The 72089-nt window shown below is 36.6% G+C and overlaps 1 protein-coding gene across 7 annotated transcripts; it reads left to right on the top strand.

The window, feature by feature from the left end:
• Positions 1-21762: 21762 nt before the first annotated feature.
• On the top strand, positions 21763-70175 carry RNPC3 (RNA binding region (RNP1, RRM) containing 3). 7 transcript variants are annotated; one of them, XR_003033864.2, is made up of 17 exons: positions 21763-22029; positions 23179-23226; positions 28338-28456; positions 29344-29427; positions 29852-29963; positions 31023-31091; positions 33168-33310; positions 36145-36270; positions 38924-39075; positions 40996-41157; positions 42209-42303; positions 42391-42449; positions 45612-45744; positions 46384-46456; positions 47459-48161; positions 48961-49028; positions 66622-70175. XR_003033864.2 is itself a non-coding variant. In XM_024989774.2 (15 exons), the coding sequence occupies exons 1-14, from the start codon at positions 21838-21840 to the stop codon at positions 46441-46443; spliced, it is 1503 nt and encodes a 500-aa protein (XP_024845542.1). In that variant the 5' UTR covers positions 21763-21837; the 3' UTR covers positions 46444-46456; positions 47459-49549.
• Positions 70176-72089: the final 1914 nt, after the last annotated feature.

Genomic DNA, 72089 nt, shown 5'->3' with positions numbered 1-72089 from the left:
ATTTTGAAGTTGAAACTCCAATACTTTGGCCACCTGATGTGAAGAGCTGACTCATTTCAGAAGACCCTGATGCTGGGAAAGATTGAGGGCAGGAGGAGAAGGGGACAGCAGAAGATGAGATGGTTGGATGGCATCACTGACTCAGTGGATATAGGTTTGGGTAGACTCTGGCAGTTGGTGATGGATAGGGAGGCCTGGAGTACTGCGGTTCATGGGGTCACAAAGAGTCAGACATGACTGAGCGACTGAAATGACTGAACTGACAGAACTGACAAGTTTGAATGTGATCATCATCATAATAATCACTTCCTTGCTTTTCTTGTTGTATAATAAAAATCATCCGTCCCCCCCCAAAATAAAAGAAATTTAGAAAGATATTTGACTGAATAAAAAAATGAGAGAAATATATTTACTTGAGTAATGCCTTATACAAACACCTTACCCCAAATTATTGCTAGATTCCAGATATCCTTATACAATTAAGCCTCAGTAATTTGAATTCCCACTTCATATAAACACTGATTAGCACAAGGTATGTGCTTGTTCCTTTAGTACCCTGAATTAACATTTGAGCACTTTTAATTTTGGAAGTTGTGTAAAAGGAACATTTTTAAGGTATTTTTGGCAGGTGCTTTGGCTAGCTTAACTGAATCTATTCATTAGTACAAGGGGACATTTTCCACTAGTTGAAGACCAACCATAAGGTAAAGCTTACTGAGTAAACATTTCTGTTTACTTGTCATGGCAAATTATTTGATTTACATTTGAACTAGTTTGCTATAGACAATAGATTTCCTTGATAAATTAATAAATAACACATAGGGGCCAAGGTACATGGCTGGTAATATGTTAAGGACAACATAACATTGAAAGGTTTTAAATAAAGTGAATAATAATATAATTCAGTTCAGTTCAGTCACTCAGTCGTGTCCAACTCTTTGGGACCCCAGAATTGCAGAATGCCAGGATCTCTGTCCATCACCAACTTCTGGAGTTCACTCAAACTCATGTTCATCGAGTCTGTGATGCCGTCCAGCCATCTCGTCCTCTATCGTCCCCTTTTCCTCCTGCCCCTAATCCCTCCCAGCATCAGTGTTTTTTCTAATGAGTCAACTCTTCGTATGAGGTGGCCAAAGCACTGGAGTTTTAGCTTTAGCATCAGTTCTTACAAGGAACACCCAGGACTGATCTCCTTTAGGATGGACTGGTTGGATCTCCTTGCAGTCCAAGGGACTCTGAAGAGTCTTCTCTAACATCACAGTTCAAAAGCATCAATTCTTCGATGCTCAGCTTTCTTCACAGTCCAACTCTCACATCCATACATGACCACAGGAAAAACCATAGCCTTGATTAGATGGACCTTTGTTGGCAAAGTAATGTCTCTGCTTTTTAAAATGCTATCTAGGTTGGTCATAACTTTCCTTCCAAGGAGTAAGCGCCTTTTAATTTCATGGCTGCAGTCACCATCTGCAGTGATTTTGGAGCCCAGAAAAATAGTCTGACACTGTTTCCACTGTTTCCCCATCTATTTCCCATGAAGTGATGGGGCCACATGCCATGATCTCAGTTTTCTGAATATTGAGCTTTAAGCCAACTTTTTCACTCTCCTCTTTCACTTTCATCAAGAGGTTTTTTAGTTCCTCCTCATTTTCAGCCATAAGGGTGGTGTCATCTGCATATCTGAGGTTACTGATATTTCTCCCAGCAATCTTGATTCCAGCTTGTGCTTCTTCCAGCCCAGCGTTTCTCATAATGTACTCTGCATAAGTTAAATAAGCAGGGTCACAATATACAGCCTTGACATATTCCTTTTCCTATTTGGAACCAGTCTGTTGTATCATGTCCAGTTCTAACTGTTGCTTCCTGACCTGCATACAGGTTTCTCAAGAGGCAGGTCAGGTGGTCTGGTGTTTCCATCTCTTTCAGAATTTTCCACAGTTTATTGTGATCCACACAGTTAAAGGCTTTGCCATAGTCAATAAAGCAGAAATAGATGTTTTTCTGGAACTCTCTTGTTTTATTGATGATCCAGCAGATGTTGGCAATTTGATTTCTGGTTTCTCTGCCTTTTCTAAATCCAGCTTGAACATCTGGAAGTTCACGGTTCGCGTATTGCTGAAGCTGGCTTGGAGAATTTTGAGCATTACTTTACTAGCATGTCAGATGATCATACTTACCTTATCACTTTTGCTATTCTGGATAAGTAAGTTGTCTGCAAAACACTTCACTCTGACTTTTTTGATCTCCACTCCCACTCTCTAACCCTTATACCTACTTTGAAGACATTAATCCTATTGTTGCTGTTGTTTTAGTCACATTAATCCTATTGTTGCTGTTGTTTTAGTCACTAAGTCATCCTACTCTTTGGGACTTCATGGACTGTAGCCCGCCAGGCTTGTCTGTCCATGGTATGACCCAGGCAAGAATACTGGAGCAGGTTGCCATTTCCTTCTCCAGGGGATCTTCCTGTCCAAGAATCAAACTCGCATCTCCAGCATTGGCAGGTGATTCTTTACCACTGAGACACTAGGGAAGCCTCAAAATTAATCTTATGTCAGCCTTATTAAAAAATGCAAGCAGGCAATAAGTGGCATGTCATATGTTTCTCCCCTGCTGCCACTCCCCTTCTCTTCTCCTCTGCTTCTGTCTTCTCCCCTCTTCTCTTTGGTAGCCTCTAAGCCCAGGGACTTATGAACACTGCTCTGGAGAGGTACGTTTGACATTAATACCTTACACAGGAGGGAATGAACACATGACAACTGGCCTAGTCAGGCAAGTGCAATAACAGCACCAAACTCTTAAGACCCGTCCTAGACAAGAGAGTGCAGAGGGTAAGATTTCTAATTTCTTACTCAATGCATAAGCACACTAACACGTATATTTTGTAATTTTTAAAAATACGTAAAACATTAAGCCATCTAATTGGAATAACTCAGATGACTATGATATGCATTTTTATGATACACATTTCAAATATAGCATTACCAATGGCACAAATAAAACAGAAATTTATTCTCACACAAGTTAAGGGCCCATGCTGGTGTGGCAGTTGTGCTACACAAATTAATCACAGAGTCAGCTTCCTTCTATCCTGTGTCCACCTATGTGTTCATAGAAGATTCACTACCATCTATACAAAAGTAAAAAGGAAAGAGGGAAGGAAAGATATTTCCTTTTTCTTTAAGGGTATTATTTACAGGAGGTGGAGAGTAGGTCTGTTTATATGCCACTGTCCAGTACATAAATATATCTAGCTTGGAGGGAGACTGGAAAACTTCTTTTCCAGTCTAACTGATGTATCATTATTATAAGGGGAAAGAAAATGGATGAGGGGCATTAATAAATAGCAGTGTTGACCACAAATCTAAATTTTAGCTTAATAATTATTATATACATATATAATTTTATATATGTGATTTATATTATTTATATATAATTATTCTATTACATATATGTAAAAAATTAGGAACTGTAGCCTAATTTTCATTTTCACAGTGGTCAAAGTTTAAGTAATCCAAGTCTATGCCCCAAACACTAATGCCGAAAAGCTGAAGTTGAACGGTTCTATGATGACATACAAGACCCTCCAGAATTAACACCAAAAAAAGACATCCTTGTCATCATAGGGGACTGGAATGCAAGTGTTGGAAGTCAAGAGATACCTGGAATAAGCAGGCAAGTTTGGCCTTGGAGTACAAAATGAAGCAGGGCAAAGGCTAACAGTTTTGCCAAGAGAACGCAATGGTCATAGCAAACACCCTCTTCTAACAACACAAGAGATGACTCTACATAGGGACATCACCAGATGGTCAATGCCAAAATCAGATTGATTATATTCTTTGCAGCCGAAGTTGGAGAAACACTATGCAGTCAGCAAAATAAAGCCTGGGACCTGACTGTGGCTCAGATCATGAATTTCTTACTGCAAAATTCAGACTTAACCTGAAGAAAGTAGGGAAAACCACTAGACTATTCAACTATGACCTAAATCAAATCCTTTAAGATTATACACTGGAAGTGACAAATAGATTAAAAGGATTAAATATCATAGACAGAGTCGCTGAAGAATTATGAATGAAGGTCGGTAACATTGTACAGGAGGTAGTGATCAAGACCATCCTCCCCCCCAAAAAAATAAAAAAGGCAAAATGGTTGTCTGAGGAGGCCTTACAAATAGCTAAGAAAAGAAGAGAGGCTTAAGGCAAAGGAAAAAAGGAAAGATTTATCCATCTGAATGCAGAGTTCCAGAGAACAGCAAGGAGAGATAAGAAAGCCTTCCTCAGTGATCAGTGCAAAGGAACAGAGGAAAACAATAGAATGGGAAAGAAAACTAGAGATAACCAGGGAAATTTTCATGCAAAGATGGGCACAATAAAGGACAGAAATGATGTGGACCTAACAGAAGCAGAAGATATTAGGAAAAGGTGGCAAGGATACATAGAAGAACTATACAAAAAAGATTGTAATGACTCAGATAACCATGATGATGTGATCACTCACCTAAAGCCAGACATCCTTGAATGGGAACTCAAGTGTGCCTTAGGAAGCACCACTACAAACAAAACTATTGGAGGTGATGGAATTCCAGTTGAGCTATTTCAAATCCTAAAAGATGAAGCTGTGAAAGTGCTGCACTCAATATGTCAGCAAATTTGAAAAAACACAGCAGTGGCTACAGGACTGGAGAAGGTCAGTTTTCATTCCAGTCCCAAAGAGAGACAATGCCAAAGAATGTTCAAACTATCAGACAATTGCACTCATCTCACTCTAGCCAAGTAAGGCTCAAAATTCTCCAAGCAACGCTTCAACAGTACATGAACCAAGAACTTCCAGATGTGGTGTTGAAGAAAGGACATCTATTTTAGGTGTTAGTTCTAAAAGGTCTATAGGTCTTCATAGAATCATTCAACTTCAGCTTCTTCAGCATTTTTGGGCATAGACTTGGATTACCATGATATTGAATGGTTTGCCTTGGAAATGAACAGAGATCATTCTATCGTTTTTCAGATTGCATCCAAGTACTGCATTTTGGACTCTTTTGTTGACTATGATGGCTACTCCATTTCTTCTAAGGGATTCCTGCCCACAGTAGTAGATATAATGGTCATCTGAGTTAAATTCACCCATTCCAGTCCATTTTAGTTTGCTGACTTCTAAAATGTTGACGTTCACTCTTGCCATCTCCTGTTTGACCACTTCCAATTTGCCTTGATTCATGGATCTAACATTCCAGGTTCCTAGTTAATATTGCTCTTTACAACATCAGACCTTGCTTCTATCACCAGTCACATCCACATCTGGGTGTTGTTTTGCTTTGGCTCCATTCCTTCATTCTTTCTGGAGTTATTTCTCCACTGATCTCCAGTAGCATAGGTGAAAAGGAAAGATACACCCATTTGAATGCAGAGTTCCAAAGAATAGAAAGGAGAGATAAGAAAGCCTTCCTCAATGATCAATGCAAAGAAATAGAGGAAAACAATAGAATGGGAAATACTAGAGACCTCTTCAAAAAATTAGAGATACCAACAGAATATTTCATGCAAAGGTGTGCTCAATAAAGGATAGAAATGGTATGGACCTAACAGAAGTAGAAGATTATAAGAAGAGGTGGCAAGAATACACAGAAGAACTGTACAAAAAAGATCTTCACAACCAAGATAATGATGATTTTGTGATCACTCACCTAGAGCCAGACATCCTGGAATGTGAAGTCAAGTAGGCCTTAGAAAGCATCTCTACGAACAAAGCTAGTGGAGGTGATGGAATTCCAGTTGAGCTATTTCAAATCCTGAAAGATGATGCTGTGAAAGTGCTGCATTCAATATGCCAGCAAATTGGGAAAACTCAGCAGTGGCCGCAGGACTGGATAAGGTCATTTTCATTCCAATTCCAAAGAATGGCAATGCCAAAGAATGCTCAAACTACTGCACAATTGCACTCATCTCACACGCTAGTAAAGTAATGTTCAAAATTCTTCAAGCCAGGCTTCAGGAATATGTGAACTGTGAACTTCCAGATGTTCAAGCTGTATTTAGAAAAGGCAAGGAACCAGAGATCAAATTGCCAACATTAGCTGGATCATCGAAAAAGCAAGAGAGTTCCAGAAAAACATCTATTTCTGCTTTATTGACTATGCCAAAGCCTTTGACTGTGTGGATCACAATAAACCGTGGAAAATTCTGAAAGAGATAGGAATACTAGACCATCTGACCTGCCTCTTGAGAAACCTGTATGCAGGTCAGGAAGCAACAGTAAGAACTGAACATGGAACAATAGACTGGTTCCAAATAGGAAAAGGAGTATATCATGGCTGTATAGTGTCACCCTGCTTATTAAACTTCTATGCAGAGTACATCATGAGAAATGTTGGGCTGGAAGAAGCACAAGTTGGAATCAAGATTTCCAGGAGAAATATCAATAACCTCAGATATACAGATGAGACCACCCTTATGGCAGAAAGCGAAGAAAAACTAAAAAGCCTCTTGATGAAAGTGAAAGAGGAAAGTGAAAAAGCTGGCTTAAAGCTCAACATTCAGAAAACTAATATCATGGTATCTAGTCCCATCACTTCATGGCAAATAGATGTGGAAACAGTGGCTGACTTTATTTTTTGGGGCTCCAAAATCACTGCAGATGGTGACTGCAGCAATGAAATTAAAAGATACTTAATCTTTGAAAGGAGAGTTATGACCAACCTAGATAGCATATTAAAAAGCAGAGACATTACTTGTCAACAAAGGTATGTCTAGTCAAGGCTATGGTTTTTCCAGTAGTCATGTATGGATGTGAGAGTTGGACTATAAAGAAAGCTGAGCGCTGAAGAATTGATGCTTTTGAACTGTGGTGTTGGAGAAGACTCTTGAGATTCTCTTGGACAGCAAGGAGATCAAACTAGTCCATCCTAAAGGAGATTAGTCCTGGGTGTCCATTAGAAGGGCTGATTTTGAAGCTGAAACTCCAGTACTTTGGCCACCTGATGTGAAGAGCTAATTCATTTCAAAATACCCTAATGCTGGGATAGATAGAGGGCAGGAGAAGAATGGGACGACAGAGGATGAGATGGTTGGATGGCATCCCCTCCCGACTCAATGGACCTGAGTTTGGGTAAAGTCCAGGAGTTGGTGATGGACAGGGAGGCCTGGCGTGCTGCGGTTCATGGGGTTGCAACGAGTCAGACATGACTGAGCGAATGAACTGAACTGAGATGAACTAAGAGACCTTTTTAAACATTGTTTTTTAACAAACAATTTTAACAAAAATTTTAAGAAAAAATTATAAATATAGTAATAAGAGGTTGGTGGAATGATAGAAATGCTAAAATGAATTACTATATAAAAAGATGAGCTAGTCAGAGGATAAAGTACACAATGAAATGAAGCAGAATAAAATATATGCAATTCTTCTTTTATGCTTAAACTTTCAGATTCCTTTCATCTCACCAACCTTACAAACACATATATGACATTTGCCCCAATTTTGTGCCCTCATTCTTCAGTCTGAGGTCTCAATACCAGCAACATTTGCCTTGTCTATGACACGCTTGCCATCTAGTGACAATGACTTGTAACTACAGAATATGGGAATGTCGTTAGTGCATACAAACATGGATGTGCTTGTGTTTGTGCTTAGTCACTAGGCCCTGTCCAACTCTTTGTAGCCTGCCAGGATACTCTGCCTTTGGGGATTCTTCAGGAAGGAATATTCGAGTGGGTTGCCATGCCCTCCTCCAGGGCATCTTCCCAACCCAGGGATCAAACCCAGGTCTGACCCACATTACAGGCAGATTCTTTACCAACTGAGCCACTAGGGAAGCCCACAAACATGCATGCTTTACCTCAAAACAAACCATTCTTTTTTTTTTCCCCCAACGAATATTTATAGAGTTCATGTTATGAGTTGGAATGTGGAGAGACAATGGTTGGAAACAATTAATATGGCTCCTAAAAGTTTAGTGGAAAACAGATATCCAAATAATCACCAGTTAAATGCAAAAATAGCAAATATAATTACATCTCTAGCACCAAAACTCTGCCAGAATAATTCACTTAATACTTACAGCAATTCTAAGATAAAGACATTGTCTTCTTACAGATCAGAAAACTGAAGAAGAGAAGTAACTTTCCCTATGTCACAAAGCAGAGCAAGATTAGAAGACACAGACTGTTTCACTCTCAAATCTATGTTTTTAAATTGACTATGAATGTAAAACTGAAACTGTGATATATGAAAGCAAGATAAAAATATGACTTGACAACATTCATTAATTCAATAAATATTTATCAACCTCCTACAATGTATCAGATACTATGTTTGGCCTGTAGATAAAGAAGCAAATAAAGACAAACATTCTAACCTCATGGAGCTTATATCATAAGCACATATATGCATGCACACACAAATACACATATAAGAATTAATATATAACTTTTAGGTTGTTATATGCCAAGAAATGAATAAGGCAAGTAAGTGATTACTACTACTACTACTACTAAGTCGCTTCAGTCATGTCCGACTCTGTGTGACCCCATACACAGCAGCCCACCAGGCTCCCCCGTCCCTGGGATTCTCCAGGCAAGAACACTGGAATGGGTTGCCATTTCCTTCTCCAATGCGTGAAAGTGAAAAGTGAAAGTGAAGTCGCTCAGTTGTGTCCAACTCTAGCGACACCATGGACTGCAGCCTACCAGGCTCCTCTGTCCATGGGATTTTCTGGGCAAAAGTACTGGAGTGGGGTGCCATTGCCTTCTCCGAAGTAAGTGATTAGTGATGTTTAAATGAAATGGCATGCTACTTCCAGAGAGCACTGGCAAAGTCCTCTCTGAGGACAGGACATCTGAAAAGAGACTGAATAAATGTGAAGGATGTGCACATCTAAACCAAGAATGCTAGAAAGAGTGACAGCAAACACAAAGGCATTAGAAGGGAGCCCGTTTTTCCTTCGGTGCCTTCACCCCAATATCCCCAACCCCCACTGAAGCAAGAATGACTAAAGGGAAGTATTCAAGAAGAATAGTAGTGGCATATCAAATTACAGCAGTACCCAGAAAACCTTAGAGGGCGTAAGAACTTTATATTCTATTCCAAGTGTGATGGGAAATCAAACTTTTAAGGAGGGAAGTAACATGATCAAATCAATTTTTTTTTTTAATTTCACATTAGTTAGTGTGAGGAAAGTAGACTTTAGAGTATATAAGGTAGAGGATAGTGCAAAATTCCAGGTAAGGGATATTGATGAAGAATCAAATCAAACTCACAAATAACCATAATTCAAAAAACTATAAATGTCATAACAGAAGGTACAAAGTACATAGGGAGTAAAAGAAAAGGTCACATTTGAATGAGGATCAAGAAAACATGAATCAGAGTCAAGTAATGGAGGGACTCAAAGAATTAGGGGAAAAAAAGATTAATCTCTATTTTTTTTTTTTTTTCCTCCATGCTTTCTTAACACAGCTTCCAGGTAGTCCTACAACAATTCTATTATTGCTGGTTTCTGACAATGTGATTAGTATATGTATTTTTAAGTTCTTGGAGTGTTGAGCACAGAAAATGTTGTTTGGAAATGATTAATAAATCTGCTCAAAGACCATTAAACTGTGGCACATCCATAGTCTGACAAAGTTATGTTTATTAATTTTCTGCAGTAAGAGATTGCACATCAGCAGAACTGGTGGAGAATTTCATCAGAATTAAGGAAGGAAAAACCAATATTCTCACTGGTATGGGGGCAAGGTGAAGTTTAAGTAAAATTTAAGTGAATAGTTCTTTGATAAGCTGAAAGCAAAGGATCAGGACTGGATTGAGAAATGGGCTTAAGGTCCTGTTTCCTTGGAAACTATGAAGTAAAAATGAATGCGGAATCATATCTGAGAACACATTATCTGACGCTTTACACTTGGGTAGGAAATTGAGGCTACTTCTCTGTATCAAAATAGCCACACAGTTCATTCCTCAGGAAGTATGGGGGTGTTCCCATCTCACTAAGGTGATTGCAAAAAAGCAAAGTTTCTTGTTGTCTATTATTTAAGGGAACAAAGTTTTTTCAGTGGTACATCACCGGAGTTAATTAACAAAGAGGTTTTTATCTATTTATTTTACAGTTTTTCACCCTCGTGCATAGCTTTTAACATTATTATCTCATTTATTAGAGAAAAATTTTTAAATGCGAATTTTGCCTAAAATGTTGAAGTTCAATTTAATAAAGCTCTTGAGAGTCCCTTGGACTGCAAGGAGATCCAACCAGTCCATTCTAAAGGAGATCAGTCCTGGGTGTTCATTGGAAGGACTGATGCTAAAGCTTAAACTCCAGTGCTTTGGCCACCTCATGCGAAGAGTTGACTCATTGGAAAAGACTCTGATGCTGGGAGGGATTGGGGGCAGGAGGAGAAGGGGACAACAGAGGATGAGATGGCTGGATGGCATCACTGACTCGATGGACATGAGTTTGAGTGAACTCTAGGAGTTGGTGATGGACAGGGAGGCCTAGCATGCTTCGATTCATGGAGTTGCAAAGAGTCGGACATGACTGAGTGACTGAACTGAACTGAACTGATGAAGCAGGCACATGCCTGTTTTGGGAATGAATGAATGAGAAGAGCACAGCAGTTTAGAGGTGAGTGGAGACATCTGCCATTTTCTCAGCCCACTTTTGAGCTAGTCATAAGAATGCTGAAACTTCCTAGAAAGTAACCGACATTTAAGCTAGCAAATCACTGTAAGAAATAGCTGGATTACTTGTGCATAGGGTCTATCCAACAGGGTCATTTGCTTAAATCCAAGTGATTAGAAGCAGTAACTGAAGTGGACTCATAAGTAGTCAGCTAGAAGTGGAGTGGAGTGTTAGTTGCTCTTTGTGACCCAATGGACTGTAGCCCATCAGGCTCATCTATCTATGGAATTCTCCATACAAGAATACTAGAGTGGGTTACCATTCTCTTCTCAAGGGGATCTTCACAACCCAGGGATCAAATCCAGGTCTCTAGCATTGCAGGCAGATTCTTTACCTTCTGAGTCATCAGGGAACCATCAATATCATGAAGTTGTATGGCAGAGATCTTGCCCTTTAAAGGTCCACCAAAATGACCCATATAGTTGGATATCTGCCACAAAGAGGAAACCAAGAGCCAAGAAAGAACTACATCTTTTTCCAGGGGCTCTTAAAGCAGAAAGAGGTGAAGGAACGCTGAAAGAAAAGATTACCCTAGCTTCTTCACTACAGATTTCCACAGAGAAGGGTATATATAAACTTAGAACTGAGATTACTATTTTAACTAGACTGAATGATAAATAATAGTGTTTTTTTAAAATCAAAATGTAAAAAAAAATAAATAAATAAAAAATAAAATAAAATAAAATAAAAATGTAGGAAACCTAAGGGACATGTCAGGGAATGCAGATCCAATAAAACATGTTTGAAGCTGTAAAATACATATATATTTGTTACCATGATTTACATCTTGAAGAAACTGCAGATAAAGTTTATTTAGAACTTACTTATGTCACTAAACTGGAATTATGGGAAATGTACATGTTGTGAACAGAGGTCAGTACCCACATATTCATAATACAAAGATAGATGATTATACAAGACAAAGGTTTTCCAAAAACAGATCACAAAATTATTTTTAAGTAATATTTTTATTCCACAGTACTTCCAGAGACTTGAACTCATTTATCTCAAAAGAGAAAAATTAAATCCATAAAGAGACTAGTAGAATTATATATGTGTAAGCAGATGACAAAGGAAGAGATGGTTGGATGGCATCACCAACTCGATGGACATGAGTTTGAGCAACCTCTGGGATTTGGTGATGGACAGGGAAGCCTGGCGTGCTGCAGTCTATGGGGTCCCAAAGAGTCGGACATGACTGAGCAACTGAACTGAACTGAAGGTTCATGTGCAGAAAGCTAGTTTACTTACTACTCAGCAAACTAAGCTGTAAAGTGACAGGTGTAAGTTGTTAGGTCACAAAGAAAAGCTTGATTTGGGTCTCAGAAACATATATAATTAATTAAAAAAAATATATATGTAATTAGGTTAAGATGAACTCATGATGGTGGGGCCCTCATAATGGGATTATGCCCTTTTAAGAGTTATACCAGAACATTCACTCTATCTCCCTCTCCCTCTCTCTTCTACCATGTGAGAACACAGCTAGAAGGCCAGCCAGGAAAAGAGTTGTCACAAAAACTTGACAATGCTGACACTGATTCTGGACTTTCAGCTTCCAAAACTGTAAGAAAGTAAATTTCTTTAGGTAACCCACTCAGTTTATGGTATCTTTTTTATGGCAGCCCAAGCTGCTGCCGCCAAGTCACTTCAGTTGTGTTCAACTCTGTGCGACTCCATAGACCGCAGCCCACCAGGCTCCCCCATCCCCGGGATTCTCCAGGCAAGAACACTGGAGTGGGTCTAATGTAAATTCTGAAAACAGAATTGCTAGATGAAAAGGTGTATTTATATTTTATTTAAGCAAAGGTTAAGGATTTACTCTTCTGAAAGCTATGACAAAATCTACCATCATATGCATGCCAACATAAGATTTCACAGCTGGTTAAAAGGCTTATTTTACCCAGAAGTAAATCTACACAGGCTATCCATGAGATCCACACATCATCATCTCTCAATAAGTAACACAGTATAACACTGACATTTTGTCTTGACCAGCATGATAATTTTGCAATGAATTCTTTAGCCTAGTTTCTTAAAGTCAGCATGCAAATCAATGAATATGTAACCCCTAGTTGCCAGCAGGATATATTTTAGTTTCTTGTGAGCAATATTAATTTACATATTACATTCAGTGACCACTAATCTACTTATAAAGCATACGTTGGACCATTCAACTTCAGCTTCTTCAGCATTATTGGTGGGGGCATAGACTGGGATTACTGTGATATTAATGTCCTTTTCATTATAGGGGACCAGAAAGCAAAAGTATGAAGTCAAGAAACACCTGGCTGCTGCTGCTAAGTCACTTCAGTCATGTCCGACTCTGCGCGACCCCATAGACGGCAGCCCACCAGGCTCCCCCGTCCCTGGGACTCTCCAGGCAAGAACACTGGAGTGGGTTGCCATTTCCTTCTCCAATGCATGAAAGTGACAAGTGAAAATGAAGTTGCTCAGTCGTGTCTGACCCTCAGAGACCCCATGGACTGCAGTCTTCCAGGCTTCTCCATCCATGGGATTTTCCAGGCTAGAGTATTGGAGTGGGGTGCCATTGCCTTCTCCAGAAACACCTGGAGTAACAGGCAAATTTGGCTTTTGAGAACAGAATGAAGCAGGGCAAAGGCTAATAGACTTTGCCAAGAGAATGCACTGGTCATAGCAAACACCTTTCCAAAAACACAAGAGAAGACTCTACACATAGACATTACCAGATGCTCAATACCGAAATCAGACTGATTATATTTTTTGCAGCCAAAGATGGAGAAGTTCTAAACAAGACTGGCAGCTGGCTGTGGCTCAGATCATGAACTCCTTATTGCCAAATTCGAACTTAATTGAAGAAAGTAGGGAAAACCACTAGACCATTCAGGTATGACCTAAATCAAATCCCTTACGATTATACAGTGGAAGAGAGAAATAGATTCAAGGGATTAGATATGATAGACAAAGTGCCTGAAGAACCATGCATGGAAGTTCATGACATTGTAAGGAGGCAGGGATCAAGACCATCCCCAAGAAAAAGAAATGCAAAAAGGCAAAATGGTCATCTGAGGAGGCCTTACAAATAGCTGAGAAAAGAAGAGAAGTGAAAGGCAAAGGAGAAAAGGAAAGATACACCCATTTGAATGCAGAGTTCCAAAGAATAGCAAGGAGAGATAAGAAAGCCTTCCTCAGCGATCAATACAAAGAAATAGAGGAAACAACAGAAAAGAAAGACTAGGGATCTCTTCAAGAAAATTAGAGATACCAAGGGAACTTGTCATGCAATGATGGGCACAATAAAGGACAGAAATGGTATGGACCTAACAGAAGCAGATTTTAAGAAGAGGTGGCAAGAATACACAGAAGAACTATAAACAAGATCTTCATGATCCAGATAATCACAATGGTATGATCACTGACCTAGAGCCAGACATCCTGGAATGTGAAGTCAAGTGGGCCTTAGGAAGCATCAGTGAGAACAAAGCTAGTGGAGGTGATAGAATTCCAGCTGAGCTATTTCAAATCTTAAAAGATGAAGTTGTGACAGTGCTACACTCAATATGCCACCAAATTTGGAAAACTCAGCAGTAGCTATAGGAGTAGAAAAGGTCAGTTTTCATTCCAATCTCAAAGAAAGGCAATGCCAAACAATGTTCAAACTACTGCACAATTGCACTCATCTCACAGGCTAGTAAAGTAATGCTCAAAATTCTCCAAGCCAGGTTTCAACAGTACATGAACTTCAAACTTCCAGATGTTCAAGCTGGTTTAGAAAAGGCAGAGGAACCATATATCAAATTGGCAACATCTGTTGGATCATCAAAAAAGTAACAGAGTTCCAGAAAAACATCTACTTCTTTTATTGACTACACCAAAGTCTTTGACTGTGCGGATCACAACAGTGGAAAATTCTGAAAGGGATGGGAATACCAGACCACCTGACAGATTTCTTGAGAAATCTGTATGCAGGTCAGGAAGCAACAGTTAAAACTGGACATGGAACAACAGACTGGTTCTAAATCAGGAAAAGTGTACTTCAAGGCTGTATATTGTCACCCTACTTACTTAACTTACATGCAGAGTACATCATGATAAATGCTGGGCTGGAAGAAGCACAAGCTGGAATCAAGATTGCCAGGAGAAATATCAATAACCTCAGATATGCAGATAACACCACCCTTATGGCAGAAAGAGAAGAGAAACTGAAGAGCCTCTTGATGAAAGTGAAAAAGGAGAATGAAAAAGCTGGCTTAAAACTCAACATTCAGAAAACTAAGATCATGGCATCCGGTCCCATCACTTCATTGCAAATAGATGGGGAAACAGTGGAAACAGTGGCAGACTTTATTTTCTTGGGCTCCAAAATCACTGCAGATGGTGACTACAGCCATGAAATTAAAAGATGATTGCTCCTTGAAGAAAAGTTATGACCAACCTAGACAGCATATTAAAAAGCAAAGATGTTACTTTGCCAAAAAAGTCCATCCAGTCAAAGCTATGGTTTTTCCAGTAGTCATATATAGATGTGAAAGTTGGACTATAAAGAAAGCTGAGTACCAAAGAATTGATGCTTTTGAACTCTGGTGTTGGAGAAGACTCTTGAGAGTCCCTTGGACAACAAGGAGATCAAACCAGTCCATCCTAAAAGAAATCAGTTCTGGATATTCATTGGAAAGACTGATCTTGCAGCTGAAACTCCAATACTTTGGCTACTTGATGCGAAGAACTGACTCACTGGAAAAGACCCTGATGCTGGGAAAGACTGAAGGTGGAAGGAGAAGGGGATGACAGAGGATAAGATGGTTGGATGGCATCACCAACTTAATGGACATGAGTTTGAGTAAGCTCCAGGAGTTGGTGAGGGACAGTGAGGCCTGGCTACTGCAGTCCATGGGATCACAAAGAGTCGGACACAACTCAGAGACTGAACTGAAGGCATACATTAATGCTTAGGGGATACAGAGAACAATACAGCAATTACTATTTTCAAGCTTACTAGCAAGAGGGAAACCATACACACATTCAGTTAACTATAATAAAATGTATATATGATGATTTGAACCATAAAAATAAATTCTGCCTTAGGAAAAGGAGTCTTTGGTGGTGGTTGCATTAAACTACAGAGTTTTGGCATGGTTTATTACACAGCAGTAAACAACAAAACCATTGAAAAATCTGCTGCTGCTGCTGCTGCTGCTAAGTCGCTTCAGTTGTGTCCGACTCTGTGCGACCCCATAGATGGCAGCCCACCAGGCTCCCCCATCCCTGGGACTCTCCAGGCAAGAACACTGGAGTGGGTTGCTATTTCCTTCTCCAGTGCATGAAAGTGAAAGTGAAAATGAAGTCGATCAGTCGTGTCCGACTCTTAGAGACCCCATGGACTACAGCCTACCAGGCTCTTCCGTCCATGGGATTTTCCAGGCAAGAGTACTGGAGTGGAGTGCCATTGCCTTCTCCGTTGAAAAATCTAGTTTTCTGTATTTCAGCTGCTGCAACACAAAGGAGAACAGAAAGTACAGAGATAGTGTTGATGGACAAGGAACAATATAGTGAAAATGTAACATTTGAACACATGAACAAAATTAGGAGCCAAAATGCAGATGTCTGTGGGAAAAATATTTTTTAGATCTTAGTCACGGGTCTGAAGAACTCAAGAACAGAGAGAAGGTTCATATGTCTATAGTACTGTGTGAAGGAGGGGGAAAAGAATAGATGAAGTTCGAAAAGTATTAAATACTACCCTGAAGAAGCCAGATCACATAAGCTCTTACAAATCAAAGGAAGAACTTTACCTTTTAGTCTAAGTGAGAGGAAAGGCCACTGGAGAGTTCCAAGGGCATAACAGAATCACTGTGGCTTTTGTAACAAAAACATATTGAGGAATGTATTATACATAATATTACACATGTACAATAAATTCTAAAATATAAAAATACATAAAATTGAGCATATGATTTATGAATGTATTTTCATACTTGAATAAATAAAAATAAAATTATATATTTATTATTGGGTTGGTCATAAAGTTTGGGTTTTTCTGTAACATCTTATGGAACATTTGAACAAACATTTTGTCCAACCCACTATATATTTATATTTTATAAAAATATATAATATCATTTATTTATAAATTAAAATATGTATTTATTTATATATTTTTAAAATATAAATATATATATTTATTACGAAGAATTCCAAGAAGGCAATGGCAACCCACTCTAATACTCTTGCCTGGAAACTCCCATGGACAGAGGAGCCTGGTAGGCTGCAGTCCATGGGGTGGCTAAGAGCAGGACACGACTGAGTGACTTCACTTTCACTTTTCACTTTCATGCATTGGAGAAGGAAATGGCAACCCACTCCAGTGTTCTTGCCTGGAGAATCGCAGGGTCGGGGGAGCTTGGTGGGCTGCTGTCTATGGGGTCACACAGAGTTGGACACGACTGAAGCGACTTAGCAGCAGCAGCAGCAGCAGCAGTATGAAGAATTGGCTCATGTGACTATGGAGGCTGAAAAGTCCCATGATGTGTCATCTGCAAGCTGGAGATCCAGAAAAGCTGGTGGTGTAATTCAGCCTAGGTTTGAAAGCCAAAGAACCAAGGGGAATTGATGCTGCAGAACTCAGTCTGATTGTTGAAGATGAGATGTCTCATTATAATCAGTGAGGCATGATAAAGGGGATGATTCTTCTTTTCTCCACCTTCTGTAGTATTCTGGCCCTCAGTGGATTATATGATGCCCATTCATATTAGGGAAAGCAATCTACTTTACTGAGTTCACCAAGGCAAATGTTAATCTCATCTAGAAACACCCTCAGCTACATACCCATAAATAATGTTTCATCTGGGTACTTATGGTCAGTCAAACTGACACATAAAATGAGCTGTCACAGAGTATATTTTTAATGGTGAAAGAATAGGCTTTACTATGGAAAAAAAATTAGCCCTAAACTAACAGTGTATTTATTTAATAAAAATGAATAAAAGCTATGTCTTACTTATGCAAAATTTGGAGAGAGTCAAGCATCTTTGATACGGTGACCAGGTAGGTATTCTATGTAGTGTTTATCTCACAGCTCTTTGACCTTAATATGTAGCCCCCACAATCACTGCTTTCACATCTCTTCTTCTATAATATAGTTTGAAATTGACACGTTGCTTTCATTAGCAGCCCACTGACCAGACTGAATTGTACAGTCCCACCTAACAAGGGAGTTGGAAAATGTAGAGAAATAATATGGAATAATTGCTGAGCCTTACTGAGTCTGCCCAGGTGGCAGTGCCTCTTAAAAATCAAAAGGTAGGACTTCCCAGGTGGCCCAGTGGCTAAGACTCTGCTCTCTCAATCCAGGGGGCATTTCCAGGTCAGGAAACTAGATCCAACACGCCACAACTAAGAACTTACTTGTTGCAACTAAGATCTTAAAAAAAAAAAAGAGGGATAATAGGCAACAAGGAAGCACTGAGGGATGTTGTGAAAAAATTACTAAAACAACAAGGGTACCATAAGCTGAGAAAAGTTTGGGAACCTCTGGGCTATAGCAAGAAAAGGAAATGAGAAAAGCACAACTCAAAGCAGACCACAGCCACTTCCACTTAAACATGAAAGAAATGAAAGCAAATTACATCTTCCTCCTATCCCTCAGGTCAAGCCTTATAAGAGGGGAGGGTAAAAATTGTGAATTTATTAGAGTTTGAAGTTGATATTTCAAACCAACTTGGACTGTTAGTAACCGAGGGTGACCAAGATATTATGAAATCCACCTGAGTTACTGTCAAGGGAAGGATAAGGTGTATTTAATTGAGTACCACTAAAAGCAATTAAGTATAGAGAAAATAAAATTCTGTCATGTTCTTATCTCACTGAGTTGTGACAGCTCAATTATAGTAAAGACAATTAAACTCATCTTAATGATTCATGTAGTTATTACTGACTATAAGAGGAAGTGGTAATACTAAAGTTAATCCATTCATGAATTCATTCATTGAACAAATATATACATATGCCTACCATATGCTAGGGCTTCCTTGGTGGCTCAGACAGTAAAGAGTCTGCCTGCAATACAGGAGACCCAGGTTCAATCCCTAAGTTGGAAAGATCCCCTGGAAAAGGAAATGGCACCCCACTTTGGTATTCTTGCCTAGAAAATCCCATGGACTGAGGAGCCTGGCAGGCTATAGTCCACGGGGTCACAGAGAGTCAGACATGACTGCTGACTAACACACACACACACACACCCCATATGCTAATTATATATGATAACTGTTAGAGATGCTGGAGAAAGCATGCAAAGATAGTGTTTAAAGCAGCATGCTCCAATCAGTTTGGGGTTCCCAGGTGACTGAGTAAAGAACTGGCCTGCCAAAGCAAGAGACGCAAGAGATGAAGGTTCAATCCCTGAGTTGCGAAGGTCCCCTGAAGGAAGAACTGGCAACCCACTCCAGTATTCTTGCCTGGAAAAACCCATAGACAGAGGAGCCCAGTGGGTTACAATCCACGGGGCTGTAAAGAGTTGGACACGACTTAGCAACTGAGCACACCAATCCGTTTCTCTCTCTACCTTGGCTGTAGTTTTTTTTTTTCTTTCTTTCTCACTCAAAGCACTTATTAATTCTCCAAAAGGAACCCATTTACTTACTTATCCACATGTTTCAGTCCGTCTTTACTACTAGAACATAAGTGCCAAGAGAGAAAGGATTGCTTTGTTCTTCCTCCTCTCAATTCTCAACACTGGCATTCCCCATGGATCAATACTGGTCCTGTTTCTCTCTACCTACACTCTTACACCTTGGATATAAATATTATATGTGCTGATGCTACATATGTACCCAGTGTTGCTGTTTCACCAGAATGCCATACTTACACATCTAATTGCTGCTGCTGCTGCTGCTAAGTCGCTTCAGTTGTGTCTGACTCTGTGTGACCCCATAGACAGCAGCCCACCAGGCTCCCCCGTCCCTGGGATTCTCCAGGCAAGAACACTGGAGTGGGTTGTCATTTCCTTCTCCAATGCATGAAAGTGAAAAGTGAAAGTGAAGTCGCTCAGTCGTGTCCTACTCTTACCGACCCTATGGACTACAGTCCACCAGGCTCCTCCGTCCATGGGATTTTCTAGGCAAGAGTACTGGAGTGGGGTGCCATTGCTTTCTCTGACACATCCAACTACCTACTTTAAAAATGGATACTGAATAGGTTCTTTAAATTTAATGTTTTCCTTCCTCCCCTACAGTTCCTAAACTAGCTGCAATTTAGGAACTCTACTCATCCTCAGTAAATGACATCATCATTCACCTAGATGGTTTGGGACTTAAGCCAAAACCCCCAACTTTATGTGTAACTACTCTTTTTCATCTGCAAATCTATTAATTCTACTTCCAAAATATATCCCAATTTCTGTTTGTTTTCTCCATATCTACTGTTACCAAGGGCTTCCCTGTTGGTTCAGTGATAAAGAATCCATCTGCCAATGAAGGAGAGGTGGGTTCCATCCCTGGGTTGGGAAGATCCTCTGGAGAATGAAATAGCAACCCACTCCAGTATTATTGCCTGGGAAATCCCATGGACAGAGGAGCCTGCTGGGTTATATCCATGGGGTTGCAAGAGTTGGACATGACTTAGCGACTAAACAACAACTGTTACCATACTATTTCTAACAGTGTCTTTTGCCTAGGCTGCTGCAGTAGCCCAATTAGTCTTCCTGCTTCTACTCCATTTTTCATATTGCAACTAGAGAAATTTTCATATCTAAAATGTAATCATTACATACATATTTACACAGGGCTCTACTAAAAAATTGTGTCGGTTTCCAATTGCTTTTCAGATAATCAAGACTCCGAACTAACCCACAGGACCCTCATGGTCTGGCTCTCCATACATGACATTTTGTGGATGGGTTCGTCACGGTTTCTCTAGTTTTTATTCGTTTTTCCCTTCCCAGCTCCCCAATCCGTTTTCCATAGAAGCCAAACTTTGGTATACTATTTATTGCTATATAGTTATCATCTGATCGAGTAGCAAATTAAAAAGAGCAGTAAGAGGCACCTTAGACCTCCAGACTGTAGTAGCTGCACCTAAAATACCTCTACCTAGAATTCTCAAGGCCCTCACTGAATGGAATCAGTAAAACATCTCAGCTTCACTCCATTCAGAAACAGAGCAGAATAGTCTAAAGTCCAGTTTTACTAGCAGGGTCAAATTCCAGCTCTCTCATTTACTAGCTGTGTGATTTACACCTCCTTGTACACAACAGAGTCTTCAACTGTAAACTAGGGACTGATGTTAGGGTATCTCTCCCTGCATGCCAGTCCTGTCCAACTATGTGCGACCCTAAGGACTGTAACCTGAGAAGATCCTCTGTCCTCATGGGAGAATCCCATGGAATACTGGAGAGGGTTGCCATTTCCTCCTCCAGGGGGATCTTCCCGACCCAGGGATCCAACCTGTGTCTCCTGCATTGGCAGGCGGATTCTTTTACCACTAAGCCCCAGAGGCCGCTAGTTTCATGAAAGGGAACAATGGCCATACCTTATCAGGCTGCTGTGTCCCATGATTCAACAAAACAAAACACTGTTTGTGTCTCAATTTTTTCATCCTTAAAACTGAGTTAGCCTGGCTATGCGAAGGCTGCTGAGCCGAAAAACAAACAAACTTGCAACCGTCAGGTATTACCATCCCAATGCCGTGGACAAACACCCTGTATTTGTCAGCCAATCACAAGCACTTGGAAATCTGCCAGGATTAGAAACCTAACCAGCGTCTTTCGGGACCGTCCCGGTGCCACGCCCAGACCGGCGCGCCGCTCGCACATGCGCAGCAGTAAGTCCTTCTGCCCTTGGGGTTACTTCCTCCTTGAAAAAGGAGGCTGAAGTCCATCGTACTTTAACATATTTTAATCCTCACACCTCTCTCGGGGGAATTTTAGTTTTAAACATCATCAGCAGCTACCTGGAATTTGAATCAGTTTGGTTTCCCATCACTGGAACTTCCCCTTTCAATCTAAGGAACTTGTCTCCGAAAAGTTGTCATCAGTCTGTATTGCAGGTCTCGCGAGAAGGCGACCGTCTCTCGCGTTATTTCCTTGTTTCCAGAATCCTTAGCGCGGAGTGGAAGAAGACTCTTTTAGCTCCGCTTCTTTTGATGACTGCGGTTTCCTCAGCGGCTTCCCAGGTGCTGAGTCTGTGTGAGAAATGGCGGCCCCAGAACAGCCGCTTCCGATGTCCAGAGGATGCCAGAATTCTTCTTCGCTTTCTCCCCCGCGGGGCGACCGAACCCTTCTAGTGAGGCACCTGCCAGCCGAGCTTACCGCTGAGGAGAAAGAAGACTTGCTGAAGTATTTCGGGGCGCAGTCCGTGCGCGTCCTATCCGATAAGGGGCGCCTGGTAAGAGCGCGCGAACCCCTAGTTTCCGGGGAAGGTCCTAGGCCGGTGACGTGGGGAAGGGAAGTTCTGACAGAAGGAAAAAGAAGAGTGGGGAAGATGCGCTGGTGGAGTGGAGGCTTCCTCTTCCCCTTCCCAGTCTTTCTTCTTTCATATCAAAATATCTTTCGTCCCAAATCAAGTTTTAATTGGCTTGTGCCTCGATTAGTCGCCGCGCTGCGGAAAAGGGCGATTGAGAAAGGCGAAGCAGAAAGAATGAAAAGTAACCTTTATTATATTCCGTTTCTCACCCACCCTGGGAATCTCGAAACTCCTCGGAATTTAGAAATATTTCTCTTAAACTCAAGAGTACTCCCAAAAATATGTAACAAAGGGATACTTAAAAATCTTGGTTTGCTTATAAGCTAGCGTTAAGATATTCATCAAAATAGAGGAGAAACTACAGAAGTCGGCAACTTGAGTAAGCTAATTACAGGATTTCTACTAGATTTTTGAGGAAGATGTTCTTCATAAAAATTGTACAGCGTAGTCTTTCAGGGAGTGATAATTTAAAACTATTAAAAGTCCAACCCAGGAATGTACAAAATTACTTTATTTTCCATTATACCCGAAGATGTTTTACATGATTGCTCTTCATTAAAATAGTGACGGTGATGTTATTAAGTTTCTGCCAGATGATCTATGACGGGACAGGACATCAATAGTTGTCTCCCTAGGTGATTTTAATATGCAGCCAAGGTTGTGAATTGAGTTAAAAGAAAGACCCATTTAAACTTTGCATTTGGCTATATAGTGAAAAGTTTAGATCTTTGGATGCGTTACACATGGAACATATTTTATGATTTTGGATAGTTTAAGAATGGACCTCCCTGGATAGTAGAGGTTTTTAAACTTAAGGATTGTTGAAGTACATGAAAATATATTTAAAACATGCTGTGTGTGTGCACTTGCAAGACTTTCATTTCAAAGAAGTCTGATCCTAAACTGATTTAAAAACTGTCCTGAAATTCGTAATCAGTTAAATGATCTCGATTTCCTGCCTTTTCTGTGATTTTATTAGTGTCAAATCACTGTCAGCTGGTAAAATATCAGATGTCCTTATGAGAAATTGAAATTATATTTTAAATAATTTGTACCTTAATTGTTTTTCAGAAACATACAGCTTTTGCAACTTTCCCTAATGAAAAAACAGCTGTAAAGGTATGACTCCTTCTTTTGTGTTACTTATTACCAACTTTCTATTATCCAGGCATAGTTAAAAAATGAAACATTAGGCTAAACTATAATTTTTAAAAGCAAAGTGAAGTAAGTGAAAGTCGCTCAGTCCTTTCCTTTCCTACTCTTTGCGACCCCGTGGCCTATACAGTCCATGGAATTCTCCAGGCCAGAATACTGGAGTGGGCAGCCTTTTCCTTCTTTGGAGGATTTTCCCAACCCAGGGATCGAACCCAGCGTCTCCTGCATTGCAGGCGGATTCTTTACCAACTGAGCTACCAGGGAAGCCCTTTCAAAAGCAAAAAGGTTTGTATTTCCAGAATTTGCCTCATTGGCTACATTCGGCTTGTCAGTTGGCAGATTTTGCCCAAAGTGTAGATATTTGGGCATAAGACTATTATGAGTTGACCAAAAGGTTCATTGGGGTTTTTCCTTATGATGTTATGGAATAGATTAACAGGAACATGAATAAAAATTGAATTGTAACCTTTTGTATAATTAAAAATGACAAGCTTTGAAGGATGAAAACATCCTTTAGACATAAAAATTGTAAGGCAAGATGCTTTAAGCATTAAATAGAGAATGTATATTTAAAAAATCCTGGGGGATCATTTGCAAAGGTGACCTTTGAGGTAGACCTTTAATGATTAGTTGGATCTTGAGACGAAAACAAAGGGAAATGGGCTTTCCATGTTTTGAGACCACTAAAGAAGACTGTGGAGCATGGAAAGCTCTAAGTGAAGCAAAAGCTGAGGGTTGAAATAGGACTTGGAAAGTAGGTTGAGTCTAAATTTGGGTTGAGGGGAGGGAGGGATTGAATTTTGTTTAGTAGTTATTCTTAAGGTACTTGATAAATTTAAGCTGACCAGTAATATAGTCAGCTCTATGAAAGATATCTTGTAGAGTTCATGTAATGGATTAGATAGGGAAAAAGATTAGACGTAGAAAAAATCAAAAGGAAAACCTAGACAAGAGAACTGTTACAGTGGCCAAGGCAGGATAAAAGATCTGAGTAAGGAAGTAAGAAGACAAAAGAAGAAGTAGATATACATTGGGTAGAGATTGTGTTTGTAGGTCCTGTGATCCCTGTAGATATGGTTGAGAGAGAGGGAACACTTGAAGATTTTCAGACTGAGTTCTTGGGTTATTACTTTAGCTGATATGAGGGGCAGGACTCAGAGAGTGTTTTCAAAGGTATGTAATGAATTCATATGTTATCTATTAACTGTGAGGAGTCGGTGGGCTACTTCTGTGGAAATATTTTAAAAAGCAATGAAAAATATGGGTCTAGAGTGGAGGTAGGCTTAAAAATGGAATTTCTTCAACAAAGTGAATGAATATGGCTGGCCAAAGGAAGAAGAACCAGCAAAGAAGACAGGGAGGGAGGGAGAAGTTAAAAAGGAAGTAGAACTAGAAAACAAATTCTCATGGATGCAAAGAGAAGAGAGTTTTAAGAAGACAAGATCCTCTAATGACACAAGGTGAAGAATTAACAGTCTAATAGTAAAGTACTTTTTATTGGGAAACTGTAGAAGTGACCAAATTCTTAATAAGGGGAAAGGACACTTTAAATTGTAGTGTATCCATACACTGGACTACAACCCTCAGAAAATGAAGTCAAATGAATATGTATTGATCAGAAATGTAACCCAGATAGATTCATAAACAAAGTTGGGAAATTATTATGTAACCTTGGAGTTCTTGAAAACTAGTACTATGTATGTTAGTGTATGCCTAGAACAAAATGTAGCAGAGCTATATACCAAATAATAAATGTTTTTCTCCCAGGGTGGAATTACAGAAGACTTTCACATTGTATATATTAAAATATAGGAAAACATTTTTTTCAAAAAAGATCTTTTGAAATACAGTTTTAAAATATTGTTGGTAAAATATGGTAATGAACCACATTGTTTTAGAGTCAAGATTAACTTGTAGGAGAGGACATGGAGCCCGTCATTATCTTTGGGAAATACTTGTATAGAAAAGAAGGAATGAGAAGATGGTAGCAGTGATAGAGTTTTTAGGCTATAGTGCACCTGATTAATAGTTTTTTAAAACAAAGGGAGAGAGATGTTTATAGTAAGTAGCTGAGAAAGCTATGAGGACTAGTTAACATTAAAAATTAAAAGCTATAACTTTGAAGAGAACGTGTAACACATTTTGAGAGGAAGAAACTTGAAGTAATTCAGCTGTATTTCAGATAATCAGAGGTTCGTTGACAGTGAAGAGGTCTAGATTGAATTAAGGACTTGAAAATTATTAAAACATTTAGAAACTTGGTTTGTATAATGGAGTCAAATAAGAATGCATAAAGATGGTAAAATAAGATTATAGTCCCAGTTAAGCCCTAAAGTTCCATTTGTTCAAAAAATACACGGTACCTGCTATGTGCTGGATGCTCCTTTAAATCTTGGGATCTATTAGTAAGTCAAACGCAGGTTTATGCCATCATATGAACTCATGTTCTTGAATGGAGAGACCATAAATAATAAACTTAATAAGTTATTTAGTATTTTAGAAAATGAAGGATCAGGAGTGCTGGGTTGAGAAGGTTAAGCTACAGTTAAGGTAGTTAGGGTTATGTTTGACCAATATTTTGAAAGAAGTAAAGGAAGTTAGCTAAGGAAATAATATGGGGAAAGTGAATTCCAGTAAGGGGAATAAGCAAAATGCACTAGCTTGTGATCAAGGCATAAAAAATGGGGGGAGAAACTGAATTTGAGGTCAGAGAACTTAGAGAGGGCCATGACATGTGCATTCTAAGTACATTAGATTTTGCTGAATAAAATTGGGTGCCATTGTAGTACTGTGAGCAAAAGAGCATCATAATTTGACTTATATTTAGAAACTATGAGGACTAGTTGGGAGAAGGCAATGGCAGCCCACTCCTTTACTCTTGCCTGGAAAATCCCATGGACGGAGGAGCCTGGTAGGCTGCAGTAGAGTTGGACATGACTGAGTGACTTCACTATCACTTTTCACTTTCATGCATTGGAGAAGGAAATGGCAACCCACTCCAGTATTCTTGCCTGGAGAGTCCCAGGGACAGGGAAGCCTGGTGGGCTGCCGTGTATGGGGTCGCACAGAGTCAGACACGACTGAAGCGACTTAGCAGCAGCAGCAGAGGACTAATTAACATTAAAATTGAAAGCTATAACTTTGAAGAGAATGTGTGACACATTTTGAGAGGAAGAAACTTAAACTCAACACTTTGTGTTGAGAATAGATGGAAGGCAGGGAAGAGTAGAAACAGGAAAATGTGTTAAAAGATTAAACTGCTAGTTCAGTCCAAAGATGGTGGTTTCTTGGACCATGGTGGTAGCAGTGGAGATGGTAAGGAGTAGTTAGATTAATTTGGAGGTAGAAGCAAATAGCAATTTTTGATGGCTTGGTTATGCAACATGGGAAAGAGGTGTTAAGGGTTATTGCAAGATTTTTGACATGAGTAAATGAAAGAAGGGAGTTGCCATTGAAAGTTTCCAGATGGGAAACATTTGAGGTGAGGGTGGGGAGAGAAGATTCAATTCCTGGAGTGTTAATTTTAAAATGTTTAAAATTAAGAGAAGCTATCCAGTAGTTTGGAAATATGTTCCTTGACTTAAGGACAGAGATTTTGACTGAAATTATAAGTTGGGAAATTATCAGCGTAGAGACAGTCTTTAAATTTAGGGTACTGGATTAGATCCAAATATAGATCTCTGGAGTATACCAACATTAAGAGTTCAAGACAGCATAAATAAACCAAAGTGATTGAGGAGTAAAACACAATAACGTGGAAGAAAACTGTAGGGAAGTTATAATGTCTAGGGAAGTTATAATGTCTAGACTCCAAGTGAAGAACATGTATAAAAAAAAGAGTGATTGTGTTAAATACTATAAAATGAAGATTGAGAGTTGACCATTGGTGTGGCAGTACAGAATTTGTTTGTGACAGGCAGTGTCAGTGGACTGATTAAGGCATAAACCTGATTGGAGTGAGTTTGAAACTGGATGGGAGAGGAATTTTAGATAGAGGGCATAGATGTTCCTCGAGGAGCTTTACTGTAAGAGTAATTTAAGGGGAGGGAGGGGGAAGGGGGGAATAGTGGTAAGTGGGATCTATTAATGAGGAAAAAATACTTTGTAGGATGGGAGAAATCAGATTGTGTTTGTATGCTGTTGGGGACAATCCCGTAGAGGACAGAAAATTAGCAATGTAGGTAGGAACACACCCTGTACAGTTCCAGAAAGAAGAAGAGGGGCTGGGATTTAGTGTACAAGTGAAGTGAAGTGAAGTTGCTCAGTCGCGTCTGACTCTGTGATCCCATGGAATGTAGCCTAGTAGGCTCCTCCATCCATGGAATTTTCCAGGCAAGAGTACTGGCGTGGATTGCCATTTCCTTCGCCAGGGGATCTTCCTGATTCAGGGATTGAACCCAGGTCTCTCACATTGCAGACAGTCACTTTACTGTCTGAGCTACCAGGGAAGCATATACAACAAGTCAACTAGATTTAAATAAGAACATAGATCGTTGATATGTGGTAACAGATAGAAGGTAGAATATGTGGATTCAGAAGATGGTAGATGAGAAATTATGGTTTGGAATCCGAAATTCTCATTTTGTAGCTTCAGTTTTCTTAAAGTAGGAAGCGATATCCAAGGCTAAAAGAATGGGACAGGACTATCATGAAGTTAAGGAAGAAGGAAATAGTGCAAAATATTATCTTAGAGATTGGTAGAAAAAAATGAACTGAGAATGTAGTATGTAACTGGTTGGCTTCATTAGAGGTTGCCCTCAGATTTGTGATTGTGATTGTGAATTTAAAGTGAGACCAGCCCAGTTCATTATGTTTGTTTTTCTAAACATTTTCTGCTGCATTAGCACAGGAAAAGTTGGATTTAACCAGATCTTAGTTTTGCTAAGCGATTGGAAGTGATTGCCTAATGAGTAATGAAGGCTTGGCAGCCTGACATTAGAAATGGGTGAAAAATAGCCAAGGAAATGTTATCAGCATTAACAAAAAAAGTGTATAAATTACTTTATATGTGGTCTGTAACAGATAACTTAGGTACAGTTATTAATTATTTTACTCTTTTGTTCTTCCAACTGAAGGCATTGACAAGACTTCATCAACTGAAACTTTTGGGTCATACTTTAGTTGTTGAATTTGCAAAAGAGCAAGATCGAGTTCATTCACCATGTCCCTCTTTGGGCACTGAAAAAAAGAAAAGGTATGTAGATAGGTTTTCCTAGCCTTTTAAAAGTTTATTATTATTTTTTTAATTTATTAAAAAATTTTTTTAAATTAAATTACTAATTTTTTTAAAGAGTTGTATCGCTCTTGGATTATTTTCAGACTAACAAGTAAATAATCTGAAACAGTAAATGATTGTATCTCTCTACTAAATCTAGTACTTGAAAGCAATACATTTGTTTGTTCCTAATTATGCATTCGTAACCTGAGTATTGATTTAATATTAGGACTTAACCAGTGTGAAATGAAAAGAGAGTAGGTGAAAGCGTTCAACTATTAAGTGGAGGGAAGGTAACTAGTATAAAGTCCTAATATATAGCAAGGTATCATTAATAGGCACAGCCTTGATTCCTAGCTGTAATTCTTTGTAGCTATATAACCTTTATAAATTGCTTTACACCAGTGGTTCTCATTGTACAATCCCTGCACCAGCTGCATCATCTAGAATCTTGACTGAAGGAAAGATTGTTCGTCCTTAACCTAGTCGTACTGAATCAGAAATTTGGGTTGTTGGGGGTGGTGAGGAGGATAGGCCCTAGCTGTCTGATTTTTAAGAAACCCTTGCTGATGGACATTAAAGACATTTGTGTGCCACTATTTTATACCTGTGAACTTCAATTTTGGTGGGTGAGGGCTGTCAGTAAGATTCATCATACCATCTTCGTGTCATTGCTATGAAGAATAAATGAAAACGTGGCTTGCCTTATATCTGGAATTAGTTTTCTTTTTCATTGGTATTTACTTAATAGCTGAAAATTGTACTTTCGCAGCTATTTTTATAATGCTGTGTTTGAAAAGATAGTGTCATTTTTGTCATTCTGTTTCTTCTATAGATAACATCAATTTTGATTCCATATTTCTTAGGTCTGATGATCCTGTGGAAGATGATAAAGAAAAGAAAGAACTTGATTGTTTAACCATAGAAAATGGAATTGCACCAAACCATGGGTTAGCATTTTTGTTTGTATTTCATTGTGTCTTTTGCTTTTATTTTGGATAGGTAGGTTTGTGTGTGGGGGTTATGTGTGTGTGTGTGTGTTGTCAAGATATTTTTAAAGGATATTTTAGTATATATAATGAAGATTTTTAGTGTGTTGATTAAACATATAGAGCATTAAGAGTTTGTCACTGAATTTGGTTCCATTAAAATGTTCAAAGTTGTAAGATAAGCTCTGAAAAGAAATGCTATATTCTATAATGCAGAGAGAAGGCAACTTGCTGTTTAAATGTAATCATTTAGATCTTTTAGGAACAGAGTACTCTTAGATTTACTGAATCATTTGAGCAATTTGTATGTTATTAGGTTACCTAAAATAAGTTATTGATATGAATCTTACTAAAACACAATAAGCATTTTAAGTATTTTTTTTAGGCTGACTTTTCCTCTAAATTCATGCCTCAAGTATATGTACCCACCACCTTCAAGTACAATCCTAGCAAATATAGTAAATGCTTTGGCAAGTGTGCCGAAGTTCTATGTGCAGGTAAGTAGAATAAACATTTCTCAAAGTAAATACTTTCTCATACTTTTTAAAAAATAGTTGTATTAATCAGACTAATTCCTATAAGGGTGATAATATTACAGAATTTTAAAGATGCCTTAGATTGGGCTGTTATAGCTAAGTACCATGATCTGGGCGGTTTTTAAATAATAGAAAATTATTTTTCACAGTCTGGAGGTTGGAAGTTGTATATCAGTGTGCTGGTAGAGTCAGGTTCTGGTGAGGGCCCTCTTCTGGGTGGAAGATGGCCATTTTCTCTTTGTAACCTCATGTAACTGAAAGAGCGTGAGAGAGCTCTCAGTTGTGCTTTTTATAAGGTACACTAATCCCATTTATGGGAGTTCTACCCTTATGACCTAATAACTTCCCCAAAGCCTCATGTCTTAATACCATACCATTACATGTTAGGATTTAACATATGAATTTTTGAGAGGGACATAAACATTCAGTCCATTGCAGAAAGTATTGAAAAAATAACTACATTCAAGTAAGGGTTTTTATAAACTATAGTGTAAAAATACTATGTTTAGTATTAATACTAATAAGCATAAGCTAATTTGGGAAATGTAATTTCTGGTAATTCTTCATTACTTTAGCATATGCTTTTTCCTTTCTTAGAGGAAAAGATATAGAGGATCCCTCAATAAATGCTTAGAAATATTGACAATAAAAGATACTTTTAAGTACAAAATATAGATGATGATTTTCTTTATTTTTCTCTCTGTTTCATAATTCGCAATAATCAAGGAAAAAAACACTTTAGTAAATTTCACATTGTAAGAATATGACATTTTTAATAATGAGAATAATGGTATTTTGTACAATTGATAAATATTTTAGGAAGGTTGATCTTCTAAGATATACCAGTGCCTGAGATATACCAGTTTAGCCCTTTCCTGGTATTATAAAGGCAAGAGGTGATCCTTCCTTTGCACTAAATTAATCACTAGTATTATTGCAGAGTTTTTAAGTACACTATCAGATGTGAGTTGAATCATGATTTTTCTATTTGATTTCACATGTTTTATCCCTTTTATTAAGGTGCTTCATCTTATGAATAAAATGAATTTGCCCACACCTTTTGGACCAATTACTACCCGGCCTCCCATGGTAAGAAAGCTTTTGGAATTTTCAACATTCAAAATTTCGCTTCTTGTGGTGAGATTATTGAGGCTAAATTTTACAAATGTTGTGCCAGTGATCTCTAACGTGTATTGAAAATGAAGAACAAATACAAAGTTAACGTAATAATAGTCCTGTGGAGAACTGAAAGTGGGAAAAAGCCAGAACTTTTTTTTTTTTTAATTTTTTCTTACTTGGCCATGCTGTGCAGCATGTGGTATCTTAGTTCTTTGATCAGAAATTGAACCCATGACTCCTGCAGTGGAATCGTGGAATCCTAACCACTGAACAGCCAGTGAATTCCCCAGAATATTAAAGTAATGTTTTTGGTAATAGAGGCCATCATTTCTCTTAGGGTTATTCAGTCCTTTGATCTAGAACATTGTGCTATCCTACGAAATAGTAACATTTAACAAGCTGAATTGCCTAAAATTTCCATTTTTCTGGTTTTATTGCTAGTAAGTTACATTTGCAGAAAAACGGTTGATAATTTTTTTTATTAGAATTTACTTTGCAAATCTATCGATACTTTTGTTGGTAGGTTATGTCTGCTCTTCAGTAATTTTAGTAGTTTTATTATTTTGCTGTAATACTCAGTACTTCGTTGTTGGTTTTTTTTTTTTTTTTTTTTTTTTAATGGAGTATAGTTTACAGTGTTGTATTTCAGGTGTGCAGTCACACCTAAATCAGTTATATTAATACATATAGGTATGCTGCTAAGTCACTTCAGTCGTGTCTGACTCTGTGTGACCCCATAGACGGCAGCCCACCAGGCTTCCCTGTCCCTGGGATTCTCCAGGCAAGAACACTGAAGTGGGTTGCCATTTCCTTCTCTGATGCATGAAAGTGAAAAGTGAAAGTGAAGTCACTCAGTCGTATCCTACTATTAGCGACCCCATGGACTGCAGCCTACCAGGCTCCTCCATCCATGGGATTTTCCAGGCAAGAGTACTGGAGTGGGGTGCCATTGCCTTCTCCGACATATACGTATAGCCACTCTTTTTTAGATTCTTTTCCCTATATAGACCATTGTAGATTATTGAGTGGTTTCCTATGCTATACAGTAGGTTCTTATGTATATTATGTATAGTAGTATGTATATGTCAATCCCAATCTCCCAATTTATCCCTCCCTCACTTCCCACCTGGTAATCATAAGTTTGTTCAGATTCATGAGTGATTCTTAAGTCATGTTGTAACTCTTTTATTTCTGTTTTCTAAATAAGTTCATTGTACCATTTTTTTAGATTCCATGTATAAGCAATATTATATGATATTTGTCTTTCTCTGACTTAACTTCATTTAGTAAGACAGTTTCTAGGTCATCTGTGTCACTGCAAGTGACATTGCTTCATTCTCTTTAATGGCTGAGTAATATTCCATTGTATATATGTCCCTTTAGTACTTTTTTAGATAACAGCAATGAGAAATTATTTTAGAAGGCTAACAAATTGAAAATTTGCTTTTGTATTGTGCATTGATTGCTTTTCTAATGTCTATATTAGCTTCATAATTTTTCTTTGTAACTCCAAAACCTCAATGCCTGGCATGTTGCGAGGATAATAGTTAAAATTACACTAGCTGCTGTTAACAAAGCTCAAATCTTAGTCACTTAACACAATTCAGATTATCTCTTGCTTGTGCCAGGTTCATTCCAAAAGTAGGGCAGAATGGTGTTCTTTCCTGAGTTACTAAAAAGATCCAAGTTAATCTGCACTATGTGCATTCCCTGGTTGGTGAGGACGTTACTGTGCAGCCTGCAGATAAAGAAACGAGAGAATTTTATGTGTGGGAAGTCTATGCTTACCTTTTCATTGACTAAAACTCGGGTGAAATCTAACTGCAAGGGAAGTTTGGAAATTTAGTCCAGCTAGGTGCCAAGGCAGAAGAAACAAGTTTTGTGATCGACTAAAGTCTACTAAGGCAAGTGTTCCATCAATATATGTTGAATGTGTAAAAGAAAATCATGAGGAATAGAGAAATGTGAGAATCATGTACCTGAATGGAAATAGTTTTCTATTCATAAACATCATAGATTACCATAGTATTTTTTGTTTTTACTTAGTATGAGGACTATATGCCATTACATGCACCTCTTCCACCTACATCTCCTCAGCCACCAGAGGAACCTCCTTTGCCAGATGAGGATGAGGAATTATCTAGTAAAGAATCAGAATATGAAAGCAGTGATGATGAAGACCGTCAAAGGTATGTAATGTCAGATATTTGTGTAGATTCTAATAAACATAGAATATATGAATGAGATTCTCTTACTCTTCATAAATTTTGCATATAGTTCTTCCTAATTCAGGGTCCTTAGCATTTGTCCATTCCCAGCTCCCCATCATACTATAGATTAAGGCCTGAGACTAGAAATCAAGACCTAAGGAAAAATTTTTGCATGATGAGTAATTTTTTTGATTGATCATGGTATAAAGTTGATCATTGTTTTTTATTGATTCTGTATTTGAGAACTTGCCCACTTGTTACAGTTTATTTATAACTTCAACATCAGTAATTGCAGTGCTTTTACGGTCTTCTAGCAGACATGGGCATGTACGGAATGGTGAAAAATTTGAGTCATTTGATATGCACATCACTCATGAGGTAGAACAAAGTGACATTCTGTCTTCTTGTTTCAGCTTATACTATAAATAAGGGTCTTTTTCGCCATGCTTTACACATTTTTGTGCTGTTTGTTGTTGGTTTTGCTGTTTAAAATGCCCCCAAGTGTAGTGTTGAAGTGCTGTCTAGGGTTTCCAAAATCAAGAAGGCTGTGATGTGTTTTATGGAGAAAATTCTGTGTGTTAGATAAACTTTGTTCAGGCCTGAGTTATAGTGCTGTTGACTATGAGTTCAGTGTTATTGAATCAAAAATATATATTAAATAAGATGTTCTTAAAAGTAAACAAACATAAAACGAGGTGTGTAATGATCAGCTGATGAAATGTGAGCACGTGCTTGCAGGAACCTAATCCAGAATTTCCTTTAGGGACAGTGATTGATTATTCACTAATTCAGTGTTTGCGAAGGCTTTACAGAACAAAGTTAGGTTGTATTTCTGTTTTGTCAGTTTACTTCCCTGGAATTTATTTACTTCAAAGTAATTTCTAGAGCAACTTTATAGAATTTTATACAAGAATATTCACAATAAAATTACTGCAAACGAATTATTCTTTTATTGGTTGTTCTTGACGATCTACATATATTTTATTTAAAGCTTCTGGCAAAGAGCAATAAGTTGTTAATAATGTTCAGCAGAGCCTAAAATAGAAATTGCTAAACATTTTCTGTAAAGAGCCAGAGTTCTGTTGTAGTGGGAAAGCACCAGTGGATGATAACCTAAATGAATGGATGTTGCTATCTTCCAATAAAACTTTCTATTTAAAAATGAACAGACAATGACTAGATTTGGTCCTTTGGCTGTGTTTTGTCAACCCTAGCCTTGAAGACCTGTATAGGCAAATGGTGAGAATCATAGATACACACAGAAGCCACCAGATACAGAGGGAGTGTTTTAACAGGAGTCAGAATCCAAGCAGAGAATCTAGGCACCGTATACAAGTAATCAGCAGCAATTTGACTGTTATTGAGGCAACATCCACTTGTATAGTGTGGCTCCTTATACATTCTCTTTCTAGGGAGAGAGTTAAAAGTCAAAGCTTAGGTGGGGTTAAAACTACCAAAATGGGAGTTAATAGATCATCTGTCTTGAATAGAAATATTTTTAAGGCTGGCAGCTTTTGATAGACTAATTTGTTGCTAAATAAAGAACAAGAAGTATTACAGTGGATTAATTAACCTCTGTAAATTTTATTTTCTTTATGAAAACAATGATAATAATGAGAAATGTTTTATAGGCTGGCCACAACTGTTTTCGTTTTATTTGAATTTCCATTTAGGGATGTAGTGAGGAAGTCTGCAACTAATTCATCTCAAGTCATGAGAACAAAGCCTTTGAATGAACTAAGCTCTGGTTTCATGCTTCTCTGTTATCTTTTGGAAATATTGTAAAACATGCTACTATATATTTATCAGCAAATATTTATTGATTACATAAAATATGCCTTGCACTGTTGTAGAGGCTTAGTATACTTTTGGAGAGCAATTTATGAATATAGATATATGTTTCATATAACTGGATTTATTCATAAAATTTTTGTTAAACCATGGTTTTTAAGAGGCTTTAAAAATTTGTAGCATATGTTTTCATTTTTTTCTTGCTTATGGAAAAAGGGTTTAATACTTATTTTAACTCTTCTTAACTACATTTTATTGTGCTTATTTTCAAATTTCACAAATTTAACTCTGGAGAAGTAGAGCTGTGACTAATGGTTTTGAACTTGCTTTGTGGAAACATTGTATCTGATCCTGTGGAAGAGCCAATAAAGACTAGAGAAGAGCTATTCTAAATATTCATAATCATAATGGAGATAAGTTATATACAAAGTATCAATTGTCGCCCTTTGGTTGATTAAGCTACTTCAGAGTATAATATTTGAAAACTGTGTTTTCAGGAACAGTGTAAGTTATCTTGTTTATATAAGGATGCTTTCCAACAATTATGCACAAAATATTTTAAAATTAAGTGTTTAAGTCTAGGTTTTCTTTAATAATTAGAATATTAATCAAAATAATCTTACTGTGTTTGTAAGATCTGTTGACTATCTGTCAAGGCAAGAGCAGTAAAGTTACATAGATTTTATTTAGTGTATCTTGTTTAACTTTTTGACACAAAGTTCAGTCATTTATTTGGGGAACTAATAATTTTCGTAATAAAACATATCTTTAAAACTTGACAAGTTGCAATTAAGTAAATTCCCAGTTCCTTCAGGCTAAGATGAAAATTGATCAAGGAGATTCATAACTTGAGCTTTTGTCAAATGAATTATATCTTAAATTATGACTTAGAAATTCTACTTAAGCCATACAAATCATTTTATAATTTATAAGCTCAAATAAAAATTTAAGCTTAACAAAAACAGTGGTAAATAACTGGGCTTTTACATAAATCTTTTTTACTCTTCTTTCTGCTAATGTAGAATGACCAAACTAATGGAACTGGCAAATCTTCAGCCCAAAAGACCAAAACCAATAAAGCAGCGCCATGTGAGAAAAAAGAGAAAAATAAAGGATATGTTGAATATACCATCATCTGCTTCACACAGGTAGTTTTGTTTTAGATTATACGATAAGAGTTCTTTATATAATTTGTTTAATTGCTTCACTGAAATCATTTCTCATTCTGACTTCTATCAGTGCATTTCGTTTACCAATGATTTCTTATTTGCCAAATTCACAAGTATCCCTAATTTTCTCAAAGTTGACCAGCATTTGATACTATTGACTATGCCAGGTTTCAAAACTGTCCACCTTTAATTTTTTTGTTTCTCATATTTAACTCCCGTCTCTTCCTCTTTTTCTTCCTACTTTTTTCTTTTATAACTTTCACTGACTCCCTTACTTGCTTTTTAAGTATTGGATTCCATATATTCCTGTCTGTAGTCATTTTCTATTCATATATTTTTACTTCTTGTTAATATCATTAATTTTTATGATTCACCAGTTGTAACTGATAGATTCCAAATCTCCATCTCTAGATTTAAACTCCTGAGTTTTATTTCCAGTTTCCTGTTTGTATACTCAATGTCTTGTATGCACTTAAGGTAGTATTCAAAGCAAAATTAATGTACTTTCATTATGTCTTTCTCTTCCTGTACTGACAGTTTTGATAATGGCATCACCAGTGTGCTTATATGAAAGTTTGTTAGTTTTTCCTAACTTCACTACCTGATATCAAACATTTTTTTGCTTCAGAGTACCCTCGCAGGTAAAAGTTCACATGGCTTAGCACACAGGACCCACCTTTAAATATTTATTAAATGTGTGATAAGTTCTATGCTAAATATTGTGGGGTTTGGAGCATGCTTCCAAAGCTCAGTGCTATCTTTTCAAACAGTGAGTTAATAGTCTTATGGGCAGGTAAAACATACGCACAGATGACTGTTGTATTATCAATTATAATATTAAATTATATAACAAGATGTAACTGAGAATGAAAGATTGTGAGAAAGGAGAAGTCACAGCCAGTTAAGAAATCTGGAAAGACTTTAAGACAGAGGAGACAATTTGAGCTGGGCTTGAAGGACGAGAGGCAAAAATGAGTCAGGGAAGAGAGATGCAGTTTGAATAAAATAGTACATTTCCAGAGGTAAGGCAGTTTGGTGCGTAGGAATAGAAATGATGAAAGGGAAAGCTAGAAGGATGTGGAGATACCTTCCTTAAATGTTATGTAATGATATTTGAATACATTGAAGGAGCTGTTTTAATACATTAAAAAATTAAAAATTTCTCTCAGATTTTATCATCTTATAGTAAGCTTTCAGGAAATATACTGACGTGGGGTGATGATCAGGGCAATGCATATGAAAGAATTTTATTAGATATAAATTAACTTCCCAGTATGTCTTAAACTTTGTGTTAGAATAGAGAAATTGCCAATGTAATAGTGTTTATTACTGTGTATTTTGTTTGAAATGTATTATCCCTTTTGACTGATTATCTGACATTTTGCATTAACAAATTTTTTTTTTGAAATTATGGTAGAAATTATTAGCCTGTTTGCCATGGATTTCTGTGTACTTAAATATCTTAATCAATGAAAATTGCCATTAATTGCAGTTTTAATTCTGTTCAGCTTTTCTACAAGGTAAATTTCCTTTGAACTTGTAAGTAACTTCATAAATTGAGAAAAGTTTGTTAAAATGATGTTTTTACATTTTTCAAGGAATGGGTCTTTAATCTTTGGATTTTTTAGAATTATTTTCTCATGTTAAGTGTACATAATATGATGCATATTTCCCACCTATGTATGTTTTGACACCACAGTCCCGTGCTTTTAATCCCTATAACAGCACCAAACAATTAAAAACTAATATAGTTGACCCTTAAACAACATGGGTTTAACTGTGTGGGTCCACTTGTATGCAGATTTTTTCAGTAAATACTACAGTACTACATGATCTGAGATTGGTTAAGTCCATGGATATGGATCCATGAATACAGAGGAACCATGGATATGGAAGGCTGACGAAGTTACATACATACAGGTTTTTGACTGCTGGGGTCAGGGCCCTTAACTTCTTGAGTTGTTCAAAGGTCAGCTGTAATGTGAACCAATTAAATTTTCCAGTGACTACATTAAAAGGTGAAATTAATTTTAATAATGTATTTTATTTAACCAGTTATACCTGAACTGTTATTTCAAAATACAATTAATATAAAACATTGAAATGTTTTACATTTCTTTTTTTCCACACAAAGTTGTCAAACTCTGGTGTATATTTTGTACTTAGAACATAAGTACAGATTAGAACATAAGCAAGATTTCAAGTGCTTATTAGCCACATGTGGCTTATGGCTACTCCATTGGCCAGCATAGATTTATTATATGTAGTATATAGAATACAGTGCATAAAATGCCTACATTACACACAGAATGAACTTTTTTGCATATTGGCCAATATCCTGACGTTTAGAATCAGTAGTCCTAAAGTTCTATCTCTTGTCATTTACTGACTGACTTTATGCAATTATTTAACATCCTTTAACCTCAAACTCCTTACCTGTCTAAACTGAGAATTTAATAATATCCATATGAGAATAGTTGTTAGGATTTTTGAAGCATTAAATGTAAGTTACTTTGTTCAGTGCCTCTAGTGTGTTTTATTAGCTTTTTAAATTTAAAGTTAATATGAAATTATGTTTTTCTCAAAATTTTGTTTGCAATTACAAAGTAATGCTATCATTGTTTATAAACAGCAGTTTACATCCAGTGTTGTTACCTTCGGATGTATTTGACCAACCACAACCTGTAGGTAATAAAAAAATTGAATTCCATATATCTACTGACATGCAAGTTGCATTTAAGAAAGATTTAGAAAAGCAACAGAATTGTGAAGAAGAAAATAGTGGTAAGCATATTCTAGTTCTTTAACATGCTATGTAAAAATTTTTCTCAGTCAGTGTTTTGTATTCGAATTAAATTTTATATGCTTCTGTTTTTAGTATTTGTGAGTATATTTAAAATGTGCAATTAGATCTTCCTTAGTGTCATGGAATACTATTCATTTTAAACTTTTTAAGTAAAACTAAAATTGGTGCTAAATGTGTTACCTTTTATTAGTAATGAACTCTAGGGTGAAATTTAGTCTGGTTTTTCCTGATGTTTACTTACCCCAAAAATATAAATGTTTCTTGTATTGAATTATTTTTCATTGCTTACTAAATGTGTGATGCTCTGTGGTTTTATTAGTACAGTTGAATTACTGGTTAGGAAAACAAGCTGTGAAATCTTTAGTAGATTTCATGTAATTTTTTTTTAATCCAAAAGACACGGAAGGTTGTTAAACAAGATACCATTCTTTAGTTTAAAGATAATATACTGATATTACAGATTTCTTTCCTGCTTATTTTAAACATTATTTTGATATTATACTACAATGGCATTTCTTTATTCTTTTAATTTTTAAATTTTAGAAATAATACCAGCCTATAGAAAATATAATCAGAACAGAAGCCTGTGAAATTTTAAAAAGTTAACACCTCAAACCCCACTTTTCCCTATTTGACTTCTTAGAGATAAGCATTGTTAGTAATTTGATATGAAGATAGTCCTTCCGGATCTCATCCTATGCTTGTGTATAAACATTTTATTTTCTCTTTTTTTTTTTTTTTAATAATCATCATAGGTTACTTTTTGAGGCTGCATTACACTCCATGATAGAGTTATGTCAATATTTCAATCAAACTCTAATGATTGAAGTTGAGGTTTTCATTTTATTATTACAGAAATTCTGGTATGTACATTTTTGTACATATATCTTTAAAAGCCCTTGTATGAATATAGGGTAGAGTTCTAGTAAGTATTGCAGATGTACTGAATGAATAACTAGTTTTAAGTCTTCTCTCTCTGATGGTAGTGAGAACACGTTGCCTTTACAGATAACTCTTTTTTTTTTTCTTTCAGTGTCTGTATTTGATGGCTAGTGACCCTTTGATGCAAATTTCTATTTTTTAAGCATAATTTACTCAAAGACTTAGACCTTATTGAGGGGTGTGGCAGTCATCCCATTTTGCATCACTGTAGAGTAATGGTGAATAAACAGTGAAAACAGTTCTAAAGGCTCTTTTCTTCCTGATGCCTTCAGGCCATGAAAGATCTCTTGGAACAATAGTTTTTCTACATTAGGAGACTTTTAAGATCCTAAATGTGGCATGCAAATGTGGCATGTTTGCATCATTTTCATAGCTTTTTTAAGGTTTTGTTTGCCTTTTTAGGTAGTATAACTGGGAATTTTTATACTGCATGTTTAATCCTGTTCTTCCCAACCCTCTACCCCAAATCAGTTTAACTTTCACTGAAGCTAAAATTCATGTTTTCTGAATGAAATTCATTATATTGCTATGTTGTGAATTTAAAATTTATAATGATTTTAATTTTCTTAATTGAGTAAGTGTGCAAATACATATTTTTCTTGACTTCTTGTAGGACCACCAGTATTGACCTTTGTGTTTTTTTTTTTTTTGGTGGGGAGAAGTATAATGGATGGATTTTTTTTTTTTTTAGTATCCTCAAATGGAAGTGTCTTATTTTATGATTTTCATGTTATAGTGACAGAGTTGAATAGTCATGATAGAAACCATATGGCCTGCAAAACCTAAAATATTTACTGTTTGAACCTTTATACAAAAAGTTTGCTCACCCGTTTCAAAGTGTTGAGAAAAACACCAAAGAGGTTTAGTGCTAGAAGATATCTTAAAAATTAAAAATGGAAAAGAAAAACTATTTTGAAGGGAAGATTTTTAATGGCTAATGTCAATGTTAACTCTAGATTTACCTGCTACTGAAGCTGATGCATCTAATATAGGATTTGGAAAAATCTTTCCCCAACCAAATTTGAACATCACAGAGGAGATTAAAGATGACTCTGATGAAATGCCATCAGAATGTATTTCTAGAAGGGAGTTGGAAAAGGGCAGAATTTCTCGAGAAGGTAATTGCATGAAATAAACCAGAACTTACTATTTTACATTTCTTTGGCCCTTCAGAAGCAAAATAAATCTCTTCATGTTATTTACCTTAACTAAAGCATGTACTTCAAGACATATCTTCAGTTAAATGTTTTTAATCATTACTTTTGGTTTTTAGTGCTCATACTTTTATAGGGAAGAAACTATCAAAGTATCGCTCAATACAATGTTCCCAAAGTATATTTGTTTGGAAGAATGTTTTCATTTCTGAGACTTTTATATGACATCTTAAGTCAGTGTGACCAACAGTTTGGAATTCTGTATTCAAGATACAGTTGATAGACCATCACAATACTGTGTCTGAGATGTATGCAAAGCAGTTGTCTGTCTAAAAATATAGTTTTAACTCTTTGGTAATTAAAAGCTTGTGTTTATGAATTTTATATCCTAATATGATAGTTTTTTTTACTTCTAATGGATTTTTTCCTATTTTAGTATATCTTAAAATATTTAGGGGTTTTAGATTGACATGTGACACATAATATTTTCATAATAATTGGAAATTGACTTTCAAATAGCATTTTTGCTTAAACATCTAGTTGTCAGGAACACATTTCAGAGACTGAATAGAAATAGCTAAATAGAGATTCAGAGCCCACAGTTTGTCTGAAATACTTGATAATTACATTTTGAGTAATTTATTTTACATTTGACTATACTGGTTTCTGGTACTTAGGGAGATTGACTTTAATCAGAAAATAACACAGATGTTTGATAGCATCTTTATTTGCTTCAGTCTTTCAAATAAATTAAAATTAAGCTTTAATAAAAATATTTTGTGGATACATTTTAGTAATTTTAGATGCCTGATATTTTTTAACATCACTTTAGATTCTTAATGGGTATTTTTATACCATTAGTAACATTGTCATTAATTTCTATGATTTTAACATTTTCTTAATGCTTATTTTGTCTATTTAGCAGTTATATTTGATTTCTGTTAAAGTTTTTCTTCAAAAAATTGATGAAGGTGTCTTAATTTTGTATCCTTGTCTTGCTTTGTTTTTATGTAAGAAATGGAAACACTTTCAGTTTTTAGAAGTTACGAACCTGGTGAACCAAACTGTAGAATTTATGTAAAGAATTTAGCTAAACATGTTCAGGAAAAGGTAAGTTGAAATTTATAAATTGGTTTTATTATTTTGCATGTTTTCCCCTGGTTTTCCTTATTAGTCTTTTCTTTGTTGAAATTCTAGGACCTTAAATTTATTTTTGGAAGATATGTTGACTTTTCATCAGAAACCCAACGGATAATGTAAGTGGCATGTGTATTCTCAAATTTTGTTTTGTTTTTAATCTGTTAGAAATTAACCCTTTTTAAATATCATTTTCCCTTTAGTGATTAAAATTATATGAAGAAATTGTTCATACCTATTGCATAATTAATCTTTTAGACATCTAGATCAGGATTCAGCAAATTTCTTTTTAAATGAACAGTAAAAATTTAATATTTTTATATTAAAATATTACAGTGTCTGTTGCAACTACTCAGTTTTGTCTTTGTAGCATGAAAGCAGCTGTAAACAATACATAAATGAATATTAATGACTGAGTTCCAGTAAAACATTTATAGAAACAGGCTTCATCATAAATTCTAGACTTCTTTCCTAACCCTAAAGCAGTGGTCCTCAAACTTTAACCTGTCTAAGAGTTTAGTAAAACCATTTCCTTGGCTCATCCTAGAAAGTTTGGTTTTCTAAACTGAGATAGGATGGATGAATTGGTGTTTCTAAAAAGCCTGTGGATAATGCCACAGCTGCTGGTCCAAAGATTAGATTTTGAAAACTAGTGTTTTAATGACTAAACCAGCAGTATATGGTACTAAAGCCAAGTGTTTTAGATTCTTCCTGTAGTGGCAGCTTCTCTCTCAGTTGGAAAGACTTCCGTTTTTTGAGTGCAAAAGAGAAGGATATGATTGTAAATGATTTAAAAGGTAATGTTTGAAGTTAGAATTTCATTCTTTGAAATTTTATAATTAGTTAAGTCTAAAATATGTATGACCTTGGCCATATAAATTGGAAGTAAATATTAGAAAATGTAAGGAGGGAGACTCTTGAATGGAAGTTAGATAGAAAGTGACTAATTAATGTAAAATTAATATTTTAAAATCTTAACCCGGGCAATATACTTCTTTATATAAGCATGCACTGTATTTTAAAAATGTCCATTTATACTCATTAGTGGCAGATACCTCTTTTTATTGGGATACCAAAAGTTTATTTTGCTGGACGTGCAAAATGGTAACCCTTGTTCCTGTTGTTGCTTTTGTAAAAGTGGAAAAAATTTAAAAATATATACATTTGTGTGTGTGTGTATGTAAATGTATGTATGTCACACACAAATGTATTGTGTTATTGTGTGTGCCGAAAAACATCTATTTCTGCTTTATTGACTATGCCAAAGCCTTTGACTGTGTGGATCACAATAAACTTTGGAAAATTCTGGAAGAGATGGGAATACCAGACCACCTGATCTGCCTCTTGAGAAATTTGTATGCAGGTCAGGAAGCAACAGTTAGAACTGGACATGGAACAACAGACTGGTTCCAAATTGGAAAAGGAGTACGTCAAGGCTGTATATTGTCACCCTGCTTCTTTAACTTCAGTGCAGAGTACATCATGAGAAACGCTGGACTGGAAGAAACACAAACTGGAATCAAGATTGCTGGGAGAAATATCAATAACCTCAGATATGCAGATGACATCACCCTTATGGCAGAAAGTGAAGAGGAACTAAAAAGCCTCTTGATGAAAGTGAAAGTGGAGAGTGAAAAAGTTGGCTTAAAGCTCAACATTCAGAAAACGAAGATCATGGCATCTGGTCCCACCACTTCATGGGAAATAGATGGGGGAACAGTGGAAACAGTGTCAGACTTTATTTTTGGGGGCTCCAAAATCACTGCAGATGGTGACTGCAGCCATGAAATTAAAAGACGCTTACTCCTTGGAAGGAAAATTATGGCCAACCTAGATAGCATATTCAAAAGCAGAGACATTACTTTGCCAACAGAGGTTCGTCTAGTCAAGGCTATGGTTTTTCCTGTGGTCATGTATGGATGTGAGAGTTGGACTGTGAAGAAGGCTGAGCGCCAAAGAATTGATGCTTTTGAACTGTGGTGTTGGAGAAGACTCTTGAGAGTCCCTTGGACTGCAAGGAGATCCAACCAGTCCATTCTGAAGGAGATCAGCCCTGGGATTTCTTTGAAAGGAATGATGCTAAAGCTGAAACTCCAGTACTTTGGCCACCTCATGACAAGAGTTGACTCATTGGAAAAGACTCTGATGCTGGGAGGGATTGAGGGCAGGAGAAGGGGACGACAGAGGATGAGATGGCTAGATGGCATCACTGACTCGATGGACGTGAGTCTCAGTGAACTCCGGGAGTTGGTGATGGACAGGGAGGCCTGGCGTGCTGCGATTCATGGGGTCGCAAAGAGTCAGACATGACTGAGTGACTGATCTGATCTGATATATATATATATATGCGCATGTGTGTGTGTATATATATATGTGTGTGTGTGTATGTACACACCATGTTTATGCATCCTTTCTATTTCCAGTATTGCCTCCCATTAGCATTTGAGAGGAAAAATAATTCTGTATTGAGAAACTGTACACATCAAAATGATAAATTAATAATTGTTTCCTGTGGGACTAGTCTTGTGAATTTTTTAGAAAAAAATTTAACTGCACATTTTGATTCTTAAAATTTCTTTATATGCTTTTGCTAGTCTCATAGACTAAATGCTAGGCAGTATTTTAGTTGTAAATTATAGTCTGTTTTTTAAGTAGTTTATAGTTTCCTCCCCTGAAATATGGACAGGAGAATACACTGTGGAATAATAGAGTAACTTGGAATGCAAAATCTGGTTTGTATTTTTGGCCCTAACTTTAGCTATCGGTATAACACTGAAGAATTCACTCAATCTCTGTACACATTGTCTGTAAAATGGTAATTTTTGACTAGGTGATCGATAAGGTCCCTTTCTCTTCTGAAATTCCATGTTGCTTTTCTATAGTTTCTGTCAACCCTTTTATTCTTGGTTGTATAGTTGTTTTTGTCACTTGAGTAAACAGTATTAAATTGGCTGCATAAAACTTTTAAAAAAGAGAGATGAAAGAAAAACTTATTTACTTTTATAGTTGCAAGTATATATGATTTTTTAAAATCATATATACTTTTATGATAGTTAAAAAATGATAAGAACATCATCAAACTTATATTACCTACTTATGAAAACACTTTTAAAACAGAATATAAAATATAATTTTAGAATGCCTAAATAATGTGCTAATCAGATAGTAGAGTCATTTTTATTCTGAAATAGCAGAATTTTAACTTAACACATTCTCATTCACTTTATCAGAATTCTTTGACATTCTTTAAGTCAAAACATTATTTCTTCCTTGACTTCTAGGTTTGATATACGCTTGATGAAAGAAGGTCGCATGAAAGGACAAGCTTTCATTGGCCTTCCAAATGAAAAAGCAGCGGCAAAAGCGTTAAAGGAAGCTAATGGATATGTTCTTTTTGGAAAACCTATGGTGGTTGTATCCTTCAAATTAGTTGGTTCCAGATTGAGTTTATAGCAGTAAGGGTATAGTTGAAACTAATTTTTATATTATGCTTTGGAAATCTCAACAGCTTGCATTCCAGCTTGAGAATATTCAGTTATAATATTTATAATACAAACATTTGAGTCAGATGACAATGTTATTTAGATTTTTATTGGAAAATAAGCATAATGAGGCTATTAAAATCCAGCCAAGTCTAAACATTTTATTTAATACTTAAAATATATATACTTGCTAAACCAAAGATAGTACAGTATCATTTTATTGTATTGTAATTCATATTTATGTTTAAGAATTTTAATAACAATATATCATTGATTAGCCATCGTGCTTTCTGCAGTTAATGCAATTTCAAACTAGAAATTAGTGGGATAAATGAAGGAGCAGAGGTATAGGTGTAAAAAATAACTATAAAAGAAAGGGAAAATTTTTTACTTCTCCCCCAGGTCATAGACAAGTAGGAGGCAGTCAAGAAATACTGACGAATGACTGAGTAGGAAGACAAATAGAGAAATTAAAAACTCTGCTCCTACCCTACATTAGGATGTTCTTGATAATTCTTTAGAAAAGATTCCTTTCATGTTTGTGAAGTTAACCTTAATTTTTAAATATTAGCAATTTGCTCGATCTGCTAGACCAAAACAAGATTCTAAAGAAGGAAAAAGAAAGTGTTAAAAATTAGTTAAAGGTAAGTGTGGTGATAACATACTAAAAGGACAAGACTTTCTTGAGAGAAAATTAAGAAAGGATAACAGCCTGAGTAATGTTTTTAAAGGATGCATCACTCTGACTGTCTAACTATGCTGTTAATTTTCATTAAACTTCACAATTATGCAATAAAGTTCATTTGTATGTAAAAAATTAAATTTGGAGAGAATGAATTTTATAAGGGCAATGTATCTTTATTATTCTTAATTTACTTTCTTTTCTTAGAAAAAAAGAGTACTTCTTAAATTTTAACGTGTATTATAATCACCTAGAGAGCCTGATAAAACACAGATTATGGGGTTTCCTCTAACCCCTACACAGAATTTCTGATTCAGTAGGTCTGCAAGGGTGTTTGGCTTTGGGTAATCAATTTTCCTAGTTTTCCGGTGAATAAGAGATTTTCTAGGATACTGGACTTTTTAATGCTAACACTGGGAAGATGTCTGCCAAGTCAGGACAAATTGGTTACCCTTGGTGGGACCTGAGAATTTGCATTGCTAATTACTAATTGTCCTCCTCACAGAAATATGTCCATATTTTTTGGAATGAAGTATTTCAGCTTTAAAATAAGTAATTTTAATTCATAATTAAATAATTTCATAATTAAAAAGTGGTAAAATGAAGCACTTTATGTCAATGTTGATTTAAGAAAGATGAGTGGAACTATATTCATTTTGTTTTAAATCTTTCTGCTTTAGAATAATGAAGAACATGAATAAATGGGCCAAAATTATTGATGGTTAAGCTGAAAAAATTATATAAAGAAAGTTTTGCTAATGTTTATTCCTTTTGGGAAGCACCTTGAATATTTGAATTTTGTAATAAAGTATCTATACTGATATAGTCAGACAGATGTCTTACAAATACTTTAGAAGAACAGATGAAAATAAACCATTTTCTATGTGTTTAAAAAAAATTACTTGTAAATTTAACATGAAATATGAGAAAAAAAATTAAACTACATTCTGCTGTTCTTCTTTAGAAGCATCCCTGCGTAAATACTGCTGTAATACTGTCATACAAAGTGTATCCTTTCTTGTCGTATCCTTTTGGGGCAGTGTTTTTTTATTTTCATAGAAGTGTTTTGTCTCTCCCCAACCCACTGATCCAGCTTATGCAATAATTTTTCTTTTTAACAATGTACTGAAATTAAGTATTTCTAAATTATCTGTGTTGATTGAATAGATCTTTTATGTGGTTTTTAGATTTGTTGCTGAATTTTCTGTGCTATCCTTTAGGTTATGTAGTTTTTCCAGAGAAAGTTAGTGAATCAGGTCAACTTATTTACGTGGAGAATGGATACATTTGTTTTAACACAGATTTTATTCTTGCTTCTTCTATTTATGTATTTTCTAATTCAGTAACATAAATGCTTTCTCTTTCATGATACATGTGGTTTAGGCATTCTGTATAACCTATTATAAAATTTGGGGAAAAGGGTTTTTCCCCCCTATAAAAAGTACATGTGTTGAAATTTTAAATAACTGAATTTCAGTGTGAATTCCAAATAAGAGTAGCAGACATCTGAGGTTTTATTATTGAAATCTCCTTTGAGATAGCAACTAGAAGTATCTTTTTTCCCTTTCTTTTTCGAAACAAAAGGATTAAGAAAAGAGTAACAGAGAGGAGAAGACATAAAGTTGACTCAGGGTAGCACAATAAGTGGAAAGAAACAGTTCTGGAAGGTATGTAAGTGGTTTCCAGACCTGTTGATAATCAGAACTGCCCAAATAGTGGTTCTCAATTTTGGCTGCATATTAGAATGACTTGCAGAACTTTAAAAAAAAAAAAAAAACTAAAGAAAAATAATAAAGTAAAAAGGGTTTCTTCCCAGAGTTTTGTTTTAATTGGCCTGGATTTCTGCATGGATATCAATATTTTCAAACCTCACAGAGTATTGGTTCTAATGTGCAACCAAGATTGAGAACCACTGAGGAAGGATTTTTATATGTTAAGATTCCTGGACTCTATCCTAGAACTGATAGATAAGAATCTCTGGAATCAGGACCAAGAATCTAATTTTCCCTTATTCTAAGGACTGACCAATTTGAATACTGCTTTGTTAGATTAAACTGATTACATGGATCCAAGATATCACCCTAGCCATCTAAACTTTTCTTAGTAGGAAAATACAGCATTGGAGTCTTTACATCCCTTTTCTTACTAATCCTACTAATAGTAGGATTTTCTTACTAAATCCTACTAATAGTACAATGAAAACAATGCAAAATTCTGTTAATCATTATCATTCAAAGATACAAAAAGCAGGAGATATTGAAATTGCTGTTGCTTTTTTCTCTTGACACAGTTAAATATTTGATTTTTTAATGTTATAAATCAGTTTACGTGCTGTTAGATAATTAAAATTTTGTTGCACTGACATGATTCACTAATTTTCCAAATATAAATGTTCTAGCTTTTAATTATTTTAGAACTAGTGAACTGTTCAATAATCATTTTTAATGAATTTTTATGGTGTTTTAGGTTCCTTTTATCTCTCAAGTACTTTCCACCTTTGTGGAGATGAAATTGACCACCTGGACTATGGAACTGTGCGTAATAGCTTTTAAAGTGTATTTAAAAATTAAATCTATATGCATTTAAATCAGTTTATTAGAGATCTATCACATGTATTTTAATCATCTTCCTCATATAATAAATTATTTTCTTTCCAATTAAAATAATGATCTTAATTTTTCTTTGTTATTTATATGTTGAGGAAAGTATAATTTGATAATTACATAAATTTTTTATCAAGTAATTTTATAATACTGAATATAAATTTTCTTTTATGGTTACAAATATTGCCCTTTTTCATTCTTACTTGTATACTGATGCACTTAATACTTTTTTTTTAATAGTAATCTTATTTTTTGTAGTTATTCTCAGAGTAGTTTTACTTGGTTGAGTTTTGATGATTTTGATGTTGTTGTTTTGATTTTGTTTTTTCTCTTAAGTGGTGGGGGATTTTTCACAGGTTAGGGAATTTGTATACTTGCCCTAACAGGTTTTCATTGTTGTGTCTCCCAGTGTATCAGAATGTCACTCAATAAATTTTTCCTATATAAAATTATTCTGTTCCCTTAGTAAAATTAATTTCAGCTGTATGTTAAGTAGGAAACATTGATATGTTTTATTGAATTTGTTCTGGTTGATACTCTTCTGTGAGTATGTAGTAACAGTTTTACCTTAGAGCCACTTAGATCTTTGTTGGAATGATATTGTGTATCACAGCTTCTTCCCTTTTACTCATAGCTTTGTGAAGTAAGGTAAGTGAAAAGTTTAAAGGTAGGAAATAGAAGAATGGGATTTGAACCCTGGAACAATCTAATATTTAGATGTCAAGTGGTAAGAAAATGTAACTAAGAGTAGGTAAACCCAAATGAAGAAAGAAGCCCAGCTAGGAAGGAGTGATTAAATATGTTAGGTCTGTTGATGATGTAAGAAAGATGAGTTCCAAAGACACCTGTTAAGGAGTCTTGCTTTCTGAGGGAATAGTGAAATGGGTTGTTAATACAGGGGGATATAGTATCAAGAAGGTTTTGTTTTTATTTGCTAAAGATTGAAAATATAGCCGATTTGTATGGTGAAAGTAGTAGAAAAAAAACAGAGACATGATACAGGAGTGAGAGGAATGTCACTGGAACCATAGTTATGGTGTATAAATAGAAGAGTTAGTTTTAAAGATGGGTGTGTAAACAGCTCATTAATAGCAGTGGAAGGAAGGACAGATTATAAAGATCTAGATATTTGCAGTTTGGTATAGCTAATGGGAGCATATAAAATTTTTGTTGTATTTTCTCAGTAAATAGTAAGCAAGGTCATAAAGTAGAGGGAAGAACTCTTGGGGAAAAATGGATTGAAGAAAGAAGATATAGATATTTAGGGAAGTGAGAAAAAAATGCTTAGAAGGATTGCTGGATATTACTTAAAAAGTGCCTACTTGAAGTCCATGGTTGTTAATTTAATTGAGATCAGTCAATGTGGTTTTGTGTTTTTCCCAATTTAGCCTTTGTACTGCTATTGAGTAGACAGTCAGATTTTTAAAATTAGTATTTTCTCACATGAATATAACAAAAAGGGAGAAGGGGAAAAGTGTTGACATAATCAAAAGAATGATTATGAAGGAAGGACATGGAAAGTAATTTGGTAATAAGCAAATTGAGAAAATGGAGTTTCAGGCACAATAGACAAATGGTATGATCCATTGAGATTGCAGTGTGGTTGAAGATGTGTTGTTATTTCTTAGAGGTAGGAAATTTGGGAGGTTGAAATAGAGTAAGGGACTGAGATTGAAAATATTAGAGCACAGTAATTAGTGACGTCTAGAATGTGAGTATGGTAGTTGAGTGAAAGTGAGGTTATGGAAAGAGATGAATTCAAGAAATTGAGAAACTTGGATTACAAAAGGATCATATGTGTTATTTGAAATTATCATTAATTATGATAGGAGTAGTGAGCCAAAAGCTAAATTATTCCTTGGAATGTGTGAGTTTGTCAGGTCTATGACAGTCCACTCCAGTATTTGTGCCTAGAGAATCCCATGGACGGAGAAGCCTGCAGGGCTACAGTCCCTGTGGTTGCAAAGAGTTGGACACAACTGAGTGACTAACACAAACTCTATCAAAAAAGAATATTTTTAAAAATCAACCTAAATAAAATCCTGGAGTACCTATCCTCCTGTAGTGTTAAGAATTTCACTCTTAATAGTTCACTGAAAAATAGTGTATTAAAGTGGTTTTACAGGTATAGGTTCAAAATTCAAATCTTGTGTCCATGCCTTAGTTTGCTTTATGACTTTTTCATTGTTTTTGCATCTTCCATGGGAATAATAAAAATGCCTAATTTGGGATTGTTTTAAAGTTGATTAGATGGATATAAAGTACTTACGTCTGATTGTGTGTGTGTGTGTGTGTGTGTATATATATATAGAGAGAGAGAGGGAGTCACATTTTCAATAAATATTAGCTCTCATAAAGCGGTAGTTGTGGTGGTTCTCAACTCGCCCTGATATTGAAGGTGATAAAAAATTCTGAGATTTTCAGTAAAACATCAGTCATCTTTCCGCCTTAATTATCACTGAGATGCCCAGATTCTTCCTTGTCACACCAAGGGAGCAAGAGACTATTTGAAAAGTTTAGGATCTTTGGTGTCTAGAAATTATGGAGCTGGAGAAGTACTTACAGAGCAAGAGCCCAAATAGCTAGTGTGTCATTGGATTTTTCAGTTACTTTAAACAATAAGTACCTTTTTCCTTTTGCCAGAGAGATTTGGCACACTGGCCAAGTGTGGGTCAGACATGTCACCTCTGAGGCGAGAAGTGAAGTTTCATATAAACCATGTGAAATGAGAGTTGGGCTTGTTCTCTAAAGGAAAAGCATAGCATTGTAAAATCAGAAAAGAAACTTAGATATTAGGCAGCTAAAAACAAATGTTTTGCTACAATATACAGTATATAAAACTCTTTTTGCCATGTGATTGTTTTCCATTTATGCCTTTTACAAGGGCCTGGACTAGTGTAAAGCAAAGGAAATTCCTAGGGTGTAAAATTTAAGGAGGCATATACTTTCAAGTAATGCAAGTGCTCCTCACTGTACCCTAGTCATTAACAGAATTAGCATAATCCTGATTAGGTAAATCACCACATTAAAAAAAAAAAAATGGTAGCATACAAGTTGGGCTTTCCTGGTGGTTTGTAGTAAAGAATCTGCCTGGCAATACAGGAGACGTGGGTTCGATCCCTGGGTCAGGAACAGCCCCTGGAGAAGGAAATGGCAACCCACTCCAGTATTCTTGCCTGGGAAATCCCATGGATAGAGGAGCCTGGCGGGCTACTGTCCAAGAGGTTGCAAAAGAGTTGGACACAACTTAGCAACTAGACAACAGCAGCAAAGCATACAAGTTGCTGGTTTAGATGATTTGGAAAGTATTTGCTGTGCAAGTGAAACTCCTTCAGAAACCAGTGTCTTGAGAGATTAAGTCTTTGAAATTTGAAAGGAAGTAAGACAAAGGAATCAATACCTATTAAAAGTACCTTTGTCTTTAAAGACATTGTACTGTTTATGTATAGTAGTTTGATCTTTAACACCCTATAAGAAGAGAACACTTCCCTTTGTGAGTAATGAAGTTTTTTGATAAACTTCAACTGTAAATTAAGATACTTGATTACATTTAATTGTTTTTACTAATACATGTAAAGCAAAAGATAGTGACTTCAGTAGGACTGTTCAGTAGAGATGACAGCTAAACTACATGTGTTAGGCACATAAGAGACAGAACTGATGATTCTCAGAAATAGAATTCCCACCCCCATGACTTAAGCTACTATATATTATACACTGGAATTTCCTGAAAGCAAACTATAATAGAGATACAGCATTCACACAAAGGATAGTATAGGGAATTTTAATTAAACAACCCAAGACTCACCAAATACTGAAAAAGTACAAGGGAAAAGAGATTCTGTACCCACTGAGCTTAAGCTTTATTACCATGGGGAAGAACTGGGAGATCAATTAATTAATTATGATTTAATATACAAAGATTTAAAGGGATGATATTTTAAAATATGGGGAGGGAGGAGGGTTCAGGATGGGGAACACATGTATACCTGTGGCAGATTCATTTCGATATTTGGCAAAACTAATACAATTATGTAAAGTTTAAAAATAAAATTAAAAAATAAATAAAATATATGTGTATATTTATATGTATATCAGAAATCAGTAAAAGGGTATTTGACTACATAGGACATTTTTTTTTTACATTATGGTATGGCATCAATATACCATTTCTCTAGTACTTATATACCAAGATCTTTGAAAATTTAAGAATTCCAGAAGAACATATGAACAGTTGATTAATTTCTTTATCATGACTCTTTTCAGAGCTTAATATACATAAAATGTTATATATTATTTATGAAAACATTTAATATCTTTCTGTTGAAGAAAAATATGGAGGGGAAAGATTGAAATTTGGGTTGTTCTCTATATATATATTGGATTTTTCTTTAAAAAAGATATTTGTATATTTTTCTAAATGTTAACATTATTAAATTTGGGTCTTGGGATATGGGATCTGTTACACTTTTTCACACTTTTCTGTATGACAAATATATCACCTCTTAAATGAAAAATAAAATAGTGAAACAGCTCTAATCCAGTGTTTCTTAGCCATTTTTTGTCCTTTTACCGCCATGAATTTTTAGACTTTTTTTTTTCCTAATCATCCTTATGAAATTTTAATACCACAGTATAATCTTGTCTCTTTTGGACTATTTGTGTATCTGTTCTTATGTTTTAAGAGTAAGGTTTTTCTTCCTGCACAACCCAGTGAACTAACCAGCAGTAGAATTTAGAAGATAATTATTCTTATTAGCAAACTAAGAATCTTAAATCATGCAATTCTCTGATCTTAGCTGAACAAAATCAGATATTGGTAACAAATATCTGAAAAAAATTCAAGTTTATAGATACTAAGTAATGCATTTCCATGTTATATGTATGGATCAAGATAGACTTTTTAAGAGAAATTAGGAAATACTTGAATGAAAATGAAAATACTACATCAGAATTAGGGAACTCCAGCTAAAAGGAGAGAATTTGGCATATTAGAAAAGAAGAAAAATAACAGATTTAACCTTCTACCATAAGGAACTGAAAAAGAATAAACAGAATGCAGAACAAGGAAATAATGAAAATAATTATAAATCAGTGAACTTGTAGACAGAAAAGAGTTGAAAATATTGGAAACAGAACTAGTTCCTGAGAAGATCAATTGAAAAAGTTCTAGCCTGAAGGCAAAGGAAAACCCCTCTTCCCTCTCAGGTTGTAAGAAAATGATACTGGAGTATTTTTAGTAAATTTATTTCCATAAATATGACAACTTTGATGAAATGAGCTAACTTCCTGAAAGTATTAAATTAATTTGAGAAGCAGGTAACCTACTTCTCAACTCTGAATAACTCTGTACCTAATAAATTTACTTTGTAGTTAAAAGTTTCCCTGGAGGCCTGAAGGGCTTCACTTGTGAATTCTGCAAAACATTAAATGAAGAAACCAACAATACTGTACAACAGAACACTTCCAAATTCATGTTGAGATGCATGCATTACCTTGGTCATAAAAGAAAACTTTCTATTTCTTGTAAGTATAGATGCAAAAATCTGCAACAAAATATTAGCAAGTTGAATGAAGCCATATATAAAAAGGATTTAAATCATGACCAAGAGAACTTTATATTGGGAAAGGCAGTCTATCGAACCTTTGGAGATCAATAAATGTAAATTATCCTGTTGACAGACTAAAGAAGAAAACGCATATGATCATCTTAATAAATGAAAGAAAAGCATTTGACAAAGCTAAATATCCATTCTTGGTAAAAACTCAGTAAACTGGGAATGGAAAAGAGCTTCCTTAAGCTGAAAAGTGTCCACAAAGTCTCCCAAATGTTCTTCAAAGTGAAGTCACTCAGTCATGTCCCATTCTTTGTGACCCCATGAACTGTAGTCTAACAGGCTCCTCCATCCATGGGACTTTGCAGGCAGATGTACTAGAGTGGGTTGCAATTTCCTTCAGAGGATCTTCGTGACCCAGGGATCGAACCTGGTTCTCTTGCATTGTAGGCAGATGCTTTGCCGTCTGAGCCACAGAGAAGTCCTAAAGGCTAAATGTTTTTCCCAAAAGTAAGGCGAAACAAGTCAAGGAAGGCCCCACTCACTACTATTCAACATCTCACTGACAGCCAGTTCATAAAATGAGAAACAGAAGAGTATACATATTGGAAATTAAGAAATAAAACTATTCCTATACAGAGGTGATATGATTGTTCATGTAGAAAATCCCAAAGATTTAAAGACTCCAACAATTGAGTTAAACAAGATTGTAAGACTAAAAGTAAATATGTAGAAGTCAGTAAATAAACTAGCAATGAACTACTAAATCTTGAAAATTTTTTCTACAATTAACATTTGCAGTAGTACCAGAATTGAAATAATTAGGTTTCAGTTCAGTTCAGTCGCTCAGTCGTGTCCGACTCTTTGTGACCCCATGAATTGCAGCACCCCAGGCCTCCCTGTCCATCACCAACTCCGGAGTTCACTCAGACTCAGGTCCATCGAGTCAGTGATGCCACCCAGACATCTCATCCTCTATAGTCCCCTTCTCCTCCTGCCCCCAATCCATCCCAGCATCAGGGTCTTTTCCAATGAGTCAACTCTTCACATGAGGTGGCCAAAGTACTGGGAGTTTCAGCTTTAGCATCATTCCTTCCAAAGAAATCCCAGGGCTGATCTTCAGAAGGGACTGGTTGGATCTCCTTGCAGTCCAAAGGACTCTGAAGAGTCTTCTCCAACACCACAATTCAAAAGCATCAATTCTTGGGCGCTCAGCTTTCTTCACAGTCCAACTCTCACATCCATACACGACCACTGGAAAAACCATAGCCTTGACTAGACGGACCTTTGTTGGCAAAGTAATGTCTCTGTTTTTCAATATGCTATTTAGGTTGGTCATAACTTTTCTTCCAAGGAGTAAGCGTCTTTTAATTTCATGGCTGCAATCACAACCTGCAGTGATTTTGGAGCCCCCAAAAATAAAGTCTGACACTGTTTCCCCATCTATTTCCCATGCAGTGATGGGACCAGAGCCATGATCTTCATTTTCTGAATGTTGAGTTTTAAGCCAACTTTTTCACTCTCCTCTTTCACCTTTGTCAAGAGGCTTTTGAGTTCCTCTTCACTTTCTGCCATAAGGGTGGTGTCATCTGCATATCTGAGGTTATTGATATTTCTCCCTGCAATCTTGATTCCAGCTTGTGCTTCTTCCAGCCCAGCATTTCTCATGATGTACTCTGCATATAAGTTAAATGAGCAGGGTGACAATATACAGCCTTGACGTACTCCTTTTCCTATTTGGAACCAGTCTGTTGTTCCATGTCCAGTTCTAACTTGCTTTCTGACCTGCATATAGGTTTCTCAAGAGGCAGGTCAGATGGTCTGGTATTCCCATCTCTTTCAGAATTTTCCACAGTTTATTGTGATCCACACAGTCAAAGGCTTTGGCATAGTCAGTGATCAGAAATAGATGTTTTTCTGGAGCTTTCTTGCTTTTTCGATGATCCAGTGGTTGTTGGCTCTTTGGTTCTGATTCCTCTGCCTTTTCTAAAACCAGCTTGAGTATCTAAGTCTACCAAAATGTGTACTAGACACTTATGCCAAAGGCCCTTCCCCAAGTTTTGATAAAAAATAAAGACCTAAGTAAACACAGAACTATACTGTATACGTGACCTGAAAGAGTCATGATTATTGTGATGTCACCTCAAATAAATTCATTTCAAATTGAAAATTGTAGCAGGATAATTTGTTGATATTGCTAAACTGACTTTCAGAGCTCTTTGGAAAAACAGCAACCAGAATGTCCAGCACAATTTAAAAAAACAAAACAATTATATGACTTGTTACATACTTCTAAGGTTTATTATAAACCTAGAATAGCAGTGTATTTGGCAGAAGGATAGATGCATAGATCACTGAAATAGAAAAGTCCACAAGTAGACCCACATGTGTATGGCACATTAATTTTTGACAAAAATGAGAAGACAGTTCAGTGGAGAGGATTGCTATTTAAATATAAGATGTTGGAATAATTGGACACCTATACCCCCCCCCCCCACACACACACACAAAAGGGAAACCTTTAAAAAATTTCTCTCACACAAAATTTGAAATACAGACCAAAAGTTACAGGAAAAAAATCTGTGTGACATTGCTTACACAAGGAATTCCTGTATACAACACCAAAAGTTTTCTCCATTGAAAATAAAGATAAATTAGATGTCATCCAATAAAAATCTTATTCAGAAGATGCTATGAAAAATAAAGAGGCAGTCACACACTGGGGACAGTCTTTGGGGAGCATATATTTGACAAAAGAATATCCAGGATATATATAAATAACTGTAAAAATAAAAATGAACAATAAATTTGTAAACACCAAAGATTTACAGATGACAAATAAGCACATGAAATGATGCTTCACATCATCATCCATTCAGTTCAGTCGTGTCCAACTCTGCAACCCCATGAACTGCAGCACAGTAGGCCTCCTTGACCATCACCAGCTCCTGGAGTTTACCCAAACTCATGTCCATTGAGTTGGTGATGCCGTCCAACGATCTCATCCTCCGTCGTCCCCTTCTGCCCTCAGTCTTACCCAGCATCAGGGTCTTTTCCAATGAGTCAGCTTTTTGCATCAAGTGGCCAAACTATTGGAGTTTCAGCTTCAACATCAGTCCTTCCAGTGAACACCCAGGACTAATCTCCTTTAGGATGGACTGGTTGGATCTCCTTGCAATCCAAGAGACTCTCAAAAGTCTTTTCCAACACCACAGTTCAAAAGCATCAATTCTTTGGCCCTCAGCTTTCTTATAGTCCAACACTCATATCCATACATGACTACTGGAAAAACCATAGCCTTGACTAGATGGACCTTTGTTGACAAAGTAATGTCTCTGCTTTTCACATGCTGTTTAGTTTGGTCGTAACTTTTTTTCCAAGGAGTAAGCGTCCTTAAATTTCATGGCTGCAGTCACCATCTGCAGTGATTTTGGAACCTTCCAAAATAAAGTCTGCCACTGTTTCCCATCTATTTGTCATGAAGTGATGGGACCAGATGCCATGATCTTAGTTTTCTGAATGTTGAGCTTTAAGCCAACTTTTTCACTCTCCTCTTTCACCTTCATCAAGAGGCTCTTTAGTTCCTCTTTCTGCCAGAAGGGTGGTGTCATCTGCATACCTGAGGTTATTGATATTTCTCCTGGCAATCTTGATTCCAGCTTGTGCTTCTTCCAGCCCAGCGTTTCTCATGATGTACTCTGCATATAAGTTAAATAAGCATAGTGACAATATACAGCCTTGATGTACTCCTTTTCCTATTTGGAACCAGTCTGTTGTTCCATGTCCAGTTCTAACTGTTGCTTCCCGACCTGCATACATGTTTCTCAAGAGGCAGGTCAGGTGGTCTGGTATTCCCATCTCTTTCAGAATTTTCCACAGTTTATGGTGATCCACACAGTCAAAGGCTTTGGCATAGTCAATAAAGCAGGAATAGATGTTTTTCTGGAACTCTTACTTTTTTGATGATCCAACGGATGTTGGCAATTTGATCTATTTAGACAAATACAAAATACAACCACAATAAGATGGCATCACACACCTATTAGAGTGGCTTAAAATACACTCTGATAGTACTAAGATTAGTCAAGAATGTGGAGCAACTACAGCTTTCATACATTGCTAGTGAAATTACAAAATGGTACAACCTGTTTTACAAAACAGTTTGAGGAAGTTTGTAGTAATGTTAACATGTGACCTATCCACCACACTTCTGAGTATTTATCTAAGAACAACGAAAACTATGTTCACACAAAAATCTATACCTAAGAGTTTTCTGGGAAGATGATGGAGTAGGAAGTACCAGGAGTCCAACCTAACACCTAATATAGTTGCACCAGAGTCACTATTTTGGAATTCTGGAGTCTAGGGCTTGCAACTTCCAGACGAAGCCTTGGACAGTAAATTGTAGTTAATTTAGGCCAGTTTCAGCTCTTAGCATAGTAATAGCAACCAATTTCCCAACCCCAACCATGTGGCAGGCATCCATATATGTTTCCTGGAGCACCTTGCTGATAGGAGTCAAGGTGGGCAAAGAGAACACTGAACTCTTAAATATTGAGGGATCTATGCCATAATTGTTTATGCCACTTTTGATCATAGAGGTGCAGAGATTGGCAGTCATGGCTGTTATACCTCCCACGTTTGTAAGCCATATATCCTATCTCTACCACCCCCAGTGAAGTGACTTACAGGGGAATAATAAGCCAGGTCCCCCCTTTTTCCTTTCCTCTTTAGTTTTCCCACTTTGGAGAGTCAGACATGCTTAAAGACTAGGACATTCCAAAAAACTGCACATATGGGAAAGATTAGAAATTGACCACTAAACCCAGGGAAAGGGTAAAAAATATGAGAAGACTTTGATTTTACAATTCAGGTTGATCCTTAACACAGATACAGCATGCAATAATTTAAAAACCAAAAACAATAACCAATGAGCAAACTGTAGAAGGGGGAGAATCTGAACTCCAGAGTTAACATAATGTAAAATCAAGTGACTAGTTTTCAACAAAAGAAAAATTTACAAGGCATACAAAGGAACAGGAAAATTTGAGTGATTCAAAGGAAAATAATGTATGGAAACTGTTCCTGAAGAAGATCTGATGGTAGATATACTAAGCAAAGAGTAAAATAACTGTTCTAAAGATGCCCAAGAGACTAACAGAAGATGTGGAGGAAGTAAAAGCAAAGCAATTTATGAATAAATGGCAATATCAATAGATAGGAAACCTAAAAATCAAATATTTTTGGAGCTGAAAAGTACAATAACTGAAACAGAGAATTCACTAGAGGAATGCCCAGGAGATTTGAGTATGCAGAAGAAAGAATCAGTGTACACCAGACAAAAAATATAGGACAATGAAAATTATCAAATTTGAGGAACAATCCAAAGATTGAAGAAAAATGAACATAGGCTAAGTGTCCTGTGGAAAGCCATCAAGCAGGCCAGCAGGCACACTGAATCACAGGAGAGACAGAAAGAGAATAATTGAGGAAGTAATAGCTGAAAACAAATCTGATGAAAGTTATGAATATAAATATCCAAGAAGTTCAGTGAATTCCAAGTAAAACTGACTCAAAAGTCCATATCAAGACATAATAAAATTGCATAAGACAGAGAAGTGAATACCCACATAAAAGGGATTCTCAAAAATTATCAGAAGATTTTCCATCGGGAACTTGGGAGGCCAAAAGAAGTGGGCTGATATAAAGTGCTAAAAGAAGAAAAATTCAACTAGGAATTTCCTATCTGGCAAGACCATTTTGTTTGTTTTTTTTCTCTTCAAAAGTGAAGGAGATATTGACATTCCTACATAAAGCTCAGAGAGTTTACCACTAGACTTTCCTTGCAAGAAATGCTCATGAAAATCTTGCAAGGGTCAAATGAAAGGACACTAGATCATAACTAAAGTCATATGGAGAAATGCAGAGCATAATAAAGAGAAATATAGGAACAATTATAAAAGCTAATATTGTAAAAGTGTTCAGTTACTACATTTGTTATCTACAGGATTTAATAGACTAATACATTGAATAGACAATGTTTAGTCAATACGTTTGTTTTATTGTAATTGTGGTCTGTAAATCTACATGTTGTTTTCTACTTCATTTAAGGGACTAATGAATTTAAAATAGTTGTTTATGTTTAGGGGCACACAGTGTATAAAGATTTAATTCAGGGAACCTCAATGACTGAAGACTGGAAACAGAAGTGTAAAGACATTTTTTGTATGTTATTGAAGCTAAGCTAGTATAAAATGAATTAGAATTTATAACTAGTATGTTAAGTGTAAACTCCATGGTAACCACAAGGAAAAGAGCTATAGAATACACACATAAAAAAATGAAGAAGTATTTAAACCTTTTACTACCAAAAAATGTCAACGTAAAAGACACTGTGGTGCTGGAGTGGTGGCAGTGTGGCACTGAGCGAATTTGAAGAGATACCCCACATCCAAGGGCAAAGGGGAAACCCCAGCAAGATGGTAGGAGGGGTGAAATCACATTTAGACTCTAACCCCATACCTGCCAAAGATGCTCAGAGGGATCAAACATGCTTTGTGTGCACCAGAACACAGAGACTGAGACAGAACAGTCTTTGAGTATCTCCTGAGGAGACACATCACAGAAAAATAACCAGTCTGATCACATGGACCACAGCCTTGTCTAAATAAAACTATGAGCCATGCCATTCAGGGCCACCCAAGATGGATGGGACATGGTGGAGAGTTCTGATAAAACGTGGTCCACTGGAGAAGGGAATGGCATACCACTTCAGTACTCTTGCCTTGAGAACCCTATGAACAGTATGAAAAGGCAAAAAGCAAGGACACTGAAAGATGAACTCCCCAGGACAGTAGGTGCCCAATATGCTACTGGAGATCAGTGGAGATATAACTCCAGAAGGAATGAAGAGATGGAGCCAAAGCAAAAACAACACCCAGTTGTTGATGTGGCTGGTGATGGAAGTAAAGTCTGATGCTATAAAGAGCAATATTGCATAGGAACCTGGAATGTTAGGTCCATGAATCAAGGCAAATTGGAAGTGATCAATCAGGAGATGGCAAGAGTGAACATTGGCATTTTAGGAATCAGCAAACTAAAATGGACTGGAATGGGTGAACTTAACTCAGATGACCATTATATCTACTACTGTCAGCAAGAATCCCTTAAAAGAAATGGAGTAGCCATAGTTAGCAAGAGTCCAAATGCAGTACTTGGATGCAGTCTCAAAAAATACAAAAGGATTTCTGTTCATTTCCAAGGCAAACCATTAAATATCACAGTAATCCAAGTCTATGTCCTGACAAGTAATGCTGAAGAAGCTGAAGTTGAATGTTTCTATGAAGACCTACAAGACCTTTTAGAACTAACACCCAAAAAAAGATGTCCCCTTCATTACAGGGGAGTGGATGCAAAAGCAGGAAGTCAAGAATTCCCTGGATTAACAGGCAAACTTGGTCTTGGAGTACAGAATGAAGCAGGGCAAAGGCTAATAGAGTTCTTCGAAGAGAATGCACTGGTCATAGCAAACACCCTCTTCCAACCACACAAGAGAAGAGTCTACACATGGACATCACCAAGTGGTCAATAGTGAAATCAGATTGGTTATATTATTTGCAGCATTGGAGAAGGAAACAGCAACCCACTCCAGTGTTCTTGCCTGGAGAATCCCAGGGACGGGGGAGCTTGGTGGGTTGCCATCTATGGGGTCGCACAGAGCCGGACACGACTGAAGCGACTTAGCAGCAGCAGCAGCAGCATGCAGACGCTCTATACAGTCAGCAAAAACAAGACTAGCAGTTGACCGTGCCTCAGATCATGAACTCATTATTACCAAATTCAGACTTAAATTGAGGACAGTAGGGAAAACTGCTAGACTATTCAGGTATGACCTAAATCAAATTGCTTAAAATTATACAGTGGAAGTGACAAATAGATTCAAGGAATTAGATCTGATAGACAGAGAGCCTGAAGAACTATGGGTGGAGGTTTGTGATATTGTACAGGATACAGGGATCAAGACCATCCTCAAGAAAAATAAATACAAAAAAGCAAAAGGCTATCTGAGGAGGCCTTACAAATAGCTGTGAAAAGAAGAGAAGTGAAAAGGAAAGATACACCCATTTGAATGCAGAGTTCCAAAGAATAGCAAGGAGAGATAAGAAAGCCTTCCTCAGTGATCAATGCAAAGAAATAGAGAAAGACAATAGAATGGGAAAGACTAGAGATCTCTTCAAGAAAATTAGAGATACTAAGGGAACTCTTCATGCAAATATGGGCACAATAAAGGACAGAAATGGTATGGACCTAACAGAAGCAGAAGATATTAAGAAGAGGTGACAAGAATACATGGAAGAAGTATACAAAAATGATCTTTATGACCCAGATAACCAAGATGGTTTTTTCACTCACCTAGAGCCAGACATCCTGGAATGTGAAGTCAAGTGGGCCTTAGGAAGCATCACTAGAAACAAAGCTAGTGGAGGTAATGGATTCCAGTTGAGCTGTTTCATATCCCAAAAGATGATGCTGCGGAAGTGCTGCACTCAATATGTCACCAAATTTGGAAAACTCAGCAGTGGCCAAAACTGGAAAAGGTCAGTTTTCATTCCAATCCCAGAGAAAGGCAATGCCAAAGAATGCTCAAACTACTGCACAATTGCACTCATCTCATGCTAGCAAAGTAATGCTCAAAATTCTCCAAGTCAGGCTTCAACAGTACGTCAATGGTGAATTTCAAGATGATCAAGCTAGATTTAGAAAAGGCAGAGGAACCTAGATCAAATTGCCAACATCTGTTGGATCATCAAAAAAGCAATAAAGTTCCAGAAAAGCATCTACTTCTGCTTTATTGACTATGCAAAAGCCTTTGATTGTGTGGATCACAATAAACTGTGGAATGTTCTTCCAGAGATCGGAATACCAGACCACCTGACCTGCCTCCTGAGAAATCTGTATGCAGGTCAAGAAGCAACAGTTAGAACTGGACATTGAACAACAGACAGGTTCCAAATCGGGAAAGGAGTATGTCAAGGCTGTATATTGTCACCCTGCTCATTTAACTTATATCCGGAGTACATCATGAGTAATGCTGGACTGGATGAAGCACAAGCTGGAATCAAGATTGCTGGAAGAAATATCAATAACCTCAGATATGCAGATGACACCACCCTTATGGCAAGAAAGTGAAGAACTAAGGAACCTCTTGGTGAAAGTGAAATAGGAGAGTGAAAAAGTTGGCTTAAAACTCAGCTTTCAGAAAACTAAGATCATGGCATCAGGTCCCATCACTTCATGGCAAATGGAGAAACGATGGAAACAGTGAGAGACTTTATTTTGGGGGGCTGCAAAATCACTGCAGATGATGACTGCAGCCATGAGATTAAAAGATGCTTGCTCCTTGGAAGAAATGTTATGACTAATCTAGACAGCAAATTAAAAAATAGAGACATTAGTTTTCCAACGAAGATCTGTCTAGTCAAAGCTATGGTTTTTTCAGGAGTCATGTATGGATGTGAAAGTTGGACTATAAAGAAAGCTGAGCACTGAACAATTGATGTGTTTGAACTGTGGTGTTGGAGAAGATCTTGAGAGTCCCTTGGACAGCATGGAGATCCAACCAGTCAATCCTAAAGGAAGTCAGTCCTGGGTGTTCATTGGAAGGACTGATGCTGAAGGTGAAACTCCAATTCTTAGGCCTCTTGATGTAAAGAACTGCTGCTGCTGCTAAGTCACTTCAGTTGTGTCTGACTCTGTGCGACCCCATAGATGGCAGCCCACCAGGCTTCCCCGTCCCTGGGATTCTCCAGTCAAGAACACTGGAGTGGGTTGCCATTTCCTTCTCCAATGCATGAAAGTGAAAAGTGAAAGCGAAGTCACTCAGTCGTGTCCGACTCCTATCGACCGCGTATACTGCAGCCTACCAGGCTCCTCCATCCATGGGATTTTCCAGGCAAGAGTACGGGACTGGGTTGCCATTGCCTTCTCTGGATGTAAAGACCCTGATGCTGGAAAAGATTGAAGGTTGGAGGAGAAGGGGATAGCAAAGGATGAGATAGTTGGATGGCATCACCCACTCAATGGACATGAGTTTGAGCAAACTCCAGGAGTTGGTGATGGACAGGGAAGCCTATTGTGTTGCAGTCCATGCAGTCACAAAGAGTTGGACACAACTGAGCGACTGACCTAAACTGAAAAGTCACTAAAGGAATTAATGAGCTGCCCCCCACCTTAAAACAACAACTATGAGGCATATAGTAAGCAAGCAAAATAATAGTCTCTTTAAAGTATAAATGAATTAAACTCTCCCAGCAAAACACCAAGATTGAGAAAATGGATTTAAACACTGGAATCCACTGTGTACTCTAACTACAACAGTCACTTCAGATCCAAAGGCCAAATAGTTTGAAAATTTGAAAATAATACTCCATGCAAATAATAAGCAAAAAAGTTCAGGTGTGGCTATATTAAAATAGACATACACAAAATAGACAAAGTCTAAAAAGTTGGAAGAAACAAAAACATTAATACAAATTTCAATAGAGAAAAATGATATAATAATTATTTACATGCCTACTGACAGATTGTCAAAATATATGAATCAAAAACTGACAGTTGGAAGAGAATAATAGATAATTCTACAATAATAGTTGGAAACTCCTGGGCTCTGGTAATGATAATGTGTAGTTCAGTTAAACAGAAGTAAGGAAATAAATGACTAAGTAACTCCCTGCCTAACAGCCATATACAGAACACCATAGCCAACAATAGCATACATGTTTATCTCAAGTGTCCATGGAACATTTTCCAGAATAGACCATATGTCTGGCCACAGATTAAGTTTCAATAGATTTGTAAAAAGATGTATAAAGTATCTTCTCCAACCACAATGGGATAATGTTAGAAATAAATAAAGGAGGAAAACTGGAAAATCCACACTATTGTTGAAATTAAACAGTACACTGTTGAACAACTAGTGGGTCAAAGAAATTACATGGGAAATTAGGAAGTACTTAGAAACAAAAACAGAAACGCAACATGCCAAAACTATTGTTCATCGCTAAGCTGTGTCCAGCTCTTTGTGACCCTATGAACTGCAGCACAACAGGCTTCACTGTTCTTTGTTATCTCCTGGAATTTGTGCAAACTCATGTCCATTGAGTCAGTGATGCCGTCCAACCATTTCATCCTCTGTCACCCCCTTCTTCTCTTGCCCTCAATCTTTCCCAGAATCAAAATCTTTTCCAGTGAATCAGCTCTTCTCATGAGGGAGCAAAATTACTGGAGCTTCAGCTTCAGCATTAGTCCTTCCAATGAATATTCAAGGGTTGATTTCCTTTAAGATTGACTGGTTGCTTTGACCAAAACTATGGGATGTATCAAAAGTAGTGCTTAGAGGAGATTTTATAGTTAGAATCACTAACATTAAAAAACAAAGATTTCAAATCAATGAGTTAGCTTTATAACTTTAAAGGACTAGAAAAAGAAGAACAAACTAAACCCAACATAGGAACATAATAAAAATTAGAGTGGAGATAAGTGAAATAAGGAATTTTAAAAATCGAGAAAATCAATAGAACCAAAAGTTGATTGCTCAAAAACAAAATTGACAAACCTATACCTATAGTGATAAAGGAAAAAAAAAATCACTAAAATCTGAAATGAAATTGGAGACATTCTACATTACAGATTCTATAGAAATAAAAAGGACTGTAAAAGTACTGTAATAATTCTCCACTAATGAAATATGTAACTAGATAAAATGGACAAATTCCTAGAAACACAAACTTACTAAAGACTAAACTGCAAAGAAATAGAAATTCTGAATAGACCTGTAACTAGGACAGAGATTGAATCAGTGATCACAAATCTCCCAACAAAGATAAGCCTTGAGCCTTATGGCTTCACTATTGATTTCTGGCAAGCATTTAAGGAATAATTCAAACTGATTTTTCTTAAACTTTTCACAGAAATTGAAGAGGAAGGAAAGGTTCCTGATTGATTCCATGAGACCAATATTACCCTAATATCAAATAAAGAGAAAGACACTTCAAATAAAGAAGACTGCAGGCCAATATCCCTTTGGTTCAACACTGATGCAAAACTCCTTAAAAGGAGCATATTAAAAAGATTTTACATCATGACCATAAGGGATCTATACTGGAATATAAGGATGGTTCAGCATTGAAAGTCTATCAAACCTAACAGAATGAAGGACAAAAACTACACTATCATCTTAATTGACAGAAAATAATTTCACATAATTCAATATACTTTCATGATAAAAGCATTCAACGAACTGGGAACAGAGGAAACTACCTCAGTATAATAATATTCTTAAATGAAAAACTCATAGCATCATACTCCATGGCAATAGACTTTGAAAGCATTTCCACTAAGAACCAAAACAAGTCAAGGAAGCCCACTGTTGCCACTTTTGTTCAACGTAGTGCTGAAAGTTGTACCCAGAGCAATCTGGCAAGAAAAGAATAAAAAGGATTCAAAGTGAAAAGGAAGAAGTAAATTATGTCTGTTCACAGATGATCTTTTTTTTTTTTCAGCTTTAGGGAGATATAGTTGACATATAAAATTCTAAAAGTATACAACACAGTGATTTAACATATGTATACACTGGAAAAGAATATCCACATTGATTTATTTCACACATCCATCATACCACATATTTTTGTTTCATTTTCTATTTTAATGAGAACATTTAAGTACTACTCTTTTGCTGCTGCTGCTGCTAAGTTGCTTCAGTCGTGTCTGACTCTGTGCAACCCCAGAGACAGCAGCCCACCAGGCTCCCCCATCCCTGGGATTCTCCAGGCAAGAACACTGGAGTGGGTTGCCATTTCCTTCTCCAACTACTCTCTTAGCAAATTTTAATTATAGATTACATTGTTACCAACTATAGTCATTATACATCATGTCCTTAGTCCTTATTCATTTTATAACAAAGTCTGTAACCTTTACCAACCTTGCTCTACTTCCCACCACCCAGCCCCTGGCAGCCACTTTCCTACTCTCTGGATATGAGCTTAACTTTTTTTTTTTTTTTAAATAGAAATGATACCATGCAGTATTTGGTTGTCTTCTGTCTGGTTTCTTTAATGCCTCCAAGCTCATTCACACACAGTGAAATATTATGCATAAGTGTATGTATTCATGTGTGTGTGTGCATACATATATACGTATATCATATTTTCTTGATCCATTGATTTGTTGATGGCCCTGTAGGTTCTCTTGCAATGAACATAGTAGTACAGATACCTCTTCTAAATAATGTTTTTTTCTTTTTTGTTTTACTTTGAATATATACTAAAAAGTGGAATTAGTGGATCATATAGTAGATAGATTTTAATTTTTTGAGGAATTCTCATGCTGTTCTTCATAGTGACTACCAGTTTACATTTCCACCTGCAGAGTATAAGCCTTCTCTTTTGTTCACATTCTTGCTGGCATTTCTTATCTCTTTCCTTTTTGATGATAGTCATACAAACAGGTGTAAGGTGGGTGATCTCATTGTGATTTTGGTTTGCATTTTTCTGTTGATTGGTTATGTTGAACGTCTTTTCATGTACCTGTTGCACATTGTATGTCTTATTTGGAAAAAAAAAATCTGTTCCAGTCCTTTGCCTATTTTGAAATTGTTTCTTTTTTTCTATTGAATTGTAGATACGATCTTATTTAGAAAACCCTGAAGATCCCCACACACACACACACAAAATCAACATACAAAAATCAGTTGCATTTCTATACATGAATAATGAACAATATGAAAAGGACTGATCAATCTGTACATGGAAACAATTCAGTTTACAATAGCATGAAAGTAAGACCAGAAACTATAAAACTCCTAGAAGAAAACATAGGCAAAACACTCTCTGACATAAACCACAGCAGGATCCTCTATGACCCACCTCCCAGAGTAGTGGAAATAAAAGCAAAAATAAACAAATGGGACCTAATCAAACTTAAAAGCTTTTGCACAACGAAGGAAACTATAAGCAAGGTGAAAAGACAGCCTTCAGAATGGGAGAAAATAATAGCAAATGAAGCAACTGACAAAGAATTAATCTCAAAAATATACAAGCAACTCCTGCAGCTCAATTCCAGAAAAATAAACGGCCCAATCAAAAAATGGGCCAAAGAACTAAACAGACACTTGTCCAAAGAAGACATACAGATGGCTAACAAACACATGAAAAGATGTTCAACATCACTCATTATCAGAGAAATGCAAATCAAAACCACAATGAGGTACCATCTCACGCAGGTCAGAATGGCTGCTACCCAAAAGTCTACAAGCAGTACATGCTGGAGAGGGTGTGGAGAAAAGGGAACCCTCTTACACTGTTGGTGGGATGCAAACTAGTACAGCCACTATGGAGAACAGTGTGGAGATTCCTTAAAAAAACTGGAAATAGAACTGCCATATGACCCAGCAATCCCACTGCTGGGCATACACACCGAGGAAACCAGAATTGAAAGAGACGTGTACCCCAATGTTCACTGTAGCACTGTTTATAACAGCTAGGACATGGAAGCAACCTAGATGTCTATCAGCAGATGAATGGATAAGAAAGCTGTGGTACATATACACAATGGAGTATTACTCAGCCATTAAAAAGAATACACTTGAATCAGTTCTAATGAGGTGGATGAAACTGGAGCCTATTATACAGAGTGAAGTAAGCCAGAAGGAAAAACACCAATACAGTATACTAATGCATATATATGGAATTTAAAAAGATGATAATGATAACCCTATATGCGAGACAGCAAAAGAGACACAGATGTATAGAACAGTCTTTTGGACTCTGGGAGAAGGCAAGGGTGAGATGATTTGAAAGAATAGCATTGAAACATGTATATTATCATATGTGAAACAGATTGCCAGTCCAAGTTCAATGCATGAGACAGGGTGCTCAAGGTGCACTGGTGCACTGAGATGACCCAGAGGGATGGGATGGGGAGGGAGGTGGGTGGGGTTTCAGGATGGGGAACACATGTACATCCATGGCTAATTCATGTCAATGTATGGCAAAACCACTACAATATTGTAAAGTAATTAGCCTTCAATTAAAATAAATAAATTTAAAAAATAGCATGAAAGTGAATAAAATGCTTAGGAATTAATGAAGAAGATGAAAGACTTGTATAGTAATAACTATAAAACATTGCTGATAGAAATAAATAAATGGAAACAAATCCCATATTTATGGATTGGAAGATCTAATGGTGTTGAAATATAAATTCTATGGAAAGAGATCTACAGACTCAATTCAGTTCTTATCAAAATCCCCAATTTTTTTTTTTTTTTTTTTTTTTAGCAATAAGAAAATTCATTCTAAAATCTATATGGAATTTTAAGGGACCCCAAATGGCCAAAACAGTCTTTTGAAGAACAAAGCTGTAATACTCACACTTCCTGATGTCAAAACCTACTACAAACCTAAAATGTGATAATGTCATAAAAACAAACATATAAACCAATGAAATAAAATAGCCCAGAAATGAATGAATGTGTTATACGTATGGTGAAATGTTTTTTGACTAGGTTTCTAAGACCTGTTAAAGAGTCTTTTTAACAAATGGTGCTGAAAAAACTGAATAGTCACATGTAAAAGAATAAACTTGGTCACTTAGCTAACACTATATACAGAAATTATCTCAAAATGGATCAAAGATATAAATTTAAGAGCTAAAACAATGAAACCTTAGAGGAAAATATGGGATAAAGACTTCACAAGTCATGCTTTATCTGACAATGATTTCTTAGATATGCCACCAACAACACAAGTAACAAAAACCAGTCAAATTGGATTTCATGATAATATTTAAAACTTGAATGTCAAAAAAACAAACCACTATCTATAGAGAAAAAAATCCACCCACAGAATGGGAGAAAATATTTGCTAGTCATGTATCTAATAACAGATTAATATCCAAAGAGCAGTTAGACAGGTTCTGGGCCTCACCTCTCTTCCCTGAAGTTGCTTCTCTATCTTGTGGTTGTCAGTGAGGTGGAGTTATGTTTCCACACTCAGAACAAGAAGCTTCCTGGATATTTGTTGAAGTGCTGTCATCTTCACATATCGTAGTAGGGGCCAAAATTCCATCCTCAGTGCTGAAATGCATTAACAACAGAAGGACAAAGAAGGCAAGGTTCCCAGCCCAAAGGAAACACAGAGATGAAAGCCTCAATGACAATTTAATGAGAGCATATACATTTGGAGTCAGGAACTGCTGTGACAGACCTGTGACCTTGAAGCTACCATTTAGAGAGACTTTATGGAGAGGCTTCTTGGAAAGGAGAAGCTGCTATTCAACAGCGACAAACATAAGATAGATTTGGAAGAGATGAAATAATCATCTCACTTTAAACCCCAGAAAAGGAGGAGACTACTAGACAATTCGTGGATTACAGCCTTGTGGTGGTGAAGGGGCTTGTGTAACTCACTGAAGCTATGAGCTATGTCATGCAGGGCCATCCAAGATGGACAGGTCATAGTGAAGAGTTCTGACAAAATGTGGTTCTCTGGGGGAGGAAATGACAAACCACTCCAGTATTCTTGCCCGGAGAACCCCATGGACAGTATGAAAGGGCACAAAAATATAATGCCAGAAAATGAACCCCCCAGATTGGAAGTTGTCCAGTGTGCTACTGGGGAAGAACAAAGGCCAATTACCAAAAGTTTCAGCAAGAATGAAGCAGCTCGGCCAACGCAGAAATGACATTTAGTTGTGGATGTGCCTGTCAGTGAAAGTGAACTCCAGTGCTGTAAAGAACAATATTGCATAGAAATCTGAAGTATTAGGTCTATGAATCAAGGTAAATTGGGACAAGGTCAAGCAGGAGATGGGCTTGCCAGGTTGTTCAGTGGTAAAGAACCTGCCTGCCAACCAGGAGATTCAGGTTCAATCCCTGAGTCAGGAAGATCCCCTGGCAAAGGAAATGGCAACCCATCCAAGTATTCTGGGCTTCCTTGGTGGCACAGCAGTAAAGAATCTGCTTGCCAATGCAGGAGATGTAGGAGACCCAGATTCAATCCCTGGGTTGGAAAGATATCCTGGAGCAGGAAATGGAAACCCACTCCAGCATCCTTGCCTGGAAAGTTCCATGGACAGAGGGGCCTGCCGGGCTACAGTCCATGGGGTAGCAAAGACTTGGTTACGGCTGAGTGAGAGAGCACATAAGCAGGAGATGGCAAGATTGAACATTGACATCTTAAGAATCAGTGAACTAAAATGGATGGGAATGGGCGAATTTAATTTGGATGACCATTATATTTACTATTGTGGGCAAGAATCCCTTAGAAGAAATGGATTAGTGCTCATAGTCAACAAAAGAGTCCAAAATGCAGTACTTGGGTGCAATCTCAAAAATGACAGAATGATCTCAGTTTGTTTTCAAGATACACCATTCAGTATC

Source organism: Bos taurus, chromosome 3 (assembly GCF_002263795.3).
Source record: "Bos taurus isolate L1 Dominette 01449 registration number 42190680 breed Hereford chromosome 3, ARS-UCD2.0, whole genome shotgun sequence".
Lineage (NCBI taxonomy): Eukaryota > Metazoa > Chordata > Mammalia > Artiodactyla > Bovidae > Bos > Bos taurus.
The sequence above is the reverse complement of the archived record's forward strand: the minus strand, read 5'-3'. Positions and strand labels throughout refer to the sequence as shown.

Coding starts and splice junctions, on each gene's coding strand:
- RNPC3 (XM_010803233.4), top strand. CDS start 21,838: ATGGCGGCCCCAGAACAGCCGCTTCCGATGTCCAGAGGATGCCAGAAT. Junction 29,964..31,022: donor TGCCGAAGTTCTATGTGCAG/GTAAGTAGAATA, acceptor CCTTTTATTAAG/GTGCTTCATCTTATGAATAA. Junction 33,311..36,144: donor GATGATGAAGACCGTCAAAG/GTATGTAATGTC, acceptor CTGCTAATGTAG/AATGACCAAACTAATGGAAC.